At 30.1% G+C, this 69,371-nt stretch overlaps 1 protein-coding gene across 1 annotated transcript; it reads left to right on the top strand.

Annotated features, from left to right (window-relative positions):
* The first annotated feature begins 21,916 nt into the window (after positions 1 to 21,916).
* LOC113555041 (alpha-N-acetylgalactosaminidase) lies at positions 21,917 to 46,572 on the top strand. The gene is made up of 10 exons (XM_026959332.1): positions 21,917 to 22,512; positions 25,568 to 25,739; positions 30,274 to 30,448; positions 36,565 to 36,739; positions 38,201 to 38,295; positions 41,098 to 41,259; positions 42,259 to 42,456; positions 43,879 to 44,043; positions 44,127 to 44,199; positions 46,406 to 46,572. Exons 2-10 carry the CDS (start codon positions 25,576 to 25,578, stop codon positions 46,525 to 46,527), a joined length of 1,329 nt encoding a protein of 442 aa, XP_026815133.1. The 5' UTR covers positions 21,917 to 22,512; positions 25,568 to 25,575; the 3' UTR covers positions 46,528 to 46,572.
* The last annotated feature ends 22,799 nt before the right edge of the window (positions 46,573 to 69,371 follow it).

Below are 69,371 nucleotides of genomic sequence, written 5' to 3'. Positions count from 1 at the left end.
AAACCTTGGTTTTAATTTTTTAGTAATTAAAGTTAATATAATATTTTTACAGTATAAATAATAGGATCGTGGTATAAATAGCTTAAAAATAATTCAAATAATTTGAAAATGCCATTGACTATAGTAAATATTAATAGACCTAGGTATATAGGTAATGTTGATAAATATCAAGTTCTTGAGAATAATATTTTTTAAATTGCCATAATAATAGTTTAGATTCATTTTTATTTCTGTTTAACTAGTAAAAACTTGAACATTTTTAAAAATTTCCCTAACCTTAGTTGTTTTTACAGAAACCTAAAAACCTCATAAATATAAGTACACAATTTTTTATCAAATATTAAAAATTATTGTTCTTTAATAATTATATTGAAAATAAAAAAAAACAAAGTTAATAATTAATAATTATATATACATTGACTTAAATATGGGGAGGGAGCTTTGGGGACTCTGACGATTCCCCCCACAACCATGCAACATTTTTATCAAGTAAATACTAATGGAAAATAAATCCCAAAAGAATATTATTAAATATAATTTAAAACTTTATTACAACAGTATTACTATTACTAATAATCTAATTGATGATATTAATATTGGATGATAAGAATTGTTATTTGTTAATTTATCCGTAGAAAACGTGGGAAGAGAATAATTATATCATTCAACCATGTATTAATTTGCCATTGATGAATAAATGTGTGTTTATCAGCTTCTTCGTTTACTTAACAGATGCAAACTATAATAATATATTGAACGTAAATTATGTAAATAATAATTTGTATTTGTATTTTGATAACTATCGTTGTGGGTAGGGGTAAGAGCTTCGTCCATCGTTTAATTTAATCCATATTATATGTACATATAAACTAAAATAAATATATCATTGTAAAATGCTTGTCTCAGAACTTCTGAAAATACAACTATATATATATATTGTAGTCACTACAATCTACTACCTACTACTACTAATAATAATAAGCATTTTAACCACGTAATTATCCCTCTGTTTTTGTTGTTGATATTACTGTTATTTTAATAACTATATTATTATTAACATAAAAGACTATTTCTGTAAAATATTTACACTTGCTTGTTTTTATAAAATACATTTTATCGAAAAAAGGAACTAAACTTTTAGTCCTACCAATAAATACATTTCTTTCAGATAATATTTTCAACTGCTAGTATCTCCTACATTAAATAAAAAACGAATAAATAATATGATAAAATAAAAAAAATACATAAACATAAAAAACTGATGTTCATATGCTGAAAAATAATTTTTTTTTTTTTGTAAGGTCCAGTATTTTTCTGTAAGGAAATAAATAAACAAATAATTTCACATTGATATTACGTCCCAAAGGCAAACTGTACATAAGCATTACTTTAGTTAATACTCATATTATATAATGTTATATGGGTATAGAAGAATTAAAATCTTCTTAAACTGAACAATGCATAAAATATATAAAACAAATATTGAGTAATTTGAGTGGTAAAATCAAATCTCTGTGAATTAGTTGACTTGATACTTGCAGTGATTAAAAAATAGTACTTATTATAATTGATAGGTTGATATAACTTAATTTTTCAAAATATACGATTTCGTATGATATAAAAAGTATATGAGAAATGTTGATGAGTATTTTAATAATTCATTTGATTACTTGAAGTGTGTAATGACGTAGATATGAATCCGGTTTAACATACCTATAGGTTGTATACGTAATTGTGTAAGAATTAAAATAGCAATATTATACTGACCTATCCTCTAGGTTTTCATAATAAGAATTACGATTTTTATTTGTTTATTACTTTTAAATATTGATACATTATCTTAACATATTTAATTAATACTTACACACCATTAATAGAAAGTATGCAATATATAATATAACAGCCCTGTACCATAACGTTTAACTTATATTTATTGCATCAACTTCTAATAGAAACAATAGAATAAGTATAATTTCCGTAGCATATTTTGTTTATTATTTCTAAAAAAGTCGTTGAAACTATTTTATTTATTAAAAATTTGGAAATTTTATTTGATATAATCTTAATTATCATTAAATTTATTATTAAATATGCTCTTATTTATACTGATTTATAATATAAATCATTTATTTATCTTTTTTTTATTTTTATTTTTATTTATATTATTATTTTTATGTACATTTAAACATTTAGAGATTTAGACAAATTTACAAAATAAATTTGATTTATTGGTTAAACCAATTTAGTAAAATACAGATTATGATGGGAAGTATCCTTTATATATTATTATTATTATAGAAGTATAGATATTTGTTTTTATCGTATTTGTATAACTTATTATAAAAATCTTTTTAAAAAATTTCTTATTATAACTATATGCCTAAATAGTTCTTACTTATTACTTATTCATCTGAGCGTCACTTAAAATATTACAAATAATTAGAGAAAAACGTAAGAAAAATATATTCATACTTTAGAAAATATACATTGGTATATATTTTTAGTCTTATCGGTGACATTATCTGCTTCATAATTTAAAAGTTGGAATAACATTTTTAGAAATAATAAATATATTTTATCGTAAATTTAGCCCTTTTTGTCACTTTTTACGATTTTGTCGTAAATAAAACGAAACGATAACGAAACTATATATGATTGAATATTACGTTACGCAAAAGAGTCGAAGAGTATTTATTATTAATAAACCAAAAAAGTATATTGACTTAATAAAAAAATAAAATAACGTTTCAATCCAATCATGGTGTACAACCTTGAGAATATTATATATATGTAATATATGTGTACCTATTGCCTATTACCCACACGCTACAACCCACATATAATAATATAATCTAAAACTAACTTATTATTAAAATGTTTGTTACTTTTGGTAAGTGTAACTTTTCCCTTGTTGTCAATTGATTTCCTTCGAGTACCTACAGTATAACGACTGAAGTGAATTGTTTTTATCATAGTACTCGTTAAAAGTGGCATGAGAATATCGCGCAATATGTATCTATATAGTCTATACAAAACGACAATTGAACATTAATAAACAATTATGAAGTTTCCAATTGTTAAACTTACATGCTATGAAATGGTCAATACTGTTGTTTGTAGTTAAGTGTTTGTATAATATTAAGTCTAGAGGGCGAATGTGCGCGGTTGTTTTAAATTTTAATATTATTTATACGTAGGTATACACTATACATTATTGAGCAAGACCCCGTATTGAAACAATAAATGATCGGTAATCACCAATGAACGGAGACGCAGTAGAGAAATTTACAGAACTCTAGAAAGCTTGAATGTATAGAAATGTTATACATTATAATTAATAGCGAATAATGTTCAACTTTTACTGATATTTATTTTAATGTGGTTAAGAAATGTATGAACTATTTATGTCAATAATAATTGTAAGCTATAATAGCAATAAATCTATTGAATATCACCCCAAATTATAACTGACCTCAATTGCTATGTGTATTTGTACTATGACAACATTATTACAAGGCATATGTCACAAAGTCTAATATTGTTGGGTGGATAGACGTATATAACGTGCAACTGCGTATAATAATTATAATAAAGCAGTTGTTGGCCCAGAAGTGATTTAATTGGGGGGAGGGAAAGGTTTAATTTGTGTTTTGGTTTAAAATTTAAAATTTAAAATATAAAATATATCACATTATCATCATTAGGTACCATAGATACTCTACTAAGGATTAAAAATAATAAGGTCACGGGGAGGGAGATTATAACACTCTAAATTCGCTTTTCTCCTCAAAGAACTCACTGATAATGATATTTTTTTAAGATACTTTAAAAAAAAATCCTCTACAATTTGGTTAACATTTATTTTTTTAATAAAATAAATAATTATACATAGATTAAAGTAAAATAAATATTATGATAATACATTTACAATAATGTATTGATGTATCACTAAATTAATCAATTCAATAACAATATAAGTACTTGGAGGTATGAGAATATTCTTTATAATGATTATTTTGGCTCGTGTGACAATTTTCAATTACCTATTATAATGTTATTAGTTTTATAATGATTACAATTGACAATGCGTAAGTATTATTGTACAGCGGGTAGCGTATGCACGCATTTCGAAATTTCACCACGCATTGATATTTTATAAATAATGCTCGTCATTCAAAAAAATGTGACGTTTACATTATATAACAATCCGTTCGAATTCAAAAAGGTTTTGCAAAATCAAAAACGACAACAGAATTGGACTTAAATAGAAATCGACTTGCGCCTACAACATTGTCTATTTTATTATTTATTAATACTAATTACATAAGTGAGGAAGGGGATTTTTGTAATACGAGATAACATCAGATGTAACTTTATTGATGAGTGTAATTCAATGCCGTACTCTGATCAAATTTTCTTGGGGAGAGGCCCTTTAACTTCCTGCCACCAGTTATGGCCTAGGCATATTTAAAATATCCTTCTGTTTTCTGTCTATATAATGTATATATAAACAGGATGATTCAACCAGCATGTCCACCTCCAATTATTCAATTAATAATAAACTTATTCACCTAACCTTGGAATTTTTAAGCATGCTTAAGAACCATATATTCAAATACTCAAGTACTTATTTAAAAAGATCATTTGCTTCATTGAAAAAAGAACAAGTTCGGATGGGTACAACGCATTTGTTAAATAGTGTATAAGTAATAAAAAATATATTACTTATGTAATTTTAAAAATTTCGAAAATAAGAAAATTGATCATTAAAGAAAAAGTAGGGGTGAGTGTACATGGTAAATCATCCATCCTGTATATCGATATACTACAATTCAATATTCATAAATAATAATAATAAGTGATTCCGAGCATGACTAAAGCGCACTACGTTGGAGCCGGAGAAAAACGAAAACGGCACGGCATTATAGATGTAGCGCGGTATATACGTATGCGCTCTTTATATATATATATAAACCTGCCTACTATTCTAGTACACATTATATACTTATAATATTACATACTTTCACTCGCCGTATTCTAATCGATACATCTCGACGGACTAGTAATATAGGTAATTAATAACGAAAGCAGCAAGTAACGACGACCAACAAATAAACAATGGTCTTGTATAAATTATGGCATGTACCTAAATATATCAGCTGCGGCATAAACTCGTGCTGCACTGTGTAGGTACGGTATAACATTATTATTGCACAAGACCGCCGCCGCCACCGTCGAGTTTGTTGTTGTTATTATTGTACACACGTCCAGCTGTGCTATATTATTCGTTCCGGGCAATCGACCGACAATATACCATTTAGGTATCATTATAATATTATAGCTGGTGACTTCGCCGAGAGAAGTAATTAAGTACTCTATTAAAGTCTACAACCGAGAAAGTTTTCTAAACTCATTTTCGGGTAAAGAGTAAAAACCAAAACGAACATTAGTTTTTACTTTTTCGAGAATGTCTGCATTTATTATTTGAAACGACCATGTGGTAGTCAAGTCCACGAGTCCGACGAATCTTTGTCGGGTGGCTCTATAGTTTTGCCCGAGAAAAATTTTTGAATCATCGAATGAATAAAAGAGGCAAATAAGTGACATAATTGGAATTTTTGAGGTAATGTAGATACAAGAACCTACTTGCAGCTTTGCAAATAACATGAATATTATGTAATGGTAACTTCGTCAACTGCGTGTATCTCTGAAAAAAATAAATAATTTTACTGACTCAATATTTGCTTTAATATGTATTGTGCAAAATTTATTTCATCAATACAACAAAAAATGTCTATTATCATCCTTTATAAATCTTTCATAGTTTGTTTGTTTTTATTTTACATACCTTACTATATAGTATACACATTAATTATATATGTATAAATCATCAGAAACACAGTTTTAAGTATACATTTGCTCGATCGAAGTGTATGTAAGTTTTTATTGCCATAGCGTGTTTTGAGTTTTAACCACTTGTAGCAATTATTAAATGCGAAAGAGATATTGTATAACTAACAAGATCGCAAAAAAATAAAAACAAAACAAAAACTGCCAATTGATAAATGAATATCAACTATTATCATCATCGTCTTTGCGTGTTAGTTCAACGGTCTGATGAACCGTTCGTGTATACCTAAGTTTTGCATTATAGTTAAGTACACTATTTCAAACTGCGAAATAAATTGAGCTTTTTTGTTAAAATATATAGTGCGTATATAATATAGTCATTAATTTTTCAATTGAACGACATGCATAAACTTGGTTTCAGCCCAAAGTGGTTGTTTGGCAAACGTCCCATCCATCACGAAGTTCTACATATATACATCGCACGAAATGTGTTCAATATATTTTACATTTTTACAGGGCGTTTCTACAAATAATGTCACGACATCAGAATGAACGCACTTGGTGAAGTGTTTCAAAGCAGAAATTTTCAAAAATGTCTACTTAGATCTACTTATGTGGTACTTACTGTCCACGTATAGTTTTTCCAATAGACATACTCTCTAATACCTGCTGATCCCTGTGGAAAAGTTTGTTATGAAGAAATCATTTTTAATCATAATTTATTTTGATTATTATTTATTCCACACTCCTCTTCATCTACGAAAATTGAAATGATTTTCTGTGTACGTGCCTGCTGGCAACTCCATTTGTTACGGTGTTTATCGAACGATATTAGGTCACATCATTTTTTGATTATGACATACTGGTACCAAATGGTACCCATCATATTGAAAATGGGGCAAGAATCACGTTACATATTATTTCACATATTATGGACCATGCAATAGAAATATCACGGAAGATTTATTTTTAATTTAAAAATGTCTAACCTGAAGTACAAAAATAAAAAATCGTGTTTTTAATGAGAAAAAAAATACTTGCAATTTCGTTTTTACGCCATTCATAGAATATTTTTGTCTTAACGGCAATATTCGTTGTAGAAACTCGCTGTATATATTACAGGTACAGGACCATTAAAATTTTATCGTTCCAAATAATATAAATTAGCCATTAGGTATATTATATATATATATATATATATTAGAGAATGACGATGATGGTCGTCTAATTTCTTATAATAGCAGTCACATCAAAACAAAAAAAAATCTCAACGATAATCGTCGTCGAGAAGATGGATGACAAAAAAAAAACGAGTGTGGCGAGTTCTTCTATCGTGTGGTCGCTGGTCAGTGGTGTAGTTAACCGGGCAGGCAGGTAAGTAGATATGAAGGTGTATGTACAAAAAAAAAAAGAGCGGCCTTGACCGATTTTCATGGTTCGCGACCGTATACCGAGCACCGAGACATAATTGCATTTATTGTTGCCGTCGGTTACGAATAAAACCACAATTTCACGTGTGTACTCGGATTGACCGACCATTTAACGCGATACGTGTACTATGTAGTACGTATATGTATACAGACTATAGATATTATACATTTAATGAAAATGCATTTTACATACAGACCATAGTCCATAATGCTATAAATCATATTATATTTTATTTTGTATATTTTTTCTTCGTCGTTTTCGCGCGTATTTATACTGCACGTCGAATTGGCCACGAACGACCCGAAGACAATATAAGTAATATAAGCACGTTATACTCCCGAGTTTGTTTCAGTGAGGCCCAGTAATCTCAAAAAGATTTTAAATAAAAATAAATAAATACTGACCATAACTACTTGTAATAACACTATTATTCATACTCAAAGGATTTTTCTTGTATACTAAAGTAGGATGTTTTAATTCTTATAATATGATGGCCTATAGGAGGTTATGTTTTTTAGGGATACATTTTAAATTCCATGAGTACCTATATTGTTTTAATGTTTTATTTAGATGATATGATAGTATTGTGGTAAACAGTTCTCACCCGTTCCTTGTTTTTGATAAACAAAAATAAAAGAAGAAGGTAATATATGATATTCTAGAACGGGATAACACTTGCGAGAATGTTTGATTGAAAATACTATTATTTTTTATTCTAATCATCTTTTATAATGTATTGCCATAATCTGCACTTATGATGTTTATAGTCACCCCCATTCGGGTTTTACTAAAGATCCATTGATATAAGACCTAAGCTTGATCATTATAGTTTTGCATGTTGACGTAGGTACCTATAAAGATGGATTGATTGATCGAATATATACTCTTCACGCCTTTGCATGGATACTATTGATACATAATATACGTTAATACATTATATTATATGCGCATTTAGACTCTTTACGAACGCGTCTAGTCACGAAGTAAAAATATATATAAGTAAGCGTTATTTTCGGAGCACATTTATTATTATTTCGAAAACCCACTGCGTTTGATACTATTTTACACGGAGGCGTTTATCGATCGAAGTGATTGACGAAAATCGTCAAGTGGTGGCACCAAGTTTACCCAATATATTTTAATATGCTGGATTAATAGATATATTACGTAATATATAAATGGACGCCTTTCTGCAGTAAGATACACGTCACTATACCTTCTTCGGTTCTATAAAAGTAATTACCTAATCATGTCGAGGTAATGCAAATACCTAATATCCATAAAAAATGCAACAATTTAAAAAAAATACATATACACATAAATGTATACAATATTACTCATTTATATGTAACAAAAAATTAGAAACAAGTGTATATAGGTTAAAAAGTAGCTAAAATATAAACACAAACACGACAATTCGATCATTCGTTGGAAATTACCCGATGTAGATATGTATAGTTACCAATTTGCATACACCCATGAGCATTGATGGTTAATCATACATCAAATTTATTATAAAATATTCACCAGAAATGTTTTCAATGAATACGGAATAACTATTTTCATTATGTAGAGTTCGTCGATATTCACAATTGTGTTCGAAACTCATTTTCCGGTTGAAAATTAATGTAAGTAGGTATACAATGTGACATAAAAACACGTTATTATAACATTATGTTCTTTTAGTAAATGTTAAATCAAATATTATGCAAATTTTAAGAAATATGATTTGCGTTATATACCTAGACGTATCATATTATATATTGCAATTACATTATATTTCTACTTGATATTAATTTAAATATTTAACCTCGAAATTCTTTACGAAATCTAATAAATTTAATATTTAAATCTAAGAAACAAATCAGAAATATACTCTATAATAACACTGTATATCTATGTAAAATTAGAATAATTTTTAACCTTGAAATAAGGTTTTCATATATTAATCAGTATTTAAGAGAACGCCCACGCCTTTATACTGCTTTATCATTGTCATTGATCTATTATGGGTTTACTTTTCAATTTTATGATTGATGTTTTAGACAATAATTAATCTATAATTGAATTTTGATAATAATATAGCTAAATATTTCAAATTTTTTACATATTACTGGAGGCGATAAGTTTAAGTAAAAAATTATACGCTGTAGAAAAACCAATCCATTATTTACTATGAAAAAAAAAAAAAACAAAAAAAATATTTTAATACATTTACGTATAATTCCATTAAAGATTGATAAGCACTAATATTAAGTTAGAAAGTCTACAGTTTTGTTTTTACGGACTACAGTTTTAACATGTTACACATGTAGAGAGACTATGAAATTTATAGAGTTATCTTATTAACAATTCTGTCGGTGTATATTTTAGCTATAATAGAATATGCGTGATTTACAATCATGTTCTTAAGACATACAATGGTTGTTGACTTATTGTATATAGCTATACGCAATAAATTAATACATATTTTTTTAATTCATAGAGTTGGTCTTATTATTTTGGTTTGCTTTAGCAAAATTAAACAAAATATTTATTAGGTATAATTAATTTAAGACAACGACTTATGAAAATTGTATAGAACGTAATCATAATGATACAATGTAAGACTAAGAATAAATAATTCTCAAAAATATTTACAGTATAAAATGTAACGTTTGTTCATTTCCATTTCCCTTGTTAGTTTTAATAGTAACATATTTCTCACGACTCGCGAACTTATAATTTTAAGTGTTGTATACATTCTACTTGTACAATGAGGTATTGAGATAATTAATAACGAAAGAATATTTTCTGTCAGAGAAACGCTTAATTATTATTTATGACGCAATCGAATAGTTTAAACATATCAATACGATATTCATCTGGTTAGTGGTTAGCTAGTATATTCTCTTTTTTATCCGCTCGTTAATACTGAAGTATCGTCTAGTGCTATTGACATTTTGATTCTAAAATATTTACGGAATATCGACTACCATTTTATGAGTATTAAATAACTATTACAATTCAAATGTCGAGGACATGGTATTTCGTCAATTTTATCAATTTTTTGAATTGTATTATAATATAAGAAGATATTGCAATAAAAATGGATGACTAATATTATAGTGATTTTTTGTGGACGTTCGAATTTAAATGAATATTTATATGGTTCCAATACATAATGTACAAAATTATTTTTAGTTTTTAACACAAATTATAATTTAAATGTATAAATATAAATTAAATAAAGGTCTTAAAGGAAAAAAAATTATATGCAATCAAATTGAAAATTAGTAAAAAAAACATATTACCTAAATAATATGAAATGAAAATATTTAATATCTACTAAAAATTTAAAATTTAAAATATTAAATTGTTTATTTTCATAATTAAGAAACTGTCAAAATAATTTTTATAGAAATAAACATAATACTGTATACTTGAGTTTGTATACTATTATTTACACACACCAACATTCCTAATTATATACATTTATATGTCAATATTTTAATCGGACGAATGATTGTTACAACTCGTTAAATGTATAATGATGTTATATACAAGTATAAATATTATAAACATTTTTAATGATAGTTTTCTTTCTAATTGTCCGCTAATAAGTACTACGAGTTTATATAACTTGGTTTATCTAACTACCGACTGATTATACATTTTCCGTGAAAAATATTAAAATTATAGTTTTACAAGAAGAATAAAATAAATATATATATATATATATACAATATACATTGATATTCAAGAAATTGAAAATACTATTTTAGCAATAACAATATTGTAAATTATTAACTAAAAAAGAAAAGAGAAAATAATTAATCGGTATTTTTTTTAAAAAAGATTATTTTATGTATACCAAAAGATAATCTTAAGACCATTAAAATTAAATTTACCTTAACTAATACTGCGTTACAAATGTACCTAAACTATATTAGGTTTTTTAATTTTGAGATATAATTTTCTCAATTACGTTCTTTAAACTTATAAAATATTTAGGACATTTTATCCGAAGGTCCAAATGGTCCAATTACAAATGAGAAATATAAGCTGTGCAGTATTGTCTGTAATGATAAAATAAAGTTATAAAATATTTCGTTTTTATTTTAGTCTTGTTTCAATGTTAAGCTTTAAAATATACTATATTTGCAGCTAATATTTTTTGCTTTGTAAATAAGTCATTCAAGGAGTAAAATAACAGAAAATTAAATTAAAAAATTAATTTAATCACTTATGAATAATGAAGAAGACGGTAATATGCATTTTAAGTTCTAAGTGGAACGTGAGAGCTATTATATATGTCATAAAGTTTTCATCTCATATTTTTTTTTTTTTAAGTAGTAAATTCTAATAATATTGATGAAATTAATTCATATTTATATATAAGTACTATAGCATATTTAATGTAGCAAATTTTAAAAATCCTTTTAATGAATGTAATACTTAACATGATACTTAAATCTGATAAATCTGAATAATCACCAACCAACACTTAAGATACGAATATATTTTTTTAAATTAAGTGGGTATAATACATTGTGTACCCAATTGCTGAATATTACACCTATGTTTGGTATAAACTATTAACTTGGAAACATTTATGTTAAAGGTGTTCTAAGAGATCACATAAAGTCCTTGGGTCATTAACAATATGACTGATCGTATAGGTAGGTAATTGTTGGATATGAAAATTCAGAGCGAGGTCTCCACTGATATTACAAGCGCCTTGTGTTCAAGCACAGAAAGCTTATACATTACATAAATCACCGGACCGTTAACCTCTAGAATAACATTTGATATTTTTTCCTTTTATTGAATTACAAAAATAAATCAAACATCGCTATTTGTTTAGTATGAAGCAGGCTTGAAATTCATAAATCTCACTGTAAAATATATTCTTGTAAAAAGCTGCGTCACCGTTTTTCTCTCGGACGCATGTGATCAAATCATTTTACAAAAATCTTATCAATAACATTTTTACATTGTGCGTTCAAACATTTTCCAATAAAACCTTGTCTCAATGTTTCTTCTACCTACTGTATATGTTTTACGGTATACAATAATTCATAACAAAAACAATGGAGAAAAAAGTTCTGATAGTTACCAGAATTGTGTGATTGTCTGTCTATGTCTATTTCAATGATAAATCATTTTATTCCAACAATGATAAGACTATAATGAGAGTACTGAGAGTAAAGTTTGGCAAAAACGATCAAGAATTGTTTATGATATACGTAATTTGCTAAGTTTCTTGGAAAACAGTCGTGGTGCTGTCAATTTATTTATTTTTGATTTTGGTACATAAACAATACTAACAATACTATGAATGAAAAAAAAACAGTAAGGTATTTGTTTAAACATTATATAATATTATGTACTACAATTTATAGTAAATTCTATTATTCCAGTTAATATTTCAAAATAACTGCTTGCGATTTAACATAACTAGATGTATAACAATACTAAATTGCACGTAATACGTGTAATGTTTTCATGTAAAGTAAACATTACGTGAAAAAGTGAACTTTTATGTTACTTATCGTACGAAGTAGGTAAATTAATTCATATGATGCCTACATACATGCATACTAGCATAATTTAAATTTTATGCATATCGTCATAACACAGAACGTATAATATTAGTAACTGTAGTAATTTTTATATTCAAATAATAAATATTAAACAATTAATGTTTAATGTATATTGTTAAGTTAGGTGCAAAAAAATAAATGTACCAAAACTATTTTTCCTTAAAAATTAAAAAATATACGATAAAATAAACTATATAATTAATACTCAAGTAGGTATTCATTATGCTTATTTGTAACTTTGATGATTGGCATGTTCAATAATATATTTTTTTTTTTTTTTAAGGAATGTATCTATTGTGAATATTGATGCGATTTTCTGTTTATCATGATAGTACTCACCTAAAATTGATAAATATTACAATCGTACTTTTTAAAAATATACATAAATAAATATTGGAAATTTTTTTACTTAGTTGTTTTATCACGGTCAATTTTATTCGATCGCGTGTTAACGGTCGTCGGATAATATTATTTGGTATATACAATACAACTTCCGACATCGTTGCTTTCTTATATTGTTATATAATTTGTTATTTTGTTTTTTAAGTAATATTTATCGAGGTATGATCCGTTGATAATATATGGAAAATACGTATCATAGGCAATAGCAGGCACACTTAGTGATAACATAATTACGAAATGCCATCGTTTACTATACCGTAGTACGTATACAGGTTTCGATGATAATCAATTTACATAACCGAAAAACAAAGTAGGTAATATTATCATTAATTATATAAAAATAAAAAACTTGTCCACTAGTAGTGTTTTCATACATAGCTGCGTAAATTATGGTATTCGTTAAATCTGATGATGATATTCTGATCGTTATTGTCGATATATGAGTTTGCATTTTTTCCACACGTATAACCCGAATTTATTAGTGTTTCAGAATATTTTGAGAATACTTCATACTATACGCAATAAAAAAAAATGTCAATATTAAATAATATACAAAAATAATTATTAATTTATGATTTGTTTATTCAATTACATAAACTGTGACACGATGTAAACATTTTGTTCACCTGCAGTAGTACGAAAGTGACCAAATTTCATAAATTGTATGTTATTTTAATTAGTTCATCATCGATTTAATATTTATTAACAATTAATATTTTAAAAATATAGATTATGATATTAAAGTTATAAGATGATATTTTATTTTAATTTTTTTTTTAAATACTATAGCCTACGTAATATTTTGTTAAATATTATAAGTCTCAGTATCAATAGTGTTCATAGTCTTTAACCAATTTTATGAATTATATTATAACTATAATTTAAGCAGCTCGTACATTTAGATATAATTATGTTATTAAAGTTAAAAATAGTTTCTTGTATTACAAGTTACAACACCACTGTCTGTAATGTGCAGAACAATTATTATTAATAATGCTCGATCAAAAAATAATTATTATTCTAATTCGAAAAACGAATAAAATATACTTACTACTACAACATATTTTATTTTTTATTAATATATTATACTTTCAAACAAGAAGAATCTCGGATTAGCGGAAGGAAACCGACGTCAGTTCAAGAGACAGCGTTGGAGACAAATTCAAGGATTATTAATTATAGTGTTCTATGCAAAATTATGATCAGGGTCACCAATTATGACTACTTCTAATATAATTTACATTATACCGATGTATTATTCAATTAAATAATAGGCCATCCTGCAACAGTAAACACGGTTAGTTGCACTTTGCTCGTTTTCCCGTACACAAACTTCTGTATAGTTACGTATATATTTTAATCATTGAGCATAATTTTTTCCGCCAATTTTGAGTCAGTGTCGGCAACGCGTGGTGTCGTATACGAACACGGCTCTTCTATACATCATAATTCATAACAAACACCGGCACCAAATACACACTATAATAATAATTGTAATTATTTTTCTACTGAATAACAATTCCAAATTTGTTCGTACCCATAACCGGTCAGAAGGAAGGCAGAATAAAAACGACAATTTTATTCAGGTCGTGGCGACTAAAGTGAAAGTGGTCTTAAAACCTGTCCCACGAGTCTGTTTAATAATATAATGACGTAAAATATATAACACAAATACTAACGCAAAGATGTAAATTAATTTTTTTCACTTATTATAATTTGTTTCTATCGTCTAAGTAATAAAGACACACATAGATAAATATTTTCGCGAAGCCGGTGATTAATTTCTCTATTCAACTCTAAAAACGAGTCTTTATTTTCCACATCATAATGCTGCGGTAAGTAATGATAATACATATATCAGGTATAGCCTACGCCCTGTGTATTATATTAATATATAATAATATGTTTTTATAAATCATAATAATTTTATTTCCAAATAATTGTACCACGTTGTAAATAATTTTTTTTTTTTTTTGCTGAACTAAAATAATCCATATTGGATAATCGCCAAAATTCACAACATTTTGTCATTGTAGCCTTTTTGTTGGCGAACACTCGATATTCGAGGCTAAAGTAGTGAACGTGTTTAATATTATGATGGCACATTTAATGATATATATCATATATACATTAAGACAAACCAGTTTTTACTTTTTCAAACTCAGCTGGCTATGCTGTATATTGTCCCATGTTATACATATATATATATATATATTTATTTAACATCATATATATACACAGTATACTTAATAATATTATTACTCCATTATTATTACAAATTGAATATATAATATGATCACAAACATTTTTCAGACAACTTTGAGATTACCGCAGAAACAAAATGTAAATTCAACTGTAAAATAAAATATTTTATTAGTAATCACGTTTTTTTTTTTAATTTGTATAAATCATATACTTTTCTCAAACACCAATAATAAAAGTATAGACCTTGAATATGATTTTTTTAAATGTCACATATATTAAGTAATGTGATCCATAATAATAATATTTGTAAGTGACTTCAATCTTACAAAATAATGGACTATTTTATACGATATAGCTATACGGACAAATGTCAGGTATATAAACTATATTATATTACAGGTATACTAGGTACTCGATTAATTTGTATCGTCATTGAACCTTCTTCGTTGATTGAAAAGTGCCATATTAAATAATATTTTTTTTCTCGTTTATTAATAATCTTATAAGTAAGGCAATAATTATCTGTGTTGAAATAAATTCAATCATTTTTCATGTTCCTGTCATAATGTATAGCATTATTGACGTGATAGGATAGGTAGTCATTATGTTATTATTTTTTTAGTGGCCGCTTCTTTTCATCAACTGTCACTGATCAGATAAACATGAATGATGCATGAGGTCAGTATTTTATTTATTCAAAATTTAAGCTATTAATTATGTTCAGTACTAATTTTGTACAGACTTTAAAATCAATAAACACGCGTATATATATATAAAATAATTTGTGATTTATCATCAAACGTCTGTGTTGCACCATATTTAATCAAAATCGGTTTACGTGTATCTATACATTGAGAAAATGTTTTACTTTAAATATTGGACTAAAATAGTTACTTTCTTGCGAGTAAATATTGAGATACTATATAACAGTATCAGTTTGTTTTAAGTTAGCGTACTAAAGAGGAAAATATTATAAATCACAAAACTCGTTTAAGTCGTTGTATAATATATGTAACATAGCTATAACATATCACGTCATGTAAATGTAAACGAAAGGAGTTTAAGTAGTAGATGAGTGAAATTTAAAATCAAAATCAAACGAATTCATCTATATCTTAGGTGGTTGATATAATATACTATATCGATTGAACAGCTGACTTTACGCGTACAATTATAATGTATATTATAGAAGAAAAAAATCCGATCGTTGTCCCCGTTTGTACATTGAATAACTGAGTCGGGCAATATCATTACATAATACTGCAGTACGTCATGGAGCTTTTATCTCGTCGGACGTTGCGCAAATATGGTATAGGAAACTATTTGGTCTGTGTCGTGTTAGAATTGTTGTGAACTGTGATAATAGTAGGTATAAGTTCCTATTCGCGACGTCTTGTCGTGGTTTTTCGCATAGCGAGTAGTGCGATATTTTCGATTTGAGTTTTAAAGCAGACAAGTGCCCTGCAACATTATTGTTGTATAGAAAAAGTAAAGTGACTTTAATGATTTTATAATACATTATCATTTAAATGAAAAATCGTGAGTATCTGGAATTTTTCCTAGTGTTCGGGGAATAATTTACGCGAACTTACGTTGTCAGAATCTTAATTGGAGCGCGTTTGAGCTAATGTAATATTGGCAAAATAAGCTCAATAATAAGCTACTTGTGGATTGATCTGAAATCGAACGAAGAGTTTATTTCAATGTCATAAAAATAATGTTTAATATTTTCAAATTCTATGACCGAAAATATTCATTTTAATATTTTTAAATTTTAATTTAAATGGATTACGCGACATGTATCTTTACCCCGCGACATCTGAGAACTGAGAAGTTCTTATATTATGTGGACACCCATAGGAATATCTATATTGTATTAAATATCTCTTGTCGGGTTTCACGAAAACCGCGGTCGTCTGGTCGTTATTATGCCTGTCGGTTGCAGTGCTCGAAAGTATGATAATAATTTATTATTAATTTTGAACGATATAGGTATACTGTGTACGGTTTTTATTCTCTATACAGTCACCTGCGTCCCGCGACGTTTAATAATATGTACGAAACTACGAAAGTACGCGTATATATAACTCTTAATAGTTGATTCTTATTATTACGTTCTCTCCGTGGCCGGGATACCTTATATATATATATATATTCACTATTTAGGTATATGTAATATTATATCGTCAATATTATGATAATAACCGACGAATGGCGACGAACAATACGCGCGGGTGCCTTACAAACAGTCAACGAATCCTATGCCTATTATACTCTATTATTGTTATTATTGTTTAACACGCGTATTTTATTATTATTTTTTATTTTTTGTTCACGTGCGATTCGTCATGATTCACAATGGTAAACGCAACGATATGTTATTAATACTATTATTATTATTATCGTCATTATTATATGATACAGCGTTATTGAAACACGCGAATAATACTCGTACCAATCTAGTTTAAAAACGAATCGGATAAAAGAGAATGTGCAATGATTTAACGATGACCGACAGGTGGACGCGATAGCGCACACGGATTTTTTTTTACCCGTCTTCTTCCCATGCCGCGTGTTTATGTTAATCCGACGAGTTTTCGAGTCAAATGCGAGGGATTCCAAGGTCGCGACACGACGCGGGCGATGTACCGATGTTCAATATTGTGTATATTATAATAATATATAATATTTTACACTACGTGTAGTAGGTATACACGTTATTTAAATACCTAATTAAATAATCATTCAAATATAATTCGAAAACACACTCACGTGCAAGTCTAAGAATAATCGTGTTAATAATAAAAAAAAAAAAACAAATAAAAAACTAAGACTGTATAGTTATTTGTAATATGTAACATATATGCACGGTACATTTGAGAGACAAATGACCCCGAGTTGGGTAAACGTATACGCCACAGCTGGTGTTATTTAGCATTATACAATATACCATATTTATTTACGGTCTTCGGCGACATATAATAGCGTATATATTTTGTATTTAATATAATATTATGGTCATTAAAATAGTCCCACACCGCGGTGATGATAATAATATATTGTTCCGGAATAACCATCAAATCGTCGTTTGAGTTTTTATTTTTTTATTTTTTTGCGAAATCCAACGAAACAACGAAGCAGTTTTCGAGTAGGATCATCGCCGGAAGACGGTTGTTTTTTCTATAGCAACTTCTTGGAAATAATTTCACACAATTTATATATCACCACCTACGTTAAGATATAATATATAGTCATCTAGTCAGCTAGGTGGATGAGGGTGACTGTCAGCGATCGACCTCCTTCCCAATTTTTCCTTCATCTTTTCTAATAATTTTGCTCATAACAGTCATCATACGTAATATTATATTGAAAAATAGCTATATTCGTTTTACAATGACGATTTTTTTCTTCTCATTTGGGTCATTTAAAAAAGGTACTGCACGTTTGGTCCATATATAAATCGCAATAGATCGTACATAGTAGATATTGTAGTACTGACGTATTCTACTTATTATACAAAGAGCCTCTTTCAAAGAGGTCACTTTCCTAATTTTTGAAAAAAAATCGCCCAAACTACAAAAAATGTAGGTAGATAATTGTTTTTAATCAACCTCATTATTAAAAAAATGCATTTTACTAAAATATTACTATAACTCTTGTTTAATTGTTATTATTGTTTAATCTCTTTTATTCGACTTTAGATGTCGCTAATACTCTTCTAGAGTTTCAATTCATGTGGTACATATATTCACATGGTACTACACTGCAGTTATTAAACATACGTAGCGGGCAGCAGTTGTATGCTCTAAAATGATGCAATGTGTTCTCGCACTCTCCCGATGCAAATTCTAAATCTTTTATTTTTAAATGAAATGCCAGTACTAAAAAAAAAAAATCGTGATTACACAACTCCTATTTATACTATAATATTTATACATCAATAAATAAAATTCATGAAAATTATATATTATATCATTCCCTATGCCCTAACCTAACTGTACCTATATATTAAAATCTAATACACTAGCAGACAAAAAGAAGAAACGAAAGTTGTCATCCAGCAATGTAATCGATGTCTGTTTCTTATTTTACATGATATATGTTTGTATTCAGTAATCATAATATATATTATATATACATAAACTGTTAAAGTTTATTCAATATTGTAATATTGTATATTAATGCAATGTAAGAAACCAAGAAAAGTATATATTATGTTAGGTCAAGTGATATAAGTAGGCCGTTCACCGATTATAAACATTTTTTTATGTAAACCTATATAATAATATATAACTTAAGTATTATAATATTAAGTTTCAAAAGTCAAAACGCAATGATCGTATTAACCGTATAAACTTTTAATACACCATATTTATCGTGTCTATAATATTTTATCACAATACATTGTACTTACTACTGTATTATTTTTATTATAAATACTATTTCACGATCATATGGATGTAATAATGATATTATGCATTTGTTTGGCATTTTTAACTTGGGATAAATATGCACGATAACATGGAAATTAAAACTATTTAAAATCTTTTTACGACTAATAATAATTTAAAGCTGATTATGTATAAAAATGACGTATCTACCTACGATTTGAGTTTACGTACGTAAGTACACACTCACGCGTATATTATGTAAATTGTGTCATGAAAACAAAGTGATGCACTTATTATTTGTCTCCTTATATTTAAACACTGAGCACTCAAGTCTAAGTCAATTAGAATTTTAACAAAATTGTAACAGAGACGCGAAAATTATGTGACTATATTTTTAGTCCGTGATTGAGCAGAATACTGTATAGTATAAAACGTAGTAATGTAATATATTACAGTATCGTTAAACATATTTTATACTTCAAAGAAAAAAGACCTATGAAGTATATCAATATTTTATTATAAGTAACTATAATAATATATACTATATCAGTTATCAGGAAACATTTTACTTTTAATTGTGATGCATACAACGTCACGGAATACATAACGCGGAACTTTCTAACTTTTAATTATGTAGCATTCATATTTTTTACTCGAGCCATTAGAAGTTATGTCATATTAATTCGTATTTCACTGCTCGCCTCGTGTCTTTGATAATTCATTAAAATAATATCTAATTATGATAATAATTCTATGATGGAGAAAAAAATTTCCTGTTATACGATTAGCGGCAATCGTTACTAGGTAAAAATTAAATTCTAAACGATGAAATTAGCATATTTTTCGTAACATATAACGGTATTATTATTTTTTGCAGTTATAATTTCTAAGGTGTGTATATTGTCGAATAATGATAAAAAAAAAAAAAATAGCAAAAATTGTCATTTTTGTTTTTTGCATTATCCATACATTACTTGTAAAACTAACTTAGGCACGTAGGTATAATAATTAGAGGCAGTTTTTAAGGAACTATACGTTTAAAAAAGTACACATCATGCCTACAAGGTACTCGCGATTGGTTCGGGCTGTATGTGTAGGTAGACGTATAGAGTAATAATAGGTAAAGAATACACACTCACACACATGCACATAACATTAACGATGGGCCCGTGATGATATTGTATTATATTAAATGAATACAAGTATAACACACGATCTCTCTCGTTGCTTCGGGATAGGCGAAACGAAATATGATTGTTTTCCGGTTAATGACGACGACGACAACGACGACGCGACGACTGTTAAACTCATAATAAATATGTATATATTATATATACCTATATAAGAGCAATGAGTAATTTACGGGCATTAAATTAAAAAATAAATAAAAAACGTATAATCATAGCAATTTAAAATTTAAAATCCAAGGATATACGTCTGTTAGCGAGAAAGGTAAGTATAAAATATATATAATATAAGTACACAACTATTTGTAACTCTACCCATATAGATCTGGTACCCTTGCGCAAAACATATATATACATATATAAATATATGTATACATGCACACGGCGAGTTACACGCAAATATCAAGTACCTACACCTGTAATACTACGTCCTGTGCGTAAAAAACATATATTATTATCGTATGAATCGTACATATTATATGCGCCAGAGATGCGATTAAGTTATTACTCATTATTGTTCGTCGGGAATGGAATGCATTTTTTTCTTATTTTCGACACATTAAAATAATATCCTATTCTCGAACGTATTTTAAATGGATAACCGGTCGTCGGTGAACGGCACCGATATTGAATAAAAATCTAAGAAAAAAACTGATAGGTTAAAAAATAAACCCGCGTACGTGTGTCGGTGGCTGAAAAATAAAAAAAAATGTGGGATTGTCCAAGGACTTTGGTTTTTAAGAGTTTTCGCGCAGAAAACTCATCTATACGACGACGATGCGGTGGCGGCGGCGGCGGTTCGTCTCCCCGCCGCGCCGCCGAGCGGGTCCTCGAACCAGTCCGGCGAACGCGCGCGCGCCACAGTCGCCGCCGCACACATCACACTACAGCTCGTCGACGAACCGACACGACAGTCGTCGCGAAAGCACACACGCCGTCAGACGTCTCTCCTCTTGCAACAGCCTAACATAATAATATATATTATATATAATTAAAAACAATAATACGATAACGCGATCACACATTGTACGCGATCGCGCAGAAACCGGCGGCGACACAGTTTTTAATATCTCGGCACGGCGTCTCGTATACACCGGTGAGAGGAGAGAAGGAATACACTGTTTATACATACAGCACACACACACACACGCACACACACGGAGCGGACACTCTGCAGGACGACCGCGACGCCGGAAGATGATGTGCGTGGACATTGGTGAATTATAGTGTGATCGATATATCACTATAACACGATATACCGCTCGATATATGGAACCGGGAGTATCGTCGAACCACCGAAGACATTCTCCAAAACGTTTCTTTTGGCGGACATGAGCGGTTGAGCTTGGACGCTTTACACTCACAAACACGCACACGTCCCGTGCCGGATAGAACACGATTCGCGCACCCGACTGCAAGAGGAGCAGCGACAGCCGACTTCTCCGCACGATCACGCGACAGGTAAAAACCGTACCTATATAGATGCCATTATGTCTACATCGTATATTATAATAATATTTACAAACGCGCTGCAGACGACATTTTACGCGACGGTGTATCGGTATTGTATCGCATAAACTACGTCGAACGGATCTGACCTAATCTCGATCTGGTTATATAGATTGATTTCCATTTCTAATAACCCTTTCATTTGAAACACGACGTTTCTTTCTACATTGCTGTTCCCGACAACCCACCCCGACGACTCGATTGAAACTCGAATCACGATCTACCTATTAAAATAAATGAATACCTACGAAAACGACATCGAGTCAGTCGTTATCTAGAGCGATTTATTCCTTACGCCCGTTAATGTGATTGTCACTATAATCACTCATAATAGTATAAACATTTAGTGTATAGATATGCTTTTAATATTTTTCAATAGGTAAAATTTTGTTATACGTCTTCGTAGTGCTATTGCAAATATACACTATATTTTATAAGGGGTTACTTCCTTTAATTTATTTGAAATATTTATATGCTTTATCGAAAAACCCGTCTTCAATGATCATAATTACCAATTAAAATATTATAACGGCTTATTTTATATTATTCTATAGTGTTTCTCGTAGTTAGGATTTTTCCGCCCTAGGGCAACACAACTTTTGCTCCCTCCTCCGCTCATATAATACTAACACGATTTTTATATGTCAAACAAAAATAAGAAAATTAAAAAGTTGTTGATGTTTTTCATTTTCATACGTTCAATTAACTAAACAAAACACACGATTTATTTTTCATATATATTGGGTAAAAAGTACGAAATTTTTCGGGCCACTTGGGTTTAGCCACTTCTTTAACATTGTCAGGATGTGCTGAGAAGAGCATTATCCTTTTAGTTTTGCCCTATATATTTTCGTTTATCTTCACAAATCAAGTGCTATAACACTGCTATTATAATTTTAGATTAAAAAAAATCCATCCTCTGTATAAATTAGTCTTAGAATATTAATGCTCGCACCATTCAAATCTCTGCATTCTATAAACCTACATAATAACTATATATAATTTATACGATACAAGCACCACTTGGTATAACTAATACGCTTTGATGTGTGTGAAAATGACCGAAATTTAAACAAAATAATATGTGTTACACTTATCGTATAATTCTCGATATAATATTATACTCAGAATTTGTCTGAGCCCAATCTATAAATAGAGAAAGTTTCATGTCCAGAAAGTTTTACTCTTCAAAACTTTGACAAGCTTCAAAAATAAAACATTTGTTCTAGTCAGACATTGTTTTATTCATATTAGCTTTATGCAGGTATATCGTTTATATTGCCATTGATTTAAAAAAAAAAAAAAACCTGTGATCGATGACCGCGATTGACCGAAAACGTTCCATTATACTACATTATTTTTTTTTGAAAATATATTTACATTTTTTCCTTAGCTATATTTTAATGGGATGCAGGAAATATTCAGTAAAAAGGTGTCAGCTGCGAGTATAAACGACGTCACCCGTCACCATGGGAAAAAATGATTTTCACGTTAGTTCAACTTTTTCTGTAAACCACGTCTAATCGTTGTCTTTATTCCTGAGGATATCATCGCACCAGATGCTCAATAGCTATAGTCGATTAGGTTTAAGAACAATAAGAAACGATTTTCACCAAAATGTTGTTTACAGCTGGTTTGTTTACCTATATAACAACAAAGCGTATTATAATTTTACCAAAATTCACATTTCCCATACCATTAACTATACAAAGTTGTTACACTGTAACCCTAATAGATTAAATCTATCTTTGAAGCAAATAATTATCAAAGTATATGATGTTTTATGACTAAAATGTCAATGTCCTTATCTAGTTATCTATTAAGTTGATATAAACCTATAGTTTAAAGTCTAAAGCATATTATAATAATCGTACGGTTTTAATATTTGTAAATATTTATTTAAGACGAACGTACCTACAATTAACATTAATCATTTTATGAGTAATCAGAAATCGTATTTATATTTCTAAACTAGGTATGTATGACATATTTTCAAATCATTTTAAACGTTATCAAACGATTGACTGACGATCAATTTGTAACCTTCAAATGTGATATAACCGGTTAAATGCAGTCGATTGGTCTAGTGAACATATATTACTTCATTAGTATTTATTTTATTATATAATAAAATTAACATCGTATTAATGTTATTGATTTTTTTTACTAAATAATTTTTCTATTTTAAACTTTTTACATATATTTATTTTGAATATTAATTTTAATGAAATTCTATAATTTATTCCTACACTGCATACTATAAGCATTTTATAGATTTGCGGATTTTGTCGAAATATTTTAAAAGTATCAGTTATTAATATAATCAGTAACTACTTACTAGTTAATCATAACTCATAAGTTGATTCCATTTAAATATGTGGTTTATTATACATACATATAATTAGGTTATAATAATGCTACAATTAAAAGTGTTATCAATTTTAAATGTTACATTTTTATCTACAAAAACAATATTATAACAAAATTAATTTAAAAATATTTGTTTATCTTTTTCCAAATTTTCAAAGTTTATATACAAGTATAATATATTTAGCTTTCTATTCAAATTGCATAATCAAATAAATCTCGCAATTCATGCATTGAATTCTACGATACACCCAAAGAATGTCTATTAAAAATGTATTGTCGTTGAATGATTAAATAGTACGAAATAAGTTTATTGAGTATAGTCTATTATAATATAATAATATTTTTGTTTAATACACCTTTCTAAATAAGATAATTGATTTATCATTGTTTAGTATTGTAGTAATATTGCAATAATATACACAATGTAATAAACTATTATATATTCCTATTATAGTATTATACAGTTAAATTATTGAGACTGTTTTAGCACCCTAAACTCTAAATTTTTGAGTAAAAATTATCGAGAAATATATTTTATATATTAAAATTATACTTATTTGACGTGACAATATTATAAAATATTTTTAATACAAAAAAAATATGTAATTAATAGTACATAATTTTGCTATATTCGCAGATAACAATATGGCAGCTTTTCAATGGATAACAGCCTTAACGGTGTTCCAACTGCTGACAAGCAGTTTTTGCCTGGAAAACGGTTTAGCCAGGACACCTCCTATGGGATGGTTAGCGTGGGAAAGATTTAGATGCAATACCGATTGCAAAAACGATCCTGACAATTGTATAAGGTAATATTAATAGTTCTTTCATATATAAATATATTAAAACTATAAATAATATTTAGATTTTATAAGACACAAATAAAAAATAAGTTTGTGTTTATGTTTGTATACCAAATCGTAATGCAAATACCTACTTAGTTTCTTATTATTTATAATGATTGATAATGTTTATTTTTGCTGGTAAATAGAGTAAACAATATTTTATAATAATTTAAATATTAGATTTATTTCCGGATATTAATTATCATTATGTAAAGTGAATTTAATATAGTTCGAAAAGCTATTAAAATATTATTATTTTAAATTGAATACTGTGTACCTATAATAATTTATTATATAGTATACTTACACAAAATGTAATTTAATATTATGTTCCACGATCGACGTAAATAGACAATCTAATTTTGTCAACTGCGTGCTCAGATGTCATCGATAATGATATTATTGTTAGCTTTTTTTTCTAAAATTTCTTTTTTTTTATTTTCGGGTTTGCCAACATTATAATTTTTGGTACTTTCCAAACAGAAATTTCTCATTAGAAACCAATACCATTTTTATTGTGGTGATCTACGTCAATTGACGGAAACAAACCACGAAATCAATGAAAATCAATGAGAGGTGACAATCAGTCGCTATTGCATTAATATAATATTATGCACGTTAAATGTCGACCACAAATTATTAGTCATTATATTATGCATTATGCACAGTTTCGCATAAACGATAATAGTACGGGCGACTCCTGTCTACTGCAGACGACAGTAGCCGAAAACACCTATAGCACAACAAAATACTCCATGCGCAACCTCGTCAAATTGTAAACTAGTTAAAAAACAAACGTAACAAAAGTCAAGGGCAGATGCATATTGTGTTATACGCGCATGCATAATAATGCCTATAGTAGTTATTTTATATCCGAGTGAGGATGAACCAAGTACAAATAATGTATCAAGTACAAGAACACGTTATAACAACGATAACAATGCGTTCATGACATTCGTCCTCGGAATTCGGTAAAAACTGCTAATTAATAATCACGGGTTGAAGATAATTTGAATTAATGAATCAAAAGCACGTTTTTAATCATAATATCCTCGTCGTTCGTGTGGAGGCTAAAAAAGTATAATAATAATTATGTACAGTGCACTCAACTCAACAACAATGATGCCCCGAAACTCGAAACTATAGTCCAGCCTACATGCCACAGTTCGAGTATATTATCTAGACGTTGTATAAACCTAACTACCTATTTATATATATATAAATAATTGAGAATAAATGATGTCGTTTATTTTTTTGTTGTAATAATTAGCCTAGATTTTGTCATCAGATTTTTTTCCCATCTACCGAATTTGTCAAGGTACGCAAATCGTCGTGTAACGATTACTGATGAAGGAAACAATCGCGATCTGCTAAATGTTATTCGGTTACGCAACGCGCCGATACCGAGAGGCTGCAACACGTATATATATATATAGCATTATGTTTAAGACATAAACAAGGAATCGATTGTTCTGCCGTACGATCTGGCCCAGAAAACTGGTATTGCAGCTGATATTGCATATTTTCACCTACATACAATACGTATATATCCCTCCTGTGGCTTACCGATAGCAAAAATATCTATAATTATTTTTATCTCTGCGTTCGTATAGGTACGTAACAAATAATAATAACACATCGACTGGCTTGACGTCACGATTTTAAGTAAAAAAAAGAGATCACGACAAAAACGTGCGTGGGTTGGTATGTATGCTATGTATAGATTTATAATATATATTGTACACGATGTATGTGCGTTTTTTAGTTCGCCCCCTTAAAACCATTCTGTTTATATGGATATAAACCGTTTTACACAATTAATGGCGAGTGTGGTAAAAGTTATCACGTGGATGTCAACAAAAAGCAACATGTAGTGTAGTACTACGTTGATCTGTCATACAATATTTATTATTCGGCTAAAAAATGAAAAAACTCTACAGTTATTGATGAGTTTTAAAATATCTTTTTTTAAATTGACGCGTACAATAAAAAAACAACAACGGATGAATGGAGCCAAGAAGAGACCCTCGGTATCCGCAGGGATCGCCTGCACATTTCCAACGAGGCGGATGATTGATTACCATGGTCGGTCATCATGATTTTGTTTTCATCCATTTTTAAGGATACGAGTGGTTATGAACTGTTACGATACTGAACAAGTAGAGAAAATTATTTTTATGCTGCCGTTTAGTTAAACAGTATAGTAAATCAAAAATAAAAATAAAATCTTGATTCCGTTATTTAAAGTTTAACACTGAAATACTTACGTATTATTCGTACTATTTCCGATCCCATTCAATTTTAAACCCACCACGGAAATCAGAATATTTTAAACAATATAATATGCCATCTGCGTATTCGTATATAGTAAATTTAATAGTATAGCTGCCTATATTATGATGCAGTCGGAGAATTCTTTGATATGGAATAGAATTCCTTTTGTTTTCGTATTTATTTTTTTTTTTAATTTTACGTTCAGGTTTTACGCATGTTCCGCCGTAATGATCATTTTGGACGGGGACTTCGTCGATTGGAATTAGGCAAAAAAAAAAATGCATATATATCATATATACTGCAGTCACGATTCGGTACCACACGCCGCGGCCGGTTGAACTCTATTGCTAGAAAACCTAGTTTTTGTTGTTTTTTTTTCGGCACGAAAAGGGCATGGAAAGAACGCACCGTGGCGGACTATTATGTCGCACATAATCGCGTCGTAGGGTCGAATTCAGACCTTGAACCGAAGTGGATAAATATATAATAACATTATAGACGTCATACACAAAGTGTTGGAATACTCCTTTTATAAAATTATAATAATAATAACAACAACAACGACGCTATCCGTGTGTCCTCCTTATCGATTATTGTTACAGTGACAGGAAAATGGTATGCGTACACATTATTTGAATTATTATTATTATTATTATTATTATTTCGGAGTTTTGTGGCAGTTCTAGGTCGCTATACACACTAGATTAATTTTGTTTATCCGCATACTACGGAAACGCCGGACACATCGAGCAGTATAGTGACAAGCACTCGTTCTCGCACTAGATTATGTCAGTGTTGACGACGAAAATACGTTTATAAAAAATAACAAAATTATTAAAATGATTACAGCATATTTTCGAATGAAGTTAGTAAGTAGTTATCATTCAGATCACAATGAAAAAAGTGTCCTCTAGTCCTTTATTTATTTTTTTTTTAAATATTATTTAAAAGATTGTTTTACAATTTATTCAAGTATGCACATTGCACAGTATTTATTTATCATCTATTATTAATTGACACTGATGTTTTGTTAAAATACGTTATACTCGAGACCGTGTCTATTAACTATTATTTCCGCGATAAACGAAATTGAATTTTGTTTTATGGATACACTGTAGAGTATAGGTTTAATAAATAATATGATTAATTTCAACTCTGACATTTTAAATTGATCCAGTAATATACGATGGAATTCCTGACTTGGTGAACAGAAAACGGTCATACGGAAGTAATTCGAAATAAACTACGAATAATCAATTTCGACCGTGCTTTGTATACATGTATAGTCTACGCAAGACATTACCGTTTTTGGGAAACCAATTACTACTCCAGTACAAAATTGGTGACGGATTATTAATTATATTTATCTATAGTGTATAATATAATCTTGTGGGACGAATTCGGTGCAAATAACGCCATTACACTCAATCAAGTGCTTCGGTTGGAACGTAAAGATCTATATAAAATAACGTATACTATATATTATATACACGTACACCCGCTGCGTACAATGTACACACTTGTTATTTCGTTGATTGAGTGCTGAAACTTTTAAATATCACGTTGCTCAGTATTTATCCAAAGAGTCAAATTATGAGACTGTGAACTCAAAAAAAAAAAAAAAAAATCGTAAATCGATTTCATCAAGACTACTGAGAACAAAGTGCTATTATTATGTATATTGTACAGAACGTTATAAGTTATAATAATATACAACAGTAAGGTTGCCCGTGTAATTATATGTAGCTAGGTAAATAGCAGAAATTACGATGAACTTCATTGTGTATATTATAAAAATATATTTTACGTATATATTATGCGTTAATGCCAATATAATTAATACTTGCCTAGAAAATAATCTTATTAGACAATCTACAATCTATGATATGTTTAAAAGTTAATTCGTTCAATAATTACTCGACGGCAATTAGACTACAGTTAGTCAAGTTCATGTACGAAATGTATTCAAAAATTATGAAAACCTTGGTATAATTGCAAAAACGATGACGTATATGAAGTTTTCCAAATTTTTAAATACACGTAGTATTTTATTATGATGAAAATTTTTTGTTTTCACAAAAAATATGTACACTGTAAGTACATGTAAGACTTGAAAGTACAAAAAGTATTGTTATATTTTCGTATAATAATAATATAGCAATAATAATAATGATTTGAAGTCACATGTTATATTGTCATTGTCTGTTTTGTGTTATGTATACAGCGAGAAACTCTTTAGGACCATGACAGACCTTGTGATATCCGAAGGGTACGCTGCTGTCGGCTACGAGTACATAAACGTGGACGACTGTTGGTTAGACTTTGCAAGGTCGTACGATGGTAGGCTACAACCTGATGCCAAACGGTTCCCCAGAGGAATGGCTGACCTATCCGAATACGTGAGTACCTATACCTACCTATAAAATATATATACTTATTATTCTATTAAATAGTGATTATTTACGATTTATGTGCAATAAATGTAATAAAAGGTTTTGTATAATAATATGTACGGGTACGCCCACAAATCCAGAAAACGAGAGTATATACCTACCTATATAAAAAATATTATAATATATATAATATCGTAAATATAAATCATTGATGTAGGGTAAAAATACGAGATTTAATATTGAACAGTCATAACCTATACAAGTACGATGACATAATATATAGGTAATGTGTCATCTAATATCTTATTCGATTAAAAATTAAAAAGATTTAGCAGTTGCAGTGAAATGAAATGTTTCATTTCCTTAATGTAGCTTAAATGTATACCTACTACAGATACATAAAAAATATTTATATAACCATTGCGCTACCAAATTTAGAAATTGAAAATAAGAATGAAAAATCATAAAAGTTAGTCGAACGTCTTTTTTATTCGAGATTTTATTATATTTGTAATTACTTATTTTGCGTCTATTTCTACTGTTGTATTTGAAGTAATAAAAATTCGTCAACCTATACATTATACTTATCGTCTCATGTATCGTATATGCATTTCGGTTTCATAAAATTGCTTCCGAGTCCCGATAAATCTAAACTATTCGACGTTTTAGTATATATGGTCCAATATCGGTCACACATATTTCATTAGTGACGATAAATTTATCTAATATTGTTTAAGGTAAAAAAAAAAAATCAATAATATTAGTACTACGTTTTTATTGTTCTCAGTTTTGAACAAAATTTTCAAATTAAAAACCATTTATGAAAAATAATTGCACAAAGTATTAAAGTTTCAAAGTTTGCAACGACGCTGCTGATTATTATGTACACGGAGAGGATAAAGTTCGTATTTATTGTATTTTTTTTTTTATTACATATAATATAACTTAAACTTTTACGCTAGAGTGAGTAAAACGAAGATAATACTTACTATTACATATTAATCTATCTAAAGGATATTACGTTAAGCTTTTGAATATAACATAAAACGTTTAATTTAAAATTCAACATTCTTGGCCACTGGCCTCGGTATACACCGATGAAATGCAATTAATGAACTTTTTAAAGAGTGAAACCCATGTACGAATGTCTCTATACATTATTAGAATTTAGGTTACGATAATATGTTTGTGGTTTATTTTTTATTTTTTGCAATCTTCAAATATTGCAATCTGTCGAATAACTTTTTTGACCATTCTTATAATAAGTACAAGGCATGTAATAATACATTCTAATTATCATTAACTTCGCGACGTGTTTGTTATACATGTAAGTGTACATTAATTATAATTTTTTTTTTTTTTATGGCTCGATCGCTATTCTTTAGTAATTATACCACTTAATAAAACGTGTTTAACGGTTCACGAATTGAAAAAATCCTTCTTCGGGTGATTTTAATATTATCTCATTTATAAATTATGTGTATACATTAACATTATTATAGAATATTGTCTTGCATAATATTTGAAACGTTAACGCACGAATAGAATGAAAAAAAAATTCCATTACATATTTTATTGTATTTCTCAACTTCCACGTTGAATTATTAAAAATAATATAACTGCAAAGATCTAACTCACGTTCGCCCTTATTATCAATTAGCCGAGTTGTATGTGTGTATGTATATATTGTTTGTACACATAAATGTTATATACATTAATTACTCAAGACAGTGTTATTATATTATCTAGTGCACTAATTACAAACTGTGATGTGTGTATAGTATATACTTAAACTTAATATAGTTTGAAAACCAAATTACGCTGCTCGAATATATATGGTGTACATACAATGTACATGTATAATATATGTTATAAAACAATGGGGAATGTCAATTTTTAACCGAAAAAATAATGAAAAATTATTAAAAATAAGAGAAAAAAATGATTTTAACCAGGGCGTGACAATGGATGCGACTAATTTGAAAAAAAAATCTGTTACGGCGACAGGACGTGTGATGTGCGTTGGTACATCTTATTCGAAATATTCGTCATTTTTTATGCAATATTTTTTTAACGATTAATAGTAACGATTTGTTTCAGTCTTACACTATATAATGTATACAACAGCAATTATAATTATAATAACATAATCTCAAACAAATTATGCACAGTTAAATGCTAAATGTATATAGTAATACAGTGACAACTAAACACACGCAAATCGATCATTTAACCGATGAACTCCGAGTCACGTATGTCGTATATTAATTATTATATTTTCAGTAATTATTGAATTGTGCAAACCAATAGTACTTCAGTAATAACAAATTTTCGTTCAAATAACACGGTCGTTATAGTACTTAATCATTTTACTCGCCGAATTGCTCAACGACCATTATATTAATCATAATTCATAATACTTAATTTATTGTAATAACAATAATAATAATAACGATAACAACAATAACAACAACAATAATAATAATAATAATAATAGTAACGACGACAAATGCAACAGTAACAGCATACGTACGCGTACATGGGTTTGAGGTAAAATTAAAGTAATGTATAAAATATATGAACACAGCCACACAGGGCTATGATGTTATATGATATATACAATATTATGTTTATAAGTATATCACTTATAAAATTAATAGTGTGGATAAGTGACTGTCATTTCTAACGTAGAAAAGTACAGTAAAAAATATCATTTTTTTGCGTTTTTTACTTTTTGTACACACATTTTTTTCCAGAAACAAAAATCCGATATCACCTGATTCATACGTGCAACACACGATCGTCGTAGAATACTTGTAGCCGTATAATTTTATGCGTTTGAAGTATCAGATTAATATGATGGTCTCCTGCATAATATTATACGGAATTATATTCATGATGACAAACAAACGCATTTCGCTTGTTAATTATCTTTCTTTTCGATACAAGTACCTAACTATGTTATTATACTTACACTAGTTACACTCAGTGAATCATAATCGTGAACTTTAAATGTCTGTATTCGATTTCATTGCGCGTGTATAATATAACAATAATTGCATAATAAATGTATAACTCGTCTTATCTCGACTGGAGATATAGTAGACGTGGTTCGTTTGAGCTGCGTTTTCACAGCTGACAGCACTATAATTGTCACATGATATAGTAATTGAGCAAATAAAATATTTAAAAGTCAACACTTAAACTTGTGGATTTTAATCATTTTTCAAAACACCTACTCGAAGAACTTAACCCTCTTCCTTCTCTGTGCTTTTACGTGTACAACTTTTGAAATGCTTTTAGCCATGAAGCTCTTAACATTTGACAAGTCATTTTACATTTAAACTTAACCTTGCAATTCTGGCTAATGATTATTTACAATCTATATAAACAATATAGTCTATCAACTTTTGTTTTTATATGTCATTAAATTTTAAAACGTTAATCGAACTTTAATTTTGCTCAATATATATTATAACAGAATTCGTGTATATTTAATAATGATATAATATTCCAAAAGCGTTTTGACGATCGTTATTGTGACGCTGTGTTTGTTTATCTCATGCGTTGTTTATAAATGCGCAATAGTGATAATAATAATAATGATTATTATTAATTATACGTATAGACTCTGTTATGAAAACATTATTGACTCGGTTAAAATCAACGTGCATTCTTATGATAATTAAACAGAATACAGATAACGAATGAAGATAATTTAACACTTAAATAATTTCATTAGGTCATCTGGGTCAATAGGCGTATATATAAATATAAATACGCATAATATGCGTTTTAAACTCATAACAATAGAAAAAAAAAATAAATGATTATCTCGAGTTTAATTATGTACCTACTTTTAAAAGCGTTTAAATGTTTTTAAACGTATTATTAATAATTTAATATGAGATCTGCAGTCACTACATATAGCATTATCATTATAATATTGTATTAATTTACAATGGTGTATAATTGACGACACGATTCGCGTGTAAATCATGATTTTAAAACTACGAATATTTAAATATACACATTATTTGATAACTAACAAGATTCCTAGTATGCTAGGTATACCTATATAATAATAAGTAAGTTATAAGTGTAAATGAGAAAGAAATTATACTATGCTAATTGCTAGTAGCTAAAGTTGTTATACGAGTATGTTATACAAAAGTGAACCATAACGTAATTTTTCAAAACTTTCATTTTCAAAACTAATTCTCTTAATATACATATTTTTTGCATCGATGTACGAGTATAAAATATCTATAAGAAATTAAACTTCGTTGTTCGTAATAATAAAAAAAAATATTATTATTTTTTATTGTCGTCATGATAGTGTTTCGTTACACTGAGTACTAAAAATCAAAATAAAATAACTCGACTTGTTTTTCACTGCGTTTCACACAATAATATAATTATAAATATTATTATGATTTTCGTTGTGAGTTATATAAATTTAAATTTGTCTATTGATTAAACATTTGTCACTTACACACAAACTAATATTCTATTTTGTGGATTTTAAACGTATTATAATTTGGACGACTATAGTCTATAATTATAACCTATATCTGAAATTAGTAGCAAACTAGTAACCTAAATCCTAAAGTAGGTACATAACAATATAATTATTTACTAAGTATATACAGACAAAGTAATAAAGAAACAAAGAAAATGTGCCAAATCGTCATGGTCTCTGTTAAACTTGTATAACTGTTTCCTATAATTAATACTTTTTAAATCAAATTTCAGAAAATTATTATTGTATTTTAGTCCCAATTATATCCACAACATTTTATGGTTTATATATAAATTCAAAATTAAAATATTTTAATAAATTATTGTTTTCTATTGTTCCTGATATATAATTAATCTTTAATAGCTAATTTATGAAAATCGATGCAAGTGTTTTAAAAATTTGATAATTTATGCCATCTACTAACAAATATTCGAATACATAGTTATATAAATCGTAGGGTTTCGACTGCATGACGCATAAAGCTAATATAGAAGAGTAAGTTTACATTACATATTTATTTGAGTGGGCGGATGCAGTGTAATACGAGGTCATATATACGACGAGACACCCTGCATAGTATAATATATATATTAGGATTTAAGTGCTACGTGTATGTGCTAGTTATATATATATATAGAGGCGGTAATGAAGTTTATTATATCATACAGCAGGACAGTTCTATCAGTACCATTGTGAGTAACAAAACGAAAGTCTTTTATAGCCGTTAGATTCATTATATGTACCTGCGTAATATATGTAATACACATATTTCGTTTATTTATGAAGTACTGCTCTATTTTGGGTCGACGAAGACCCTCCCCCACCCACACATATCATACGCGATGTGCAATATCAATAAAAGTCTGCATTACAGATAATATTCATGACAATGATTTAGGTGAAAGTTTCGTCATATACTTAATGACATTTTAATGTTCACAGTTTACCGCACAGTTCACGCACGTCATAATATTACGCATCTCAATATTTTCAATTTCTTTGTAAACTGTTTTGTATTACATATGCATTATCATGCCTACACATAATAATATAAATAATATATACTTTGGTAGTGCGGAAATAGTATATTAGAGTATAGTATAGTAAATACTTATGTGTATATAAGGTTATATATACAGTATACACAGTATGTCAGTGCCCTGCAGTGTTGTTTTAGAATAATAGAGATAAATTTATTTATTTATTTTGAAAAAAAAACATTGCTTCGAGTATCACATAATTGCACTATATTATTCCGATGACAATAGAATGGCAAATAACGACTTTCGAAAAACTTTAAGTACTAAGACTAAAACGATGTCGAATCTATTTTATTATCACTGCAGATCTATTGCATTTCAGTCGGTGTTACGTATTATATAGGCATTACATTATATCTATATTATCTCAAGTCTAATATATATTCGATTTTAACTCAAATCAAAATAATATAATACTATTATAAGACATGATAAACATATGTGTATGTGTGTTAACGGAGAGGGGAGACGCTGTAGGGCGTCAAATCTGCAATGATTCCAAACACTGATCTGTCGATAGATAATGTAATAATATATTTTTGGCTTTTGTTTGTATATAGATCCATTCGCGAGGACTGAAGTTCGGAATTTATGAAGACTACGGTAACTTCACGTGTGCTGGCTACCCGGGAATCTTGGGATCTCTCGAAGTGGACGCGTTTACGTTCGCTGAATGGAACGTGGATTTCGTCAAACTGGACGGCTGTTATTCGCTACCCAAAGACATGGACCAAGGTATAACATAATATAACATAATGATGTTAAATCATATAACTATAATTATTGCTATGGCACCGAATAAGAGTTCGCTCAAATCGGGTTGTAATTATTAGAGGTCCCTATTTCACGTGTATACACGTTTTTACACGATATTGCAATAAACGAAAACACTGAAAACAGTTATTTATCGGTATATGGTCGTGATTGATATTTTTAAACATTATCTTTTTCATGCGTTTTCGGCCTTAATCTTGCATTTAATATAACATATATTCATTGTATGATTGACAATTGACGATAGCCGATATGCCCGATAACAAGGATATGCTCTAATTACATCGGTTGATGTGGAACGATTGTTTAGCGTTTTAAAAATATTTTGAGACCAAATAAACGACATTTAACATTCAATAATTTAAAAGAAATTATAATTATTTAATTCAACACATAATTTTGATATTTTTTTTCATAAAAGCATTGTACTACAGAAATAAATTTTTTTCCCACATATTTGGCCGGTTTTAGACTTTTAGCATATATTTTATAGATTGTATGGGTAAGATTTAGGTAGAACAACTATGAATTTTATACTTGCAGCCTATAAGTTTTAAATATATCAATTATTTAAAACAAAATTTAGATACACGGATTCCCTAGTAATTACACGTGTACCTGGATTTTAATTACATGTGTAAATCATTACATTACATCATTACAATTAATACTTTAAGATACGTGTACACGGGATCCATGTACACGTGTTGGTTAATACTCGGTCAAAATCGTGAATTCTAGTTATAATTATGATGACCAGACATAAAAATTTTAAAAAAGTACATTTTTTTTTTGATAAAAATACCATATGTAAAATTTGAATAAATAAATACAAAACATTGTTAATATGTAGGAAGCATATTAATAGATACAAATTAAATTAACTATGCTACCAACCATATTAAATTGCATTAGCTCGAACCATAAAATATAAATTAATACCAAATTATAAAAATCATAAACACGTATCAGCCCATAATATTTTCAAAAAGAGTACAATTGTATGTACTTAACACTATTGTCAAAGACACTAGGACATGCATCAAAAAAGAGTACTGTCCTACGAAAAATAGTACGTCTGGTCACCATAATTATAATATATCACATTGTCTAACGACTTGTCATTTTTGAAAGGGGAGAGATTCCATCTTAGGGATTGAGCCTTGTTTTTTTATTTACTTATAATATTTTATCTACGTATTATAAATAAAAATAACCAATTAACATCGGGTAAAAATATAAAATAAATGTAAGAATTATTGATTAATTTGGGTATTGAAGGCCCAAGGGAACCCTCCGTATCTGCAAGAGCTGACAGTTGTATTGAAGTATGTTAATTATTTCTCCGTCATCTGAGACACGACCGTGGATGCCATCAGATACGTTGTTTTTGCACATCGCTTATATTTTTGTCTTTTACAGGTTATAGCGAATTCGGCTACCACCTGAACAAAACTGGCAGAGCCATGGTGTACTCGTGCAGTTGGCCAGTTTACCAGACCTACGCGGGATTACAAGTGAGTAGCAGGCATACGCAGCATGTTATATCGTATTGGTAATATTTATACATTCATTCAGATCGAGCGAGCGAAAATATTTTCGTTTTGTTTCATCAGTCCTCACCGGCACGTCACACTAAATTGTTTAACAATATTATAAATAACTTGTAGAACCTGGATGTCGATGACGTTATCCTTATTTTCTGAGATTTTGATTTTACGCGAATGCCGAAAAATTTGGTTTTTTTTTCGAAAAACTTCAGTGCCTACCGAATCATATTTACAGTCAACACTTGCATGTTGTTGCACGTACATTTATTGAAATACATATCATGTATTTACATGTCCACACCTATAACCTACTCGGAAAGGGACACGTGCCCGACAAAATAATAAATATATCGCGAGTGCTATAATATGTTTAAATGGTGTTACTACGATTTCGTTATAATTATTATTTATTATTATATATTATGACGGATGGGCGGATCGCATATTATTATTATTTATTATTTTACGTCGGTTGACAGAGGGAGACGACTGTTTCGTGTGACTGGCGGCGGTTCATTACGGTAATACGCCAACTATCGGGCGACCCGTCCGCGTGTCATATAATATAATTCTATAATAGTTCGTAATCGCACACTAACAGTTTTTAGTCGTTCTTTCCGGCAACACACATGCATATAATATAATAATGATGATAATAATATTATTATCGTTGTTATTATATTGCCGTATCCCTCCGGGTATCAGAACACGATGCAAGTGGTTGGGGGGGGGAGCAACGGTCGAATAACGAACACCGCCTGGCCTCCGAGCGGTTAATACTCGACACTCGTCTAAAAATTATATAGAAAGTGTGTTCGAGACATGTCGTCGTGTCATATATATATATATATATCTATTTATTTATTATATATGTATACAGGTAAACGTGTAGTTGGATAACCGTGAAAATTGTCTGAAATCGCGGTACAAAGCCCCCCCGGACGACCGACGAGAGTAGTCTTAGCCAAACGCACAAAAATCATTATTGTGATTATCGTTATGTGTAACGTGCAGTCTGTTTGTTGTTGTGGTATATAAAACACATAATAATAAATAGTGTCAGGCGTGGTATGTTTATGTAATTTCGTTTGCCAGTCACATGTTCGATTCCGCGTTATTACCTATTTATGGCTACACATAGGTATTACACTACACCTTTAAATTATCAGCTATACGTTATAATATGTATTATTTATTACACATTTACGCGTATATGAGATAATATGTAGACGCTGAAGTCGATCGGAATCAAACTATAGACCACATATCGACGTGTTCTCGTTCTTCGTTTCCAAGTGAAACATAATATTATAATTAAGTCGCGTGCAAACGTTCAGACTGTGCTGTGTCTGCAAAAAATGTCGTCCGATAAACGATTGGAGACGATCTTGAAACCTATAGTTTCTGTACAAATAATATTTTGGCATAAATGTATACATCGATAATTTTTTACAAGTGAAGTGCCGAAAGATTTTCAAATCGGAAACACGTAAGTCGTTTCACATATCGCAGTGTCTTTATAATATACATTTGGTTCCGATTTCCGAACTCTCTACCATCACGCTGTATATTGTGTATAAAGTTTGTTACAAACATTTTACCTAGAACAGTACTTGGATATTTTTATTGTCTCGTAAATCGTGATCAAACATCACGATCGTTCGAGTTGTTCGCACAAACTGTGAACAGACATTATGCATTTCAATTAAAATCTTACATTTTGATTATGTCAAACAGGCAACTACAAATACAGGCTTTAAATTTTAACGTTAAAAAACAACGAGAAATAAAACAATTATCCGTACCGAATACCGATTACCAAGACCCAACTATAATATAATTGTGCGTTAAAATAATAATTTGTTAATTATATAATGTTGCACTCAAATTTCACAGACAATCGAATGTTCTCACAATTTCACAGTTACAGACGCCTTTTCTTACGATAAAACCTACAATTTTAAACCGTGGCATCTTATTATTATTATTATTACTATTATTTTCAAATATTTATGATAATATTATAAACTTACTTTTATTCGCATATACTTAGAACGAACGCATTTTTGTTGCAAGTCCTTCTTGCGAACAATTTTATTAAATTAATTAAACTATTTCTGAAAACTACATATTATATTATTAATTTAAATTGTTAGCAATAATTTATTGCTAATAAATAAGTAATGACTATAATATTTCTTACGGTATTGTACCATAATTTATAGTAAATTCGTAGCGTCTTATGACAAATCGAATCGTTTTCTGGTGCGTTTTCCGCCCTCTATAAATACGTACGAGGTATTCAGCAAAAGTTGAAAGTCTTCCGTAGATGGCGCTACGGTTACAGCAATAATACACAGGAACGAAATTAAAAGAGGGATTGATTGGGACAAATCCCTGAGAGCTTTTATATAATGTATGATTTTTAAAAATACATTACCAAAATGTTAATATTGTTAATAGCTAATCTCATTAAAATTGTATTGTTATTACTTGTAAGTATTGTTATTATTATTATTATTATTATTATTATCCTTAATATTAATAAACGCATTCGTCATATTATTCAAATATATTTATGGTCACTGGGTGATTCTATATAACTGTACATCAGATTTATAATTGAATAGAATACGTAAATGCTTCTCGTTTCATAACAAATATTGACTTCACTAATGATATTCTACGGCAGCTGTAAAATAATAATTACCATTATGACAACGTAATATTCAAATAAACGTTATTATTATTTGTTTATCGTGTGTTTAGCCCAATTATTCGGCTATAACATCGAGATGCAACTTGTGGAGAAACTTTGACGATATCCAAGACTCGTGGGCTAGCGTGGAGAGTATCATTGACTACTACGGTGACAACCAAGACATTATCGCTGCAAATGCAGCCCCCGGACATTGGAACGATCCAGACATGGTAATATTTCTTTAAAATCTTAAATTTTATAAATTAATGTGTATTATACATGAGTTAAGCATTTCAAATACTATATTTTACTATATAAGACGAACTTACACAGTTATATATTAAATATATAGGATACAAGGCCGTAGCCAGAAAAATAATTTTTTTTTGGGGAGGGGGGAGGTTAGAGTATAAATATGTTATATTACAGAAGTTTTAAATGTAATAGACATTTAAACCTATTCAATCTTATTTCGAGAAAAAATTTCGGGGGGGGGGGCTGAACCCTGAACCCTCTGGATACGTCCTTGATATGATATAGGATTTGATTTATGGAGCAGCTATATCAGGGGTGGCGAACCTACGGCACGCGTGCCAAAGGTTGAGCACGTTGATCAAATTTCAATGGCACGTGAAAAAATTGAAATTATTAAAATGTATACTATTTATAAAGTTTTGATTATAACTGATATAAGAAATTCAAAGAAATAAATTATATACATTTTAAAAATTATAATTACAAAAAAAGGTGTGCTTACTTAATAAAATAATATATAATAAATCAGTAACTTTATTTTTATCCTTAGAAAATTTAATTTCCTTTGGGCACGTGAACAGTTTTCAAAACCTTGATTGGAAAAATTTGGCACTTGATCACAAAAAGGTTTGCCACCCCTGGGCAATGTATAACAATTAATTTTGTTTTTTTAATCTGCTATTTGTGTAGACTAGGAATTGCTGTTTATTTACGGCAAAGAATAGAATAGAATACAATAGAATAGAATATAGACTGATACATGGTTGACTATATTTGTCGAACTGAAAGTTCACTGTGGTGTAAAGGGACAGCTATTGCCTATTAGCGAAGTAGCGATTATCCTTATATGTAGTTTACCAACGTGTTTGTCTTTGTGCCCTCTATGCATATAATATTATATAAATGCCATATTCTGTACGAAAAATTGTGTATAAATTTAACAAACTAAAGTGTCTTTCTTCGTCTTCATGTAGTTGATCATTGGAAACTTTGGTTTGAGCTACGAACAGAGCAAGGTACAGATGGCCATATGGGCTATACTCGCAGCTCCGTTGCTCATGTCAGTCGACTTGAGGACCATTAGACCCGAGTACAAAGCGATATTACAAAACAAAAAAATCATAGCCATCGATCAAGACAAATTGGGAATTCAGGGCCGCAGGATTTACAAGGTTAGTATACAAATATTTTGCCAACATCTTGTATTTTTTCATACCTACGCAATTCGTTTATTCTTTAAACTCAGAGATTTAGTTAAAAAGGGAAAACGTCGTTTTTTTTTGTAAAAATACCTACTCCGTACGGTACTTTGGTTAAATTATACTATTTACTTATAAACTCATCGGTGATTGCATAATACATATAATTATAATTATTTATAACGTTTACGTATTAAACTACATATGTGGCGCAATAATTTATATATATATATATATATATATAAATGGTTATGCATGAGTATTTGTTATACATTGTAAAAAATGGTTATTCTCACGGTATCGTATATTTTGACCACGATGAGGTGAAAGCCTATAGAAAAAATGTTCTACATTTCACTTCCCTAAAAACTAAATAAACAATAAAAATATGCACCGATACGACTACATAGGTAGGTATTTTATCTTATTTAAATTGTCATAATATCAAAATATGTACAATGGACTTAGCATTTTTTTTTTGTATCTATTATTAATTAAAAATAATTGTATATTTTCATTTAGTTTTTGATTAAGTAATAATTTGATTTATAATTTGTTAATATATTAAAATATACAATTCAGTAAAATTACTTTAGTTCGATGTACATAAATAATAAAACATTTGGTTGTAGAATTTTAATGAAATAAAATAAGTGGTATATACAATAAAGTTATAACGAGAAAAATAAACTTTTGCTGAGTGTGGAAAAAATTGAAATTTGTACCGTTTTGCTAAATAATAAATATCCGTTTAGCATTAGATTGTATTTGTATTAAATTAAATTTTTAAATTAAAATTACGACGTAAAATCATTCTTGAGCAAATGCTCAACAATTTTACAATAACAGTACCTAGGTACTCAATAAAAGCATATTTTAAGATATATATTATAAACGTATACATGCAATTCAATTATTTCGTGAACTATAATTTTATAAATAATTATCCGATGAAACGTTTTTTACCACACGATACACTGCAGACACGCAGTATAAGAAGTAATTTTTAATTTGTTCAGAAAATAAAATTAACAAAAATTGATTAATTTAGCATATTCTATAATACTGTATAATAAGATACACACATATGATTTCGACGTAAGTGAATACTATCATTATCGAACAGCTTAAGTACCTACGTAATTAAACTTCAAAAAACCTGAATTTCAATAAATTATATAATATAATATGCAGATGTATATATAGGTATTGTTATGCACTATTGAATTAAACAAAGCGTAGTAGATAGTTCATTGAAATCTTATCAATAATGATTGTCAATTATACATAATACGCTATACACAAATGGGGAGGGGTAAAACGACTTTTACACAACATATTGTTATAATTATGTGAATCAATAACAATGACGGCGATTATTATTTATTATTGCAGCACAAAGGCATCGAAATATGGGCTCGGCCGGTTACACCAATTTTCGAGAACTACTTCTCTTACGCACTCGCCTTCGTCAACCGCAGGACTGACGGTACGCCGTCCGACGTGGCTGTGGCGTTGCATGAAATGGGTCTGCTGTCACCCACAGGATACAGAATACAAGTAAAACGCACTTTTAAAACCATTTCCACAGCCCTCTTATTATTATTACTATTATTTTTACACGATATTTTTGTCGTCCGCAGGATTTGTACGAAGACGTCGACTACGGGGTACTGTCTCCACAGACAAAGATCAAGGTCAAAGTGAATCCCACCGGTAAGCTCGTTAAAAATGAACTACTGTGTCATATTTTTTATGACTTACATTGTCATAAAACCATACCTAAACTACTGTTTGACACGAAACATCTTACCCGATTTAATGCCGATATTTTTAACCCATATTATATAATATATTTATACCGACTATATATAATAAAAAAAAACAAGTTACGAAAAACCAAACGCGATATGTATTTAGATATATAATATTTTATACGTAGATATCGCAACATCAAATTTTACGACGTTACCGAAATGCAATTCAATTTTCTACTCGATAAAACGATTTAAATTTTGAAAAAAAAAAATAATAAAATAAAAATAACGACCTTACAACACGAAATAAGTATATCCTAGTATGGTTCACCGAGCATTTTTCTAAGCTACACACTTAATCACCCGCCTCCGTCGTATGATTCGAATTTAGCCTATTTATAGATTGGCAACTCTATAACGCGGATGGTATGTATTATAATATTATAATTTATAACAATAACAATCATCACGGCAAAATCACAAAAACAAATAATTTATTGTTTGTAGTAGTACACTTGGTTAGCATTGCGCAATATAAACTTCAATTATTACGGATTTATATAATCATAAGACTCGACGCGTTAAAATAAATCTGTAACTAAAAGCGTACACTATAATAATATAACTAAGTCAATATCACAACAATCTGCAAGTACTAGAGCGTACTATATATATGTATATACACAGAGCGACAAAGCGAGATAGAGAGATTGTACACTGTTAACATTTCGGTGAAGGTAATCAAAAATGAAAATAAAACAACATTTTCAAACAATTTGTAGCCATCAAACCGGGACCTAACACCTACGCGCGTATACACATAATATACAGAGATCGTCCCGAGGATATCGTAGTCGAACTTCTATTGTACCGACTACCAGCCATGTACATATATATATATTGTGATGTTATCGCGGTCGTCGTCGAATAATCACGTAAAACTGTTGTAACGCGTGATAGGCTACGAGCGGTCTGTCTCTCTCTCTCTCCAGTCACTTTGAGTGTGTAAAAATATTTAGAAGTATCTCTTCTGTTATCGACTGTACGCCATCTCGGACCAATGCGGTCGCGGAAATCGCTATTCTCGCCGATACAAATCGCACGTGCACCGTCGCAGTTACTATTGCGTATCCTCCTGGAACACGTTATGGGTGTATATCACCAATCTATATACGTAGTACGCCACATCATCTATCCGTGCATCTGTCTTTACGTGTCTCTCTGTCTCTGTTGATGACATTGTTTTCTCTTTTGGGGACGGTTCCAAAATGGATTCGGATAGTCATCGTCGTCGTTTGAAAAAAAAAAAAAAAACAACAAAATAATAAATATTTCTCTTTATTGTTATCATCGCAGTTTGTCGCATAAGTGAGATATTATAGCGTATATATTATTCTAGTGTAACGAGTATACGCATGTCGCATGGGTTATGGCGTGTACATAGAATCCGGGTCGGGACGACGACGACGACTTAGAAGTTAGAGCAAAACGCCTCAGTTCGTAGTAATATAGTAAAATATAATATAGTTTAGTCGTGATGTTAGGTTGTTATATACATATTTTGATATATTTGTCCTGCGGGTTTATGATTGCTGATATTTCATTTAGAGTTCGAATAAATTACTAGAAAATATTTTATTTTTGTTTTTAAATTCTACTTACGCGTCTGACCTATGACTTATGCGACTGTTTCCACATAGTGGTTCTCCATACACTAACTACACACCCCCTGCGATCACACGCGGTCGTACTTTATCCTCACTCCCTCGAGCCACAGCCACCAGTACATCCAACGCCACACGCGTTTGCACGTCCCTAAAAAACAAAATTTTCAAAAGTCTAAGCTTGCGTCATAGGCGCGCAACTAGGCCTCTAAAACGTGAGGTGCTAAAACTGTTGACAGTTTACCAATTAATGATGGTATTTCACTAAAATAATAATAGTTAGGTACAAAAAACAAAGAGCGCTAAATTTGAACTGAGCGCTAAAGACTTTTTTACACCACCCTAATTGCGCCACTGGCTTGCGTTGTATCGTTCAATATTTGAAATATTTTCTAATACAATAACACTGACACATCATAACATAATGTATTATGTTGATCGATTTATAATTCTGTGATATTTTATATACATATATGTTAATATTTCTTTGATCATTCACAGGTGTGGTCATATTGAAAGCGGACGTCCAACAGAACTTGATAAAGCAAAACTTCTACAAACCTTACAATCCGTTCACGCAAGTATATCCGCTAAGGACGATCAACGATTTTGTGAAAAAATGAAACCCGAATCATACCGACGAGACGCGCTGATTCAGCAATAATATCAAAAACAAAAAAATAAAATAAAATAAAAAAATATCATCGCTGACGTAAGAATAAGAATACGGATCGAGGAATGGAGTATAAAATTCAACGGACTCGTGCAATTTTCAAACCACTGTAAATTGTTGTTGCTGTAGTCCGCGGGTGTACACTGTACATGTTAATATAATTTTATTGTAAAAACAAAAAAATAAAAAATTATATGTATTTATGGAACTGACGTTTTTTTTTTATAAACCAGCAATTTATAACTAGACGTATCAAATAATTTCACGTTTTTAGTTCGTGTGTATTTTTTCACGTGTAAGCAGACAAAATGCACAATAATATAATATATTATGCATGATATGTATGTGTGTGTAATTAGGTAACCTTCGATTATCCGGTAGTATAGTATTCGCGATAGCTATTGTGTTTTCATTCTCGTCCCGTGAGCACGAAATATAGGTAATATAACTATAATATTGAAGAGATATAAAAAACAAATTATTCGGCATTTCCGTTTTAGCAAAACGATAAGAATCAATCGTTTTTTAACATCATGGTCGTTTTGTTATATTTTGACATTAATTTTTTTTTATTTGCATATCAATATACTGAGTATATTATACTCGTATATCATCGTGCATCATAATATATTTATTCTATCACGTACGGTTTACCTTCTCCCCGTCTGCAGACCCTACTAACACACATACTTATCTGACCTTCTAAATATTCGTATTTGTATGATACACATTATAATATGGTTATAAATGTTATATTGTTTAATCGACAATTAATGTAAAAATACGTGTTAAAAATTCAATTAATTAGATAATTTCCACGAGAAAAAGATATTAAGATTCACGTAAACAACATTTCTATAATATTTTCACCACATGGTATAGAGCAAATTAAAATACCGTAGTTGAAAGATTGAACCCAAACTTTTCATACGTTTTCCTAGTTATACACTTATTATACGTTACATACGCGAAACGAATGAGGGATTATAATATACAATAGAAATTAATATAATCATTATTTTTGGTAAAAAAATATCAACAAAAAATAGCTATTGTAATATTATTTGAAACATATATAATTGATAATATAATTATAACTGTATAATTACATGCGAATACTGGTAAATATATATTTATATTTTATTTCAAATATAGCGACTTGAACCCAATTTAACGTGTGGAATATGTATATTTTTAATTAATTTAAATTATTATATGTTATATTGTTATGTTAAGTATATTATGAGGAAACGTTAATTTTAAGAGAAGAAGAGGGTCTTTATTATACGTTTAAGTGGTTCGTTTACTACATGTAGGTAGTGTGTTGAGCGGTACGAAATAAGAAATTACGTGCGTTGACGAGTGGATCGTGAGAGTACTTTAAAATTGATGAAAAGGGAAGGAGAATCAATTTAATTACAAAATTTAAGAACTTTCTTTGATCCCGTTCAAGCTGACGGTACCGTGTGGGTCCTATTTAGTACTATTGGTTTTGTAGACGCGTATACCCACACGCGTGTACGGCGGCTGTTGTACGATGTCGAATTGAATATAATACGTGCAGACCAGGTACCGGCACGACAAGACAACCACTGTATTCGATACATTCGATACATACGACTATATTCCGTATGCACATATTATATAAAATAATAATACAAATAGTCCTTACCGGGTCGACCCACTCTAATGTAATGTAATATACTACTATTTAATACTAATATATATATAATCGGTGATTTAATAACATAATAAATATATACATGACAATTAAGTCTGACCTGATCAGCGACAGGAAAGAAAACACCCGAAACGCATCAAGACAGGATCACCGTTGAGCCGTATTGTCATACCATCAACTATATTATAATAATGTAAGTTTTAACTCGGTAAATTGCATCCGGCGTGTAATAATATAATAACCGAATATTATTGTACTATGTACACCACGCACAACACGAATAAAAAATAATAATTAAATGGCGTCGGAACGACAATAACGACGGCGACGCATTGATACCACGGATGATCGATCCTGTGCGTTGTCGTAGTATTGCTCAGGCGGCCGGTGGAAGCACCGTAAGTTCATCAAGTCATCGATGTCATTGATATCGTGTTAGGTTTTAAGATTTTAAAGACGAGGTAAATATAGTTGTGGATCTGTAATAAATAATTTGGATTGAATTTCCGAATTTAAGGATAGGCGTTAGCGAAATCATTTTTAAGATCTCAGGGAAGACTACTTCATCGTCGATACCGAAAAAGCATCCATAACCCGAAGAAGATTGTATATTTGACTATTTGAGGTTGTACAATAAATCGCCTGATAATCTATCTGGGCCAATAGAGGTGTTATTACGGAGAGTAGTCTATTTAATAAATATGTTTTTGTGTATACAGTTCTATACATATTTACCTGCTATAATATAAATTATAAATAAATAAACGGTTATCATTTCATTTTGAAAATATCCGATAATTTTCGTCGTTCACCCGATTTCTAAGGGGCTTTAGATAGGCAATTTAAGATGAATATAATTATTTATAAATGCATATTATAATGACACGGGTCGTGAGCGCAATGTCAATGTATAACGCGATGCTCAATTATAATTACTTTGAACACGCCAATGCACAAGTCATATTACACTAAGCACGATGATTTGCCTAAACAATCCTCCTAAAAAACGACAGACTAAAGAACCGTCTATACCACGATTAAAATATATTACATATTATACCCTATTGTTTGTCCTATGCCTCTGTGGTGTAAAGAAGTTGGAATTCGTAACGTTTTTGTACTCACTACTACTCGCAATATGGCGGTAACCGTACAAGATCGCGACGTCACTGGAATTAATAATAATTTTTAACATATACAACTCAAACACACAGCACAGCAGCATTTATACACGCGCACTCATCCCTTCGCGGCAACATTTATTTACGTTTTCGGGTGAGAAAATCGGACGAATACAGTACTTTATTGTATAATACGCGTATATACACTCGGCAGAGGACACATCTCTTGGAGCGTGGCCACTATATACGTATAATAATATATTTACATTTAAATTTCACTGTCGGACATCTCAAAAGAATTACAATATCAAAGTCAATGCGGCCGTTTCATGTGGTATTATACGCGCTGAAATTCATCTATATTGAAATTACCACGTCTGGTGTGAAATTTACATTTGATACCGTGTTCGGGGAAAAAGAAAGTTCATTACTGTAACAAAAATAAATAATCCTGTGAGTAATCAGCGGTCTTGGGTAGAATACGTTTTTTTTTCGTTTTATTTTACTTAACTTTTTTATTTTTGTATACGCTTATTGCGGTATATATTATGCAATAAGAGTAAATACTAATCGTTAACGTTTATTTACAATTGTGGATTCGAGATGACTTGCGAATAACTATGTACAATCACTATAATACTTTTTATAAAAGATGAAAATAAAATATTGCAGTTATCTCGAATCGAGTACATAATATACTATATATAATATATATAGTATAGTATGTACTCATAATATATATATATATACTCTTATATATATATATATGTGTATTATCATGTTGCCTATAGCTGACTATAATAATTTTCGAAACTGCCTTTTTTTGTTTGATGAAAATTAAATAACTACAATATTATGTACCGTAAGTAATTTAATTTAACATATTAAATTCAACATAATATAGCGACGTGAATAATAGAATGGGAGAGCACTAAGTAGTGACTGTGCTAAATATTAAAATCTTAAATTTTATATTCTATCGCAGTTACATGAATGCAATGCATAATTGAATGTTGAACATTAAAATTATATACTTGCATAAAATAGGTAACAAATTGACATTTAATCAATCAACTATATCAAATTGATTTATTACCATTACAACCTAATTTAATCAAATATTTTTTACACAAATTTCCGATTTCAATTTTAAAATATTTGGTCCGCGTATAACGTGATGTTTTTAACTGAGTTTTACTTGGATTTTACAAGCCACCCATTAACACAAACCTGTGAACAAAATATATTCGGTAGGTAACACGTTCGTGTGAGTTAGACGTGCCGCAGCTGCACTCGACGTACGGTCTTTTGAACACGGCTGATGCGTTCCGCGGGTCGTTAAAAAAACACTTATGAAACTATAATTTCGTTGGATTTTTGATGCATACACAGTGCTATAATAAGACATTTTCAATTAGTTTGTTGTCTAAATTAAATAAATATTTTTTATATCTAAAATACTTTAATTTTTATGTCAATCTTCGAATATAATTTTATACTTACAATAGGTACAATCATTGTCAACCGATAATAACAATTTGAATATAATTAATAATTAAATAGTGCTTATAACTGTACGAAGAATCATATAGTTTAGCAAATTAAATTAAAATATAGGTTTAATAGATAAATATAAAATAAGTAATTAACGTTTATTGGTATAACTTTAGTAGTGTATGGGAGATTCATATTATTAGTACATTTTTTTAAGCTAATATAACATTAATTGTATCTTAAAATAGTACCTTAGATACTTCTATCAAGACACACAAGATACAATATTTTTTATCTTACAAAGGTAAAGCGGTATAGATACAGATTAATTTTTTTCAGAAAGTATCAAGATACTGTATCCTAAATACATTTCAACATTGACTGGTGACTACGTAATACCATTAATTTTGAAAAATATTGCAATTTAATAGTATATTATTTAAACGTGTTAATAAAAAATATTTTGTCGTAATACGACCATTTAAAAATTAAAATACTATTTATAATCAATGGTATGTGATAAAATACGCACTCGCAGACGGCAACACAATTCGGTCGATCACTGAGAAAACGACAGTGAATCGACGTAAAATATCACTCGCAATTACCGCGGTTTATGGTTATTAGACGTTCGTCGTACACTCGTACATATTGCGATCGCTGTTGTCAATGAACTCGACGAGGGTTGCAAACGCTTCGCGCGTACGAAAATTTATTGTCAATAATTCTATGCAAAGAATTTGTTAGTAACGCGTGAAAATATCCTAAATATCATAAAATTACTCTTCAAAACTAACAAATGTACTAGAAATTCTAAACAATTCTAAAAAAATCAAAATAAATTTTAGTGTATTCATTCAACAAAAGATAAGTAGGTACACCAAATGGATTTATATTGAAACGATCATCGTACACCATTAAAATTGTCACTACTAACAAGCAATAATTTAAAGTTCATAAGAATCTCAGCCCTACAGTCGTCACATTTACTAATGACACCATTCGTACAGGTACGTAGTAAATAAAAAAATATAAAATAAATAAAAATGTAAATAATGTATCGGTTATGTTAAAAAAAAATCAAAACCATCCCGCAGTATGTAATTTAAACTGTAACACGGGTATCAGAGACGCGTACTTAGGGGAGTGCTAATGTTGGGGCGATCGCCCTGGGCGGCACTTTCTATACGGGCATAGTTGGGCTTATAACTGTTTGTAATCCTGTCGCAAGTCAAAATTGGTATCATACACCAATACTAGTCATGCGTTTAACAACAAACAGGAAACCCCCGTATCTGCAGAGTCGTATCTTCATCATTACGTTGTTCCTTTGTGGTAGTATGTTGACGTAGTTATGGTAGTGGGACAAATGAAGTAGGACGAGGACGCGAAAATTCGAAATGGTTCCTCAAAAGCTCCGTAATATTTCAAGTTAAATATGTTCGAGTTTACATTCTCGTGACAACATTTTAAATATTATATTATGCTACTAATTTATCAAATATTTTATCATAATAATTCATAACGAATAATTGTATACCGCGAATTGCGAGCGGACGTATACGAAATAAATATTGTGTATAAATAACTGTGAGTATGATATATTGTGTGGTCCGAAATATGAAAACAGCAACATGAGCTGCGGAGAGAGAAACGTGTCGTTGGTGGCTTGCAGCAATAATCGATGCGCGGCTGCCTATCGGTACACTCTCACGGCCGTAGAAACGTTTAAAATCGACTTTTAGTAGGTATCGAGTGATGAAGAGTATTGAAGATTGAACACCACAACTGAGGCGGTTGTGGCACTGCATCACAACTAAACTCAAAATATCCTGTAAATAATGTGACAGATGTGTTAAAAATTATTTGTGTATTTTGAATTGACATAGACGTTGTGCGGTACAATTGGACGGAAAAGGCGAGTCTGTTACGAATTCGTATAAAAATTGATTTCTATTAAATCACTGTACTCGTACCATACGAATACACATGAGTCATAGTATTTAATAACAATAATGTTACATGACTTTTAGGGGAGTATATGATTTATTATTTGGTAGACACACACTTTTTAAGATACTATTAAATATACTTATGACCTATATTATGTATAAACAAATACTTATGATAAAACCCGAGGCATACATTTTGTGGACCGACTGCACTAGTCTAGTAGCCTATAGCTATATTATGATATTAAAGTATTGTAAATACTCATATCAAAAAATAAATACTCGTTGAAGCAAAATTAAAAATCAATTCAAAGTATATCGTTTCAATTGAATAGCCTGCACGACGTGTACTTGAAATAATTAACCATAAACACATAATATCGATAATAAAAAATGCGATTTTGGATTTCGTTTGATACTCGATAAAGTACATAATGGGTATTTCTCACGAAACGTATTAACAATAAAATAAAATACATAATAATATGTAACTACCAATTATTTCTCTGTATACACACTTTTTTGAAAAAACCAAAATCGATCACCAAAAAAAGAGATTTTAATATTCACTATTATTTCACTATCATCTCTGTACATTTAAAATTGTTTAAAAAATCGCAATAAACAAATCTAAAAAAAAAAAAGCGCGCGCGTCGACGTTATGTTCATTCCTTCCTTCTTCTTTGCTTTAATTTTCAGATGAAATGCTAAATCGATTTGATGACTTTTCCACGGACACATTTTTCGTGCGACTTTCGTTTTGATTTTGAAGAACATAATTGTCTATATTAAACATTCCCCCGAAGATATGACAAATGTCTTTACACTGTTATTGCTTAGATTCAAACCGCTATTTTAAACACAACGATAATAATATATTGTGTATCCGTCTCGAGTCTGGACCGATTCCTATGCTTAGCTGCGGCCGCTGCTGATGTATAGCGGACGAGCGTCAAAAAGCCGTGTCCATTGATCCGCGGAGCGCGGTAAAGGGCGGCGCGTCGCGTGCCGCCCGTTAGCTAACCGGATCGTGGGTGCACGGTGGGTCGCGAGACGGCGGATGGGCCGGGGCGCGCGCGTCCCTTCGCCAACGCCGCGCCAGTGACGCTCACACGTCGCGCCGGGCGGCCCGCACACACACACGCACACACACGCACACACCTGGTATTGCCAAACCGTACGCGGAATTCGCGCACACCGACGACGACGTAGCAGTAGGTACATACATACGCGCCGACACCACGTACGCTCACGTTTACATCTATACAATACACACACACATATATATATATATATATACGCACACGTCACGTACGCGCGCGTGATGTGTCGCCCCGGCGGTCAGTAGTCGGCGGCGCGCCACGTGCTCTCTACACACGACGCTCTGCGCTCCGTCATACGCGTCCACCGCCTGGACGTGCGACCGCATTACGCGCTCGCGCGCCGTGCACACCACGTGCTGCACGCCATTCACGCGATCGCGCGCGCGCCCACTCGCACACGCGCACTGGTACGTTCACTCGCCCGCGCATATTGTACACATACACATACGCGTGCGCGCGTTCCACGCACCGGCCATCACATTGGTGTTTCGCGACGTCTTTATCGGTAAGTTATCGTACGACCTTATCAGTGTTAATGTGTTATGATTATAATTATTTGTTGTTGTTGTTGTTGCTGTAATTAATGTAATAATAGCTCGTACAAGCTGCAAAAGGGAGCAAAAACTGTAGGGATGGGTCAAATTTTTGAGTTCGACGTTCGAGTTCTGATTTTTTCCTCAAACCGTTCGAGATTGAGTTTGAATCCATATTTTGTTTACGAATTTTTTTCGAATTGTACAAACAATTTAAACTTAAAATTTTACTTAGAATTTAAAATTTAATTTATCGATCCATTTTGATTCTAAACAAAAGTTACGAAAATATACTAGTATACAATGTTCTAACTGACTGATATAAAGACTATATACGTCAGGGAATACCTGATGTACAAATAGTATGCTGAGGTATACGGCATTATTTATATTTTAGAAGATAAAAATTATATTTATAATAGTAAATCGACATCGAACTTGATACTTTCGAACCTTCTCAACGAATTTCGAACTCTTTGGATTTCTTGAAATTTGATGTTCACGAATTCCATAAGTTCGAGAACTCTATCTTAGCAAAAAGTAATACAACTGGCAACAGATTAGATTTTAAAAATATCTGTGGTAATAGAATAATAGTGTAGTATAGAGTTATAAGTTTAAACACAGTGTATAAAGTATATAATATTATGCGTACAATTGTTTAATCCAGAAAATGAAATTATTTTTTTTTAAATCTTTTATAGAATGTACCGTTTTGTAGGTATAGGTACAGGTTAATACAAAGCAATGTAAACGTATACTAGGTGTATGAATTAAATAAAATATATCAGAATTATTTTTAATTGCTAATTGTATTTTTCAAATTATTAGTTATAACTTATAAGATATTACAATGTATATTTAAAAAGTTGTAATAAGTCAACTATAAAATACAAATTAACTTTCAACTGGTGTCTGGTAATCCCCCACCTTTGCATACTCATAATGTACTATATTAATAAATTATAGTTATTTTAGATTATTACATGATTTTATATACTGATCAGTTATCATATATCTATTGATATTCATTTTTTTCAAGCTTAATTTTTAAAAGCCAATTTATTTTTTAATTCATGAAATTCAGTAAAAAGAATTCTTTGACTATACCGTTGCCTTCGCATTGTTTTCATTGTACGATGTACATATTTAGCCGCAGTGGCATGAATACCAAATTTACGCCCTCCCCCTCTCCATATAAATTGTTTCAAAACTAAATTAAAACAAATGTATTTCTATAAATATTTTTGAAATGTCTTCTTTAGTTAATAAATGTGTATGAAAATTTTAAATAAGTATTGAAAATTCAAAAATACATAATATTAACATTAAAATGTTTTTTCGTATCTTTACTTTAGAAAATTGATCTATAAGGACATCAAAATCTATTTTTAATACTTCATTATGTTCAATACTTAAAACTAATTAACAATTTATAGGTTTTGTTGTAACGTATTAGAGCTACTGAGATAAATTTTATAATTTTTACTTTTTAAAACAACCGTTCTATCACTGCTGTCGGAGAAAGTTAAAAAGATTTGCATAGCTATACAAATATTAGAAAAACTAGATGATATGGTATAATTGCAGTCGCAAATCAATGAGGTTCTTAATCAATTTTCTTAGAAACTGGTAGCGGCGCTGCATAATGTATTCGTCCGACATATTATCAAATTAACGTTGTTATTATTATTATTATCCATTCCATCACGATATTACATTTTTGCCTTTTGGCTTTTGACACCCCTTTAAATCTTAGAATTTACGCCCTCCTCTGAGAGGATTGCGGATACGGATGTGTATGAGTTGTGTTCCGAGTAATTATCATTATCTAAGTACCTGCACGTGGATGCGATGGTGGCTACGTAGGGATGATCAATAAACGAAATGTTCGAGACATGTGGACAGTTTTATCTTTGTACAATATGATAAAGATAAGGCCGATCGTTTTGTCGTATTATCTGCCGTAGGAGCGACTATCATTAACTACGATAATCGAATAATTTCAAATTATAAAATTAAAATTGTCGATGCGCATTCAGTCCGAAACAATCTTTGTCCGTATAAACTTGTATTAATTGATACATATTTGAATATAGTTTATCGCGGAGTTTGTAAATAGTGTAAAATCGAAGCCACTTATTATCTACTAAGGTTACGAATTCCGTTTTCATAGAACACTTAAAAATAATGTACAGTGGCTGCCTTGCTGTGTCAAAAATTATTAGTGCTTTATTACATTATCACCTTAAAATATAATAATTGAGAATAACCTCACCAATTACAACTACAGTACAATTGACGAAAAAGTCCTAAATAGGCAAATAACGAGTAATTCTCTGAAAATAATAGGTTTAGTAGACATTTCATGCAACCGTCAAAACTTATTCGACTCGAAATTGAAACAAGGTGATGATATACCGACTTTCACTAACAATAATTTATTATTAATTCGACATAATATTCATCTCTCTCGTATATCTGTATTCTGTGCAGTGTGTACCCCCTCTACCAAGCCGCATTGAGGAAATACGTCATACTGCTTTGCCATACATGGAAATTAAAACTAACATGGGTGAACAATTTTTGTTTGTAAACGATAAAGTAAATTCGGTAGTTGGTTTTTCTATATGCACAAAACATAAAAGTGTTATGTGACATAAAAAATATATAATACGTCGAAAGGATGTTCAAAAGCTATCCAAAGAACTTTACTCAACTTTTTACCAACCACGGCCTTTAAAATGATGTGTATTTACCTCTTATGTTTTTTTTTACTACTCAACTAGTTTAATATTATACGTACGTGGTACGTCATGTGCGTGCATTTTAACATGTAATTCGTCAGTCCATATCCGTTGGTATATCGTGCTCTCCTACTGACAATTTTATAGGTTTTGAACTAGCAATACACAGTGCTATATAGAGGACATCTCCCCTAATGCATAAATGAGAGGATGTCGATTTGATTTGGCGCAAAGTTTGTAGAGGAAAATCCAAAGTTTAGGGCTTCACTTAATAAACTTTATAATGATAAGTGATAACACAGATAATTGTCATTACTTAAAATAATTTTTTGGATTGCCCTTTTTTGTGCCTGAAAACATCAAAGACTGCTTGATTGACAACTTATTGGCAATACAGCCTGTTGAAAATTACCGGATTGTGTATATTGTACATGGATTGACTATATTTTTGAAAACTATATTTTTCCAGACGCTTTATGTTCCCCTCTAATATTTAGGCACAATTTTCTATTAGCTGCAACCGTCCTATACTAACAGTTGTAAAAGTTTTCACTCAAAACTAAGTATGTCGTTTTACACTAGCTATCCAAACATACATAATTGTATTGATGTGTTTCTAGAGGTTCAATTTGAAACGTACATAAAAATATAAAATGCAGAAGTAAAGGTGTAAAAACAAAGAAACTGTGTAAAAAAAAAGCGTTGGTTAGAAAACAGACGACAAAGCTCGAACTAAAATAAATAAAAAATTTAAAAGAATATTATTTATACGAATACTTTTATTTTACTAATATTATATTCTAAACCCGACAAAACAATATTATTTATAAATATATATCGTATACATACGATATATTGGTGCTTAATATTTTAACCATTATTGTAACAAAAATTAACTGAGAAGAAATTATAATTATTATTTGAAAAGTTAAATTGTTATTATTATTTTTTAGTGGTGCTACCCCTCCGACATCACCAGGAACCATTGATTAATGCTTACGTAATATCATAGTATATATATAGTGTGTACAGAATAGTCAACTTTATTATATTATTAATATGATGTAGATACGTGCGTCTTAAAAGTTACGACTCTTCAGACGATTAATAAGCTGGCACGTGTACACTATAAACTATTTAGTATTTATAGAACTTATCTGAAATGATTTTTATTCGTAAATCATGACATAACAATAACGTGTAATTGTATAACACAACATTACACGTGTTTATGAACAAAATCGTTTGAAATTCGCCTGGTTATAGTACGATAAAATTAAAAGCTGTCCGGTTAACGATTCCCTTTATTGGGCATTCGTCTCGACTAGCTCACCTCGGCGCGGGGCAGAACGTAATATTATAGTGATGGTACAACTATAAAAAATGTATATCTAATGGTTAATATCAATCATAATATTAGGTACCTATCCTGTATATTATATACCTAATATTTTATTCACACGTAACAATAACATCTCCCATATAAGCTTTATAAAATTGCGAAACGGTGAAATTTATGACGATAAACCCAGTTTTTATCCGCTTGGATGTCGGAATTGTTATTTTTTTTACGAAAGCGATGATTGATCAGCTGATTTCAAATAATAATAATAATAATAATAATAATAATAATGTGTAAAGCGCTGGATTGCACAAAGTTGGGCGAGTCACCACCACGTAATATACACTGCAGTCGTATAGAGATGTATCCTAACTTTTTTTATATCTATTATAACTATTTAGGGTATTATTTAAACGCAATCCTAATTGGAATTTGTTATTATTAATAAATACGTTCAAAGTAAATGTTGAGCAATATTTTTAATAAGTCCAAGTAGTGTGACTTATCATTATTTATGTGCATTGTGCACCAATTACATTTTATGTGTATTATTTACTACGTTTGAATTAAACACAAAATCGCATAATATTATTATAATAACTTCGATCATATTTTTTTTTAAATATATACATATACAATATACGACGATGAAGGAAAGACTATCCTGCTGTGATTGAACCACATGTTTTTATTTCATATTAACATATTATGATAAGATATTGTATTACCGGTCAGCCGTGTTTGTGTATTCTGCGAGTCTGTGACTAGTGTATTATTGTATATTCCAACTAATGCGTGGAAAATCTGTATACATGCTGTATCTACACGGAAATCCTGTCCATAAATAGACAATTTTCCAAGAAAAGATTCGATCGACATTTTGCGAGACGTTTTTCGCAGACGTTTTTTTTTATTGCAATGCCAATATAATATTATTACGTGGGGCCCACATTTTTATACATTTCAACAATCGAATACAAAGTCATCACAGATTGATTTTATTTTTTAGTTAGTGAGTTCAGTTGATGTTAAATAAGTAAAAAAAATTTTTTGGGGACTTGAGTATGTTTGGCACCCCTGGTTTTAGCACCCTCATCATTTGTGCACCTGGTCTGTAAGCTTTTATTTCTAATAGGTACTCTCTTATGTTTATGTTTTTTGCTCCTAATTAACAAATCAGAAACGGTACAAATATACTTAATATTACATGAATTATACACATTTTAAATATTCATTTGTTAAAATCATATTATACCTTTTCTCAATCTACAATAGAATATGGTTTGAAAAGAAACTGTGCACACTGCATACTATGTAACACAGCACACCTCTCTAAAAATAATTTATTCAAACTGACTTTTTCAAGCAAATAAATAATCCAAAAATAAAGTATAAACAGTAAAACAATTATATTATAAAAACAAATATTGTTATCTTTATTATTTTCATTATTTCAACTTTCTAGTAGATATTGTATGATTTGTAAATTAATTGTAATATATGTATTAAATTAAAGATTATCTATTCTATTTTTTTTTTTTAAAGTCATTAATCAAACAAAGATATTATCCTTATAGTGATACAATAGTCAATACTAACATGCATACACTATATTATAAATAACTCAACACTGTTAAATAAATAAAAAGTATTATTATGGTAATTTTTAACGAATTATCAGGTACTTATCTAACATTTTTTATTAATAATACAATTCAAACAATAAAAAGTTAGAAAAGTAAAAACAATCGGAAAATATACCGTTTATTGAACGTTTTCTTTGCCATATGTATACCAGAAGACCGTTCCAATATTCGATTGGCCACGTGATTCTTTTTTTACGATGGGATTTGCCTCGAAGAAATTGGATTCGAATATTCAGTTGTCCAGCAGATATTATATAATAATAATATCATATTATGATCATGGCTGTTACTTGTTATGCATAGCATGTCAATATTCTTGAGTCGCATTTTGTTCCCGTATCGGTATTGTGGATTAGTGGATTATGATGCCGAATGCCGACACGGTGGAGCGTATTTTAATGCAGGCCAGTTACTCTAAATAACCCTTTTAATATAAACGACATTCACGGTCATTGTTGCTATATCATCCCACAACAAAGCTGCGAATATGACTGTAGAAAACTGATAAACACAAAAACGCACACGCCAACTTATAAAATTGTACTCGTTAAATAATATTATATTATATTGTTTTCAAAACAGAAAATGATTAATGAGTCGTTAACAATGACTATAATATTATCATAAAATCAGGTTGATTATTGTATCGCAAAACAGTCATATTCCTTGACGCCCTTGTCTGCTGTGGAATGCCTATGATCTAACCCTAACCTCAACTAATGTATAATTCAGGCTTATAACATGGTAGAGAGCATTCGGGTGGTAGCAGAAAAGTTGCAGAATGTATTGTCACGCTAAACGTAAAAAAAAAAGGTGGGATTTTTACTGTTTAACCAAAAATAGGACATTAGATTTTATACGTCACGTTATTTTTTTTTCGCTTAGTGATTAAGCATAATAGTCAATAAAAGTTGATGATCTAGTTAATGTCAGCTACAGTAACAATATATCGCATAAACTGTGGCATCTGTTAATAGCTACTTCACTTCTTCAGTTACCAAGGTTATAAACTGTACCTATACTGAAAAATTGTTTCATCGTAGAATTAGTTGTTTTTATTGTCTGTTATATGTAGGAAAGAAATAATCTTTTAATAATGTTTGCATCTCCCGGACAAGAGGGGTGATATAGGAGAGAGTATTCTATGAAAAGGGAATTTTTATATTCTATATATTTTCTTATAAGTATACGAGACAGACGATTAACTCGAAAAATGTTTACGCATTAGGTACTACATTTATTAATGTCTAAAATTAGTATGACAATCTTAGCTTTCATAGATTAGCATTCATTTCAGCATCCGCACATCATAGAGGTACTTAATCTCCAATTGCGGTTGTAAAAAAAACACGATATCAGTCGTTCTGCAGCTGGATTACACGTTAAAAATTCAAAACATTAGCCCTAGTTCGAGTGCCATAAATTATAAATTTCAACGGTACATCATTTATAATTTAAAATGTTTATTTCACATTCAACGCATACAGCATTTTTGTTGAATATTTATTTTTTTAATCACATTAAAAATGGTCTTACGATAAAACTCACAAACTATGGCAGATTAAACAATTAAATAAGTTTATATGTATTTATTATATAAAAACTAAAAATTCAATACATTATATTTTACTTATATGATATGTGTATAGATGTGATTTCATCATTCATTTTTATTCTAATTATTCGTTTAATTATAATATTACGTCGTTGCAATTGTTTATCGTTTTAAAAGGCCACCGTCCCTCGCTGAATTTTATAACTACAATATGACCACGGTATACGGTATAAAAGTATATAATATATTTATATGCGTATATACATTCAGTTAATACATAAGCTAAAATATATAATTTATTTAAGCAATATAATATATATATATATATATATATATTATACTTATGTATAATGTATATACTATTGCACTATGTACTCGTCGCTTGGTAACAGCAAGGCTATTATACTATTATGTTAATTAAAAAGTCACCGTTTTCTAATAATTACCCATGTTTGATTCATCATTGAAATCGTCATTTTGTGAATTTAGTATTCAATATAATATAATATACTGTGTCGAGTTTTAATACTGCTCGTGATTTTCCAAAACAAACGCGCCGAAGCTCTTAATGACCTAATCGTCATATGTATTACATAATGTATAATAATTGTACCTATTTATAGTTTTTTTATGCATACATGTTATACGAGTAGTAGTTAATGTATATCGCTTACATTTTGAAATAAATAATATTCAAAATACTTTGATGGTAATATGAAATCGTTTATTTTACGCAGTCGTACCAGAGGTATGTAAGTATATAATTATTTACTAAAAAAATCAAATGAAAACACCACCTATACATAATAGGTTGTATATGAGTGATGACAGACCATTATAATAACGATCATCGCTTCTTAAATTATTATGACGTTAGAATATCAATGTCGATTAATCTTAATCAATTTTGTACCTTGTTTGTATTGGTCATTAAAAATGCATAAACGTTGCAAAAATATAATGTATACCTACTACTTAACATTATCGAAAGAAATCGGAATTTACATTAAAAAATGTGCCAATATATACTTAGCGGTGAAGTTTATCATATTGTGTTGGAAGTAGATAACTTCTAAACGCGGTATTCTATGAAATCACGAAAACCCATGTATAAACGATTATTATAATTTATATAAGTACGCGTATGACACGCGTGAGAGAACCACGCGATTCATCTTTGATGGTTGTCCATAATAGCGTATATTATAATATTTTATCACAATAATGTGATATTCAAACTCCGTTTACTTACATATTATTATTATTTCATAAAGATTAAAGTACATTAATAGTAATTCACCGAGTTGGAACTGATGTGCGCTCGGTGACCACTTTTTTTTTTTATAATGTATACGCTATATACACATACAGGTGTAATAGGTATAGGTACGTATAAATAATAATATATAGGCACGCGAATACGTGATGACGATGACGGTGATACGAGAGACATTGGTATAGCAGATCACGAACTCGTTTTGGTATGCCTGCGTGTCTTTAGGTCCGATGGAACGTCGGAAAACGTATATAAAGAAGAGAAATCTGTCTTAAAAAGTAATGAGTGCGAGATACAAGGAGCGTAAGACCGCGATGTCGGTGCGGGGAGTTTTATTTTCTTTTTGGGATTGAGGGGGGGGGGCAATGCACGGTGTGGCAGTGGTGGCGGTCGGATCGATATTTCGGCTGCATTACGAGGCAATCTTGAAGGAAAACGCGCGAGTAATGAAAAAAACTAACAGCGATAGGGAGGAAAAAAACGACAACGATGAAAGGGAACCCTTTTTTTTTTTTTTTTTTACTGCGTTCGGCGCTTCAACCCTCTCGTTTTGGCACGGGCGATTTTTTGTATTTTATTTTTTTTATACACATCGCAACCCCTTTTCTTGCGCGTGGGGGAGAGGTAAAAGAAAAAAAATCAATACCGCCGCAACCCCATCGTCAGCAGCGGCGAAGAACCCGTGCGGCTGCAGCAGCAGAGTTTATATTCATTCTTATTTTTCATTTTTTTTTTTTTTTATTTTATTCATATAACACACACATATATATATATATATATACGTTATACTCGCCACCCGGCGGAAACAAACAAAAAAAAAACCCGCCTCACCCCTCCGCGGGTCCGTTTTAATTGCACCCTCCACCGAGCGCCTCGGCCGGTTTCCGGGGTTTAATTAGACCACGCCACGGCTAGAGCCACCGTCCGCGGGGGTGAGGTTTTCAAACCCGCGGGGGTGAGATCCACCGGCCCGTGTCTCACGGGTCCCCGCTCCACCCCTGTCGTCATCGCAACCCGTCACGGTCGCTTCTCCGCTGCAGGAGAAAGGACGTGCCGCGCACCCCTTCGCCGCGCACGAGCACTCGTAATATATATATATCGTAATAATGGAAATTATATAATTCCCCTTCCCCTGCGCCCCACCACCCGAACGACTTCTATGACAATAATAAAGGCGAACGCGCGCGCGCGCACATTTGCATGCGCCCGAGCGGACGATTTATGGTCGGAATTAAAACGTGACGGTTCGAGGGTAGCGCGTGCGGGGGCGCGGCGGCGTGGCCGTGCGCTGAATGGATAAACGCCACCGCCGCCGCCGCCGTTAATGGCTATAAATTTGAACGCTGCCGAGGTAAACGCGCGCGAAACACGCGAAAAAAAATATACTTACGTGTAGAGGTGTATTAATATTATATTAGTATATTATACCGCGCTTTATATGTATATGTATACAGGTGTACTCTTCTTTCCGCCGAACCCGACAACAATAATTATTATTACACCGCGTCGTTCGCGCAAATTCGTATGTCTTCCCTCGTTATAATATCTCGTCCCGTTCTCGTTCGACCCTTCGGGGCGTTTTTTTCTCCCGTTTATATTATTTGTCTCCGGTGCGTACTACGCGCGTATATTATAGGTATATCTAGTAAGTATGGCTTATTACATTATATGTGACTGTTCAGGCACCGCACGACAGGATTTGTTTTCATTTCGACACGCCGTCCCAGCTGCCCAGTAGCGTAGGAAGTCTCGATAGCGCTCCTGGCGATCTCAGAAAAAAGCGCCTTTTTACCAATTACAAAAAAAAAAATATGATAAATGTACGCAACGTACGCGACGTACGCGTTAATAACGATAATATTTATAGTAACGGAACACTGATGGAACAACTTGGGATTTTCCTCATACTATTTTCATATTAAGTTCGTCGTTAAATTCACGCGTATTGGGTATAAATAAACAAAATCGTACACATTTCAAAATGAAATAAAATGTCGTTCTGAAGGTAGAATAAAAATACTAGTTTCAAAGCCAACACTTCGCCTTACACCCTTGCTACGCCACTGGTCCTGCCGTCAAAATATGTGAACCGCGTCGTAACGAAAGGATTCGTGTACTTATATATTGTATACTATGCTTTGTGTAGACTGTAGTACTGTACAATAACGTCTATGTATGGTGTGAAATAATATTAGCAACGTCAAATCGTTTTGAGAGGCGATAATTTATCGTATAAACTCGATCAACGAAATCGCATAATCATATATTATGTATTATGTCTGGTGAAAAATATGAAATCTCCGAACATTACAACAGTATTACTACAATGCCCGGACATTCTGGGATACGTAAAAACGACCATTATAATATAATATTCTAACTTTTCCTATATTGGCCGAGCTAGAACGCGAGTGTCCGAGCAAGGTGTACCCTGCCTGGAATCAAGGGGACAAAACGACTTAAATACAACACACACTTATGTCAAATACCAACCATACGTTTTTTGTTTGATACAAATATGCAAGGAAGTTGTTTATCCGGTTAAATGATTAATGAGGCACTACCAGTATAATTATCTCTAACGAAAGTGATGAGAATATTTTCTGATTTCGTAGACCGAAATACGATATAAATACCTGTAATGCATTATGCAAAATCTACTGATGAAAATGTAAAAATCTGGTCGACTTCGATCGACTTGAAATGTCATAGTTGTACAGGTATATATCTAAAAAAAATACACTATTATGTATTATTACATTTTATAAGTAATTAATTAAAGTAACCATAATTTAACGATAATTTATATTCATTTGATCCGTGTCATACCGCTTTTAATTAATAATATTAAATATTTTAAATATTCAATAGTAGACGGTAACAAAAATTCAACGTACAGTATTATATTTAAAATCTAATAATAGGTAACCAATATTCGAGGCATTTGTTTAAAAGTTTATAAGATGCTTAATTTTCAATATTTAAGATATACAATGCCTGAATAACCTAAACTTTTTCCTACTTTGTCCTCAAAAATCGGATATTGTGCACCGTATCCGTGATATAACTTCCTATTTTGCTTGTAATAGATATACTACAAAAGAGTCATATTTACGCGTATTTCACGTATCTAATTAGTCTTTCGTAGGACGCAAGGTTTTTATTTTTTTTTTTAATTTACGTTGACTGCGATACGATAAGTCAAGAGTAATTTTTTCTTCGTTTTTTCTTTTTAAAAATCCACTTTTAACTAGCACTTATAACTGTACGACTTCTTTCTATTATAGAGTTTCTAGAAATATCTTTAAATCACGTTTGTCAGTTAAGTGTAGCTGATGTAATTTTGGAATTAATAAGTCGTTTTATTTTATCTCGTATCCACCACGTGTCATCTTGCAATGCGATAAAAATAAAAATCCCTATGTATTCACGCGAAAGAAATTACGTGTAAGTATGAACTTACTAATAATCTTCTAATTCCCCAAACTAAATTTATGTACATTATCCAATATATTTTGAACAAAAAACATTATCTTAAAATTAAATCCTCATGACTGTTAAATATAAAAAAAAAATTATTTAAATACATCTTAAAAATCATACATTCATATTTTGTATATGTATAGTTGCGAGTTCGCGACATAATTTTCCTACCGTACTACTTTTGATAAAAAATATTATAATAAAACGTTTTGAAGTATTACATCAGCATGGTCAATGTACAACACTGTAGCAAGATGTAAATTGTATATACCTGTCTGCAAACTAAGTCTGCTATTACTAGGTTAATTTTTTTTTTTGTTTCTTAACCGTTTGAACACAAAAGAAGTAATTTACGTAAAAAATAAATATAATGCTTTTTATAGTACCTATACATAAGAAGCCGTAAGCAATATCCTGATATATATAATAAAAACAAATCCTTTGATACGTTCGCCGTAAAATACGCTGTAGTCTTGTAGTGTCTCGTCTTCATAAAAAAAAAAAATACTTAAGACAATAATCTTATTTAATATTATACTTAAAATTAGAAAACCTAAAAGAATGTCTGCAACTGAAAACAAATTTTGTTCAAAATTCAAATAATAAACTTCTATCGAGAGATAAATCGCTGAAATAGTAAAATGAGAATGTAATTTATTCAACATGCAAATGATTACAATTTTTTTTCTTCTATAAAATGTATATAATATTGAACAACGATTTCGTCTTATTAAATCACAATAAATAAACTCAAAATATTCAAAACATCTATGCAAAAAATATTGTGAAAATATTGTGGGCCGCAAAAAAAATTGATTCTATACATAATTTGATTTATAAGCAATTAAACAATTTTAATTTTTTTCAATATACGAGACCACTTAAAAATAAGTTACTGGCGGCGTGTTTGAGATATGCTTGCCATAAATCAATTTTACGAGTATAGTTTTTGTATCATAATGTACGCAATATATTTATTTTATAATATAATATTATGATATTATAATATGCACTTATCTGGGTTTTTTTAACATTGTATCTTTAAAAGTGTACATATTATCACAAGTTTGACGAATGTCCATTAAACATGGTCTATATTATATTTTTCATGTTTTTAAATTTTAAACATTTTGTTTTTATAAAATACTTAGAATTATAAAATGTAAGATTGCAAGTGATTTTATTGACTTTACAATGACATTATATAAGACGTATACTTAATTTGATATATAGATATCTCAACTAATATTTTATAGATGGGAATAATTTCTTCAAATTTAAATCAAACAAAACTATTGTTTTAAAACTTATAGACTTTGAAGGTCTCGTCCTCGTGAACTTGAGTAGTTTTGATGATAATTTGTAAACCACTTTGTATAAATTGTTTTATTCGTCTACTCGTTACTGCAACCTAAAAAAAAAAAAAAAATTTAAAAGAAAATTAAAAATTATGCATGAACACAATACAAATATTATTGCGCGTTGTGTAGTGTGTTTAAGTTTTGGATAAGAGTATGTCCTTTTTTTCTACAGGAATAACTTCCGTCGCTTTTTTAATACGAGTCAGAGTATTCCTAATGTGTAAGTATAATACATAGCCGTATGGCATATATTAGTTATTCCGTATAAGACGATTTAAAAAAAATAAAAATTGCCCAACCTTATCTATTTATTTTATTAATATGTATATTGTTTAATGATAAAAAGTACTATATGTATAAATAAAATAAAACTGTAAAAAATTATCAATAAATTTGAATAAATTTATTTAAAGTATTTTATGTATTACTATTATCTAATTTCAAAATATATTACTTATGTATTGATTTACCATATTTTCGCTTATTAAGAATTTTAAAATGCTCGTTTTTGAATAGTTCTGAATTTTAGAGAATATATTGTATACCTATACCTTACCTACTTTAGTACATTTTATATTTATTGATTCATTTATAAATGCATGATTCTATAAAAGTCATATATTTAATTTGAGGACTTAAATTTAGTAGATAGTTAGTACAAACAATGCTTTTTCAATCAGTAAAATATTCGGTAATTTATTTAACGTTGCTTAACTACATATAATTCTCGAATGTATAAGAATCAACTATACCAAGTTAACGAAACCGATAAGCACCATTTTTCCCTTTCCCCTCAAACGAACCCTTCACATACACATAACTTCGCTAAAAGCTTTTTGCTGGAATTGTCGTGCGTACATTGCAGTCATGATGCTGTAATAATAATATGACGATTGTTCCTGCAGTCAACTCGTCTGGCGCCACCAAAGCCGCCGCCTATAATTAAGCACTTTTTTTTTTATTAGATTAAGCATTTTTAAACTCACACACAGTCACATTAATATTCATGCACTGTCCTGATATGGCCCAAGACCAAAAGTGTATCGTCAGAAATATGATATCTTATAATTTGTTAATCGATAACAATATTATATACAACGATTATTATATAGAAATATATAATCATAATACAATACTTCGAACTAGGTCGTAATATTATAACTGCGTTAACATGTTTAATTTGTCTACGTGATTAATTAAAAATCATTTTTAAAATCTATAATTGTGATTTATGATATAATAATATATTATACATAGACTATTTAGTGTAAATGTATAAATGCATTGTTGTTCGTTATTGATGAAAAAAATGTAGAAAACATATTTTATATCAATTTATTCAAGCTTTTACAAATAGCAATGTAGAATTTTACAACCTTAAATATCTGTTTATTTGTTATTTCACAACTTTCGTGACACTATTAATTTTTATTTGAAGTTTTAATTTTTATTGCATTTTTACAAATTTAAATTGTATCAATTTTCTATTCCTATTGAGTG

Source organism: Rhopalosiphum maidis, chromosome 2, assembly GCF_003676215.2.
Source record: "Rhopalosiphum maidis isolate BTI-1 chromosome 2, ASM367621v3, whole genome shotgun sequence".
In the NCBI taxonomy this organism is placed as follows: Eukaryota; Metazoa; Arthropoda; class Insecta; order Hemiptera; family Aphididae; genus Rhopalosiphum; species Rhopalosiphum maidis.
Note: the sequence above shows the minus strand (reverse complement) of the source record. Positions and strands in the feature narration are given on the sequence as shown.

What these genes read in the sequence shown, in the direction of transcription:
- LOC113555041 (XM_026959332.1), top strand. Translation starts at nt 25,576, where the DNA reads ATGGCAGCTTTTCAATGGATAACAGCCTTAACGGTGTTCCAACTGCTG. An exon ending in ACCCAAAGACATGGACCAAG is followed by an intron (nt 36,740 to 38,200) that starts GTATAACATAAT and finishes TGTCTTTTACAG; the next exon opens with GTTATAGCGAATTCGGCTAC. An exon ending in CCACAGGATACAGAATACAA is followed by an intron (nt 44,044 to 44,126) that starts GTAAAACGCACT and finishes TGTCGTCCGCAG; the next exon opens with GATTTGTACGAAGACGTCGA.